Consider the following 63,794-nt stretch of genomic DNA (forward strand, 5'->3'; position numbering starts at 1 on the left):
CATGCTGCATTTTTAGCAAAGAAGAAATCAACGAGTTGGTTTGTGAAAACTGCAATCTGTATTTCCTTTTGTTCTGTGGCACAAAACATTTTTAAAAAAAACAGAATTGTTAAACAAAGTTATTTTAACCTACAACCGGGCGCGCGTCTTCTCCTGACACTCCGATATAGCCTTACGGAGGGACTGTTCGTCAGCTGAATGAAAAAAAAATGATCGTTCAATTTAATGATTAATAAGAATAAACTGACATAATTTGGATTCGCAGAAAAATTAAGAGATGAGCAACGTATCCAACGTCCTCGTCAAATATAATTCCTCTGGATCAAGAAGATAATTTTTATTTTTTTCTTCACTAAAAGCAGGATTGGTTCAAACTAAACACAAGAAGACTCGATCTTACCTAGAAAAAGTGTTTATTTATAGATATGAAATAGTCTTCGTCTACCAAGGTATGTGTATGTTCTCTACTGGTCCTGGCTACTATAATGTGTCAAATTATCAAAATCCTTTACAGAGTGTTGGGGCCTCCGTGGCTCAGTCAGTTAGCGCGCTAGGGCAGCGTAATAACCCAGGAGTCTCTCACCAATGCGGTCGCTGTGAGTTCAAGTCCAGCTCATGCTAGCTTCCACTCCGGCCGTACGTGGGAATGTCTTCCAGCAACCTGGGGTTTCCCCACGGGTTCTGCCAGGTTTGCTCCCACCGTAATGCTGGCCGCCGTCGTATAAGTGAAATATGCTTGAGCACGGCGTAAAACACCAATCAAATAAATAAATAAAGCTCTTGTCAGTTTTTCATGTTGACTAAGGAAGATTGCCGAGCATACAATAATCACTGTCACTCCTGAAGTCCGCTTCAGGAGCGGTAGTTCAAAGGTCAGTCCTGGGTCGGATCACGCCAAAGACCTTAAAAGAGGAAGTTATAACGTCTTCGCTTGGCGTTCAGCATAAAAGAGGCAGCACGGCTGGTTGATCCTCATCAATATAATGACTCGGGTGGGGCAGCTTACTTGTCTTCGGTAAGTCGCCTCAGCAAAGCAGCACTAGAGAAAAAGCGGTGAAAATCCGTCCAGCAACAAGGGGCAACATTACATGCACTCTGAGGACTCCATCGTCATATGACTGAATAATCGTTAAATACGACGCTAAACCCCCATCACTCGGTCACTCGCACATTGTCCTGGTTTTACATTAAGAGTTCTTGTCAGCTTTCCATCTTGGCTATGTAAGATTGCTGAACATACAAAAATAAGCCTCTTAGCGTCTTTCAATCTCCCAGTCCTGAACAGTGCTTCAACTGTCATTTTGCACGTATGCTAGGCCTGTCTCAGCATACGTTTCGGCTTTAATTTCCATTCCAAAATGATATTTTTTAATGAATGGATGTTTAAGCCGTTATACTTATTCATTTATGTATTTGACTGGTGTTTTACGCCGTACTCAAGAATATTTCACTTATACGACGGCGGCCAGCATTACGGTGGGTGGGTGGAAACCGGGCAGAGCCCTTGGGAAACCCACGACTATTCGCAGTTTGTTGGCAGACCTTCCCACGAACGGCTGGAGAGTGAGCCAGCATGAGCTGGACTTGAACTCACAGCGACCACATTGGTGAGAGACTCGTGGGTCATTACGCGTGGGTCATACCTGTAACAAATACTGTCCGGTGAAATTTCGTTATTGAATCCATAACTTGTATTGAATTAAAAATACTTGAATACATATTTCTTGCCACAACGTTGTAAAAATAATTACAAACTTGTTCAGTGTATTTTTTTCGACCCTTTAGTGTTCGCTATCTTTCATACAAAATGTTTTCTCTCTTTAATTACGGTAATAATAACTTACTTAGCCCTTAGCATGAGCTGGACTTGAACTCACAGCGACCGCATTGCTGGTGTCTTTGGCATGATACTTCGGTGGCGGCAGCACTTTAGCCAGGACACAGTGTACATGCACGTATACTCACCTTATGACTCCTCGTCGTATAAATATGACTACAAAAATTGTCAAGAACGACGTAAATCCCAAAGTATATAACACATAAACTAGCATGGGGCACAGTTTGAATACTCAATCAGTTTGTTCACCTAGAACGTCTATTATTTTTGAAAGCACGTTGTAGTAAGTGTGGTAATAAGAAGAGGAATGCGTTCTATTTAAGCAAACATTTATAAAAATGTAACGTGTGTAATTATATTTTCGCAAATGTTCATAGTTGCATTTCATTTATAAAATAAACCCATTGCTCGTATAAATATTCCTATTCAACATACACATTTTTCAGTCATATACAACAATTTTTCAGTCATATGACGACGAAGGAATCCTTAGGATGTATGTAATGTACCTACTCGTTGCAGGACGGATTTCCACCGTTCTTTTATCTAGTGCTGCTTCACTGAGACAACTTACCGAAGTCAAGTTAGCCGCCCCGCCCAAGCCATTATTCTGATACGGGTCAAACAGTCGTTGCACTATACCCTTCATGCTGAACGCCAAGCAAGGAAGTTATAACTTCCTCTTTTAAAGTCTTAGGTATGACTCGACCGAGGATTGATCCCCGATCTACTGCTCCCGAAGCGAACGCTCTACCAATTGTTCCATCCGGGCCGATTTAAATAGAGTATTCAATGATTTTAGATGCCAGTCTTTGCTGCATCTCCACTGTTACATAAACAATAACCGTGCTGTCATTAGCATAAGAAAATACATACAGAGTTATCTAAGTGAACTAAAAGAAAGGAAGCCAGTGAAAGTTTTTGCCTCCCAAATCAGATACCAGCAAAACCAATGATCACGTGACCAATTAGAAGCGCGTGGGAAAGGTGTTAACAACCTGTTTGCCCGCGGGTAGCTATTAGAACGCTCACTTCTCTGTCCCAGTGTGAGAATGTATTGTGTTATTTATTTAACAGCCATTAACCTTAGCCATATGCTTCAAAGGTATTTCCTCAACACAATAACCCGTATTCATATCTATATCAACGAGAAGGCCTGAACATCACAGATTGTTTCAAAATAGGTCCTTGACAATGATACCCTCGGCAATTTTGATAACATCACATTATATATATATATATATATATATATATATATATATATATATATATATATATATATATATATATATATATATATATATCATAGAAAAATTCTTAGTTTAAATCGGTAAGGACAGTTACATGATAATGTACCAAACCTGATATGCACCGATATAGAAAAGGCGCACAAAATTAAAAGCCCACGTTCACGAGGCAGTATAGTGAAAGATACAATGGCAATTGTCAACGCTACTGCAGTTATCTCCCCTAGCCTGCTCTCAACCATCTGATGGTTTGTAACGTGAGCTTTCAGACGGTAGCATGTTCATCTAGGGACATGTCTAGGTGCAATGTTGATGAAATCTGTAAAACGCACAACTTCTATTGAGGGGTAGTGAGTGTGTGGTGGGGGGGAGGAGTGGACGTAGGCCATGGATATTTTAAAAAATTCTCGTGCTTGTGTAGTCATGCATTGTCAAACTAGTCATGCATTTGTAATCACGTGACCAATAATATGACTTTAGTGAAGTAATAACAATATCTTCGCCCTGTGTGGTAGTTACCAGCAGAAAGTGCACTTCCCTGACCCTCGGGTGTGTGGGTATCATGAGTTACGTACATAACGACGGTCAATTTTCACCATAGGTGACAACCGTATTTCCTCATACGATGGGGTGCGCTCATCACAGACTATTTTAACATGGCACAACTTTTTTAGGAAGGGGTTGGGATGGTGGGCCATAGTCTTGTGAGTAAAGGGGCCTGCTGAAGGGGTGCTGGTATAAACCTGTCCGTACACAGGGAATTTGTAAAATTTCCGAGCTTGCGCAGTCTACTATTTGTTAGACATAACAAGCTCTTGTGCATATATGATCATTAACTTTCCAAAGCTCGATACTTACACTGGGTACTCATGCACTTGACAGCTGTCGCATACATTTAAGCCCGCTGAGGCAAAATTTCTTTTGCGTTAAGCAACGATCAATCTATCTTTTTCCGTTTTTGATTTTGGGAAAAGATATCAGGAACTGTTAGCGTTCGACAAGTGCTGCGCTCTAGTTGCAGACTATTTCGTTCGAGCTGGATATCCCATCCACTACCATGCGCTATCTATATAATGTAATGTTCCCGTCTGTAATACATGCCATTTAAGTTGGTCAAATCGGTTTCATATATGTTTTTTTCATTATTGAACGTTAGGTAACCGGAAACCATTGCGTATGTGAAGCTGAATATTGGTGACTTTGAAGAGCTATATGAGATAACCGTTAAACGTAAAATAGTAGTTCTATTAATGACAGGATTAGAGTAAAATGTGGTCGGAATTCCGCAAAATGGCCGTTTCCGCATACACTAGCTATATATATATATATATATATATATATATATATATATATATATATATATATATATATATATATATATAGTGCTGAAGCAAATTGTAATTGTCTCCAGAGACAAAAGTCATGGCCTAGTTTCAAATTAGCTTTGCAAGATGCAGTATTTGACTGTTAGATTCAAACCTAAGTATGTTACTTCGACAAACGTTGATACACTTCGCCTTTACTTCCAATGAGGATTTTAACGTTAGAAAATATATCAAGATAAATATTTTATGAATTTCGTGGAATGTGAGTAAATGAAATTTCCTGGGTAGCTTTGATTCAAAGGCTTTAGAACAGTCTCCATTTGACCTTTTTTCGTAGAAAAGCTCAAGTTCTGTGATCTGCAACCCCCCATTCCCCCTCCCCAACCAATAACTACATGTTACAGGCTGGGGTTTCCGATTTGTGTAGTGTTTGACACACTGAGGAAATCGCACAAAGGCGAACATTCAGTTCACACCTCTAAACGCTGGATTCACTACTAAACCCACAATGAGCAAGACGCTAAAATATATGTTTCGTTTTACTGAGACCGGCCCGGATAGCACAGTTGGTAGAGCGTCCGCTTCGGGACCGGTAGATCCAGGATCAATCCTTGGTCGAGTCACACCTAAGACTTTAAAAGAGGAAGTTGTAACTTCCTCGCTTGGCGTTCAGCATGAAGGGGATAGTGCAACGACTGGTTGACCCGTATCAGTATAATGGCTCGGGCGGGGCGGCTTACTTGCCTTCGGTAAGTCGTCTCAGTGAAACAGCACTAAATAAAAGAGCGGTGGAAATCCGTCCTGCAACAAGGAGGCACATTACACGTGCATGCACCCTAATGATTCCTTCGTCGTCATATGACTGAAAAATTGTTGAGTACGACGTTAAACCCCAAGCACTCACTCACTCACTCACTCGTTTTACTGAGAATTATCTACGTAGGATCCTCAAATTTTAGACGCCGCCAGTGTGCCCAGATTTGTTCATCAGTTGACCATTGTTGATGAGAAAAATCTGAAAACTTGAAAAACCTTATTACCTTGGCAAATCATTCTACGGAATGGTGTCGCTATCCAAACATACTTACCCATGTATGTAACAGAAGGCAAACGATGCCATACGGAAGAATTTTTCATTTCACGGTTGCGGTAACTTTTATGGTAGGAGAAACCCGGAATGCTGGGGGTAAACCACCAATCTCTAGCAAGATACTGGCGAACTTTCCCATAGAAAACAAACTAAACCACAGATCTGGGGACCATCTGTCAAATCCAATGAGACATTCACATCTTGAATGAACTATCAATAAACTGGATAAGAACACTCATATATTAGCTGATAAATCATCAAGAACAATAGATCCTATTATTCGATAAATTTGTTTTATTCTTCTTTAGCTATAATTGCATTTTTGACGGTCGTTTGTTTTATTTGTACGTATATAACTTTGATATATGACTTGCAGCAAAACTAAAAAACTATGGTCTTTAACTTTAACGGCACAAACTTAATCAATAATAATTTGTACACAAACTGAAAACTTACAGAAAACGGTGTCCAGAAATACTGCACATAGTTTGGTTACATTTTCTTCTCACCAAGAAATTCCACAAAACCAGTTATTTTCCAAGATGAATTTATCAGACCTTACAGTATTTCTCAAAGGTTTTTTTACATAACTTTCAGTGTCATCGCAGCTTACTGGAATGAGCTTAAGGGAGCACTAGAGGAATATTTTTCACAGAAAATTTTCAGAATTTGCCATAGACAAAGAAAGGAAAGTTATGTAACGTAAAGCTGTATATAACGTATCCAAAGTTCAGAAAAAAATAAATGAAAATGGTTTAGGGTATTTTTTTCACCGCCCTCTGAATGACAATGATTTTGTCATATGGTATATGTTCACCATAAGAACAGGAAAACAAGCACTATACTGTCTGACATTTATTCTCTAACTTAAAACAATAAAATCTTCATCCACAACTCAAAAAAAAAGAACACGTGAAGATTAATTCAAGTGTATCTAAATAATAACCATACCGTTTTAAAAGTAGCCAGCTTTTTTCCACCTCAAACTGTTTCAAACTTTTGCTGCATATTCTGGAAGACTGTCCTTCAAAATTCAGCCCAAGAAGCAATTCGTACATGTAGCCATCTATCGATATAAAAGGAATCGAAACAAAAACACAAAGAGTTTGTGCTTGGAAATCATATAATATGATTTGAAATTACACTTCAATAAACAGCGTTCTGTATGTCTACGTTCTTCCGCACAGATTTGATAAAAAATATAAAGTTTAAAAAAGTGTTAGTCTTTGCCTCAGAAATATTGCTTTCATGTACCATTGCCCTTTCGTAAAAACACACAGCATGGAGGCTTTCGAATGGTTAATTTTTGTCGTGACAACGCCTTTCCTGCTGATCTGCGAAAGGCTCAGCCAATCATCGGTAGCCAGTATGAAGCCGTGGAGTTAGGTCTATTGCTTATGATCCACGTTATCTACTCTTGGCACATATTCGTATTCACAGCGAGAAGCAAGGCGTGCGTGGTGCTTTTCTGTGTTTCTGAGTACAGGTGCACTCCGGTTGTCATTTTCACATGCATCAAGGCATCGCGCATCGCCAACATACAATCGCCTTAATTTATCTGTCAGGACGAGATGTCTTAGGGCAGGGAGTAGTCGTTGCCAATGATTACATACACTGGGTAACGGATCACAGCTAGAACACACTGATAGTTTTCGTTTCATAGCTGTGGCAGTGTCGCTCTGGTCGTCTGCAAGCTAGATTTAGCGCAAGCATACGTAAAACCAACAATACACTTCGTTTAAGGCCTCATCCCTGTCTCTGTTCATAGTTACCACCTCTTACGTCCTCCATCATGATTGCTTCCCCTACTTCAGGGGGCGCTGGTGGAGGAGGAGGAGGGGCTGTGGCTTGTATCAAGCTCAGCGATCGTCTGTGGTGGCTTTCTGAAGAGTAGGCCTGGTTTTCTAAGCCGGAATGATTAGTAGGTGTTATGATATGGGCAGGAGAATACATTGTTTTTGCGTAACGTCGCTGTGGAGTATTTGGTACACCGTTGTAGATATCAACAGGCACGCCATTGGACGATATGTAACTGTCTCGAACGCAGCGATTGGTGTGGACGTTCGTCTGATATGTCAACGAGAGCATCTCAGGATCTGAAAATAGTCCAAATGTATAATATATTTTTATATTATCAATATTATAATATACCGTACCGTACAGACATATTTCTGTACGGTACAGAGTTTAAAATAGTTCTTTTTCTTGTTGGAAAATAAGGTCATAACGTGACAAATACAGCTGGCTAGCGCAGCGTAATGACTGAGGAACCAATGCGGTAGCATTCAAGTATTGCTGGCTTCCTTTCCGGCCGTATGTTAAAAGGCCTTATAGCAACCTGCGGATGGCCGTGGGTTTCTCCCACCAAAATGCTGGCCGCCGTCATATAAGTAACATATTTTTGAGTACGGCGTAAAACAGCAGCCAAATAAATAAATAAATCACACCCAGGGTTTTCCTTGAATGAACCGACGTAAATAACATTAGAGGTGATCATGGGTTAGGGCTATTGCACAGAATAATTGAGGTAGTTTTGGGTATTATAGTGATATCGTGACATTATAATAAATAAATCATTTAACAAAAACAATAGTTGCCTCATAAAGAAACTCGCTTTATGGACACACTGATGAACAGTTACTTTGGCATTGTTCGTTAAACCCAGTTGTTCATGCTCAAGATTAAACCAGGTTGTGGCCATAAGTGTAGGCACGAGGGCTCCATGCATTTATTATGGAGTAAGAAAAGATCCAAAACTTTTACGCATGAATCCCGTCCTCTGCCCATCTGTTCTGTGTTAAAAATTTTGATATCCTTTACTACACTCTAAAAACTGATCATTTAAAGTAAGTATTACTATTTGTGAGTAATATTATATGTTATGGTGGATGGTACGGTTATATAATGTTAGTTTTATTTATTTAATTGATTGGTGTTTTGCGCGTACTCGAGAATATTTCACTTATACGACGGCGAACAGCATTATGGTGGGTGAAAACCGGGCAGAACCCTGGCGAACCCACGACCATCTGCAGGTTGTTGCCACACCTTCCCACGTACGGCCAGAGAGAAAGCCAGCATGAGCTGGACTTTAACTCACAGCGACCGCATTGGTGACAGACTCGTGGGTCATTACTCTGCGCTAGCCACAGAGGCCCCCATAATGTAATGTTATGGAGGTAACTAATGTTACGGAGGTAATTACGGTTACATAATGTAATGTTATGAAGGTAAAGATCCGACATGTTCACTTGAAAACAATATTAGACGTTGTCACGGTATAAATTGTAAATCCAGAAAAGACAGGAGTCACTTACCTTCGACCGCGCTGGCTCGTTTAGAAGGCGTTGCAGGGGGTCTCTTTTTCCCTCGAGAAGGATCAAATATATACTCGTATAAAACTCCCGCTAAAAGACCTCCAACCAACGGTCCAGCCCAGTAAACCTGTAGAGATAGACAACAAATACATAAACACAACTTAAGAAATATTGTATCATACACAGAAATAAGGGAAAGTGAAGAGATAAGCTAAAAGGACAACTGCATGGTATTCTGTTTGCGCCATGACAGCATCATCGACAGACCAAATCAGCGACTTCATAATTGCCAATGTATTGTGGATCTTTTGCGCTGGGATGTTTCAAGGGTTTCTATAAAACTCGACGCACAGTAGGAAAACCGCATTTCAGGTGTTCCAAATCTTGAAAGGATTGGTTGTACATTGTACAAAGAGAACAGTATGGTATTACAGCACAAAAATCCGATTTTATTTACTTAGTTCAGCTCAAAATCAAATTGAAAATTCAAGAGTGATATTGTTCAAATCTTTTCTTTCTATACTTGGACGATTTTCAGTTTACTTTTCGCGAAAAGTACGGTCAGTATTGTAATAGACCCACAAACGAATTACATGCAAAATAAGCAAATCATTGAATATTTATTTATAACTCATTAAGTGAACGTAATTACCCAATGGTCTTTCCAATAATTGGTGACGAAAGCAGGACCAAGAGCTCGAGCGGGATTCATGGCGCTTCTTGTAAAATCGTACTGAAAAACGAAGAGATTTCCCGCAATGCATAAGTTCTAGAAGTGTGCAACGCAAAATTGTTTTCCATTTGATTAAAAACTAGGTACGGTATAGTGTAGTTCTTGTAGGAATTAACCAAGATTCACTTTTTTTTCTCCAACGCCTTACTACCATCGCGTATAAGTAAAATAATTCTGTTCCATTGTATGATACGTTATGCAATGGTAAGCAGAGGATTCAAACGTTACACCAATCTTCAAATTTTTTTTTGATAGTCAACCTGACGCCATTCATGGATGCCAGGCGAATATGTGCATCCAAAATACAACAACTTTGACAGACTGATTGATATCTTAATCAAGAGCATTTCACAAAGAGATTCCAGCACGTAACTTTACTGACCTTCGGTTTTAGACATTAACACAGCACTCTGGTGTGAACAGTTGCTACGTATGTCCTACACTATGCAGTAGATCCTGAATCAGTGGAGAAGGTTGTATCGGATGCCGTGTATTTTGACATGCTAAAGAAGCACACACGCTATATAGCAATGCTTACGCCTTCATAGGCAAAGAAAACTGTTACGTGAAGTACATGTCGAGATGTAAGAGCATTAACCACTGTTCCGAAGAGAAGCTCAGTTAAGTTTGTTTTAAAACTTGTTTCCACCTAGTAAAACGCATTTCAAACTGAACTCTACGGTGCCCTTTAATGGCCATATTGGGACCAGCGACGTCGGGATATCAGGATTTTTTTTAATTAACACACACAGACTTTCAGATTTCATCTTTCAAAGTGCATATATATATTTACCACTGAAAACATCTGCCGAATGGACTTTGAAGCGAACTATTTCAAACAAAAAATATGGATGTGACGTCATTGATAAAATCTGGGCCACTACAAACTGTAGAAAGTGAGGTTTTACAACCATTTTACTCGGCTGGAGAAATTCTAAAAGAATACATCGAACAATGTTATAGGACATTGTTTAATGATCTTTCATCTGACTTAAACTTCATTTTTTCATTTTTCTTGGCTTTAAATGACAAGCTAGGATGAAAAACGTAATAGAAATGTTATTATGAAAACTCACGGCCGCTAGATGGCAGGCTGTGATGGTTAGACCAATGGCCATGGCCTTTGAGGATGACTCCTTCCGGTTGGGATCAGCTGTGGCAAATATGACGAAGACTAGGAGAAATGTGATGAGGAATTCCAAGCCGAAGCCCTGCGCGACTGACATCCCCGGATGTAGCCTGGCCACGCCCAGGTTGGGTTGACAGGAGCTTGGCGCCAGCCTAAAGAAATCAGAATGACACATGTTTAGATACATACAGATACCCTGTAACAGACTGGCGAACTACAGTACTGTAAATACACTACTGAATACAAGCGTCATTTCCGAAAACAGATACACGGAAACACGGAGTCGGGCCAATAATACACATATGAAATGTGACCCTCCCTAGCTCAGATGTTTAAATCCTAGTTCACGGTGAGAATCAGACCCTTGGCGAATGAGGTCGTGAGTTCGATCCCAGCTCTCGCAGATTCCGTTGCGCTTAGAGTAGAGGATGCTTTTTTTAAAACTAAATGAGCAAAGGCAGTGGCTTACTTCACGCGCTCCTGTTCGGCCCATCACACACCTGACCACTATCGTATACACATGTTCAATATGTAATGCGTTTTACATTTAGGGATATGCATGCAAATTAAACATACAGCCTGCATGTTTCTCCGGCAAAAACACATTCTAATATAGTTCCACACTTGAAACATAACCAGACTTAGCACTAAACAAAATTCCTCCGCCTTGTGGGATCATCATTGAAAGGCTTGTCTATATACACCTTACATTACCCATAAGCTTGTTTCACATCATGTCTACAACAGTTAACCACCCAGTTAGGAATTTTGACATCTGAGAGGTAGGAGACATCCAGCAGTGAATCTATTTATGCACCGTAATTCTGGAGATAACAGCGAAAATTTGTGGTGTATTCAAATAAAGGGGCATAACTCGGTAAACATTGTCCGAGAACAGTTTTCCGATAGGCTTACGCTATACCAATATAAAACCACCTTGAATATGCTTTCCAGGTTTTCAGCTAACGGACAGTCACAAAGGAAGGGAATGACGTGACAACGACAACTCACTTGAAAAAATTACAAGTTTCATTTCGCGTGAACATAAATTAGAATCTCAACTACAGACGAACACAGACAAACTCTTTGCGGCACACCTCTGCCGCGTACAGCACAGTTTCCCTTGACTCGTTGAACAACTCCAGAGATTCAAGCCGCTACATTTGCAAACTCTGGATTGTTTCTGAGTGTATACTTAACTTCTGCTACAAAACCTCCGAGTGGCACTTGGGAGACGAATTCACGCACGATAAAACAATGACCGGAAGTACTTCACAATGTTATGAGAAATGTTAACGAAAAACAACTGCCCCAGAATCTTTTAGAAGTAACACCCCGGCCTATTTACACTGATATCGACCGTCTTTTGACTACCAGGCCTCTGTGTAACATCTCAAAGCGTATAATCAAAAATAAGCCAAAAAAAGGCATACGATCGTTTTACAAACTCATACCAGTCTCAACCCTACTACGTGCCGGCTAGTCAAACTTACGACTCTCTTGCGACTTAATATTTACTACATAAAACTTCTTAGTGAGATGATGTTTATACCTGCCTCTACCTCTGTCTTTGTGAAATGGCGAGGTACAGCATGACAACACACAGGAACATACAATCCTGTACTATGTAGGTATATCTCGATTTGTTCAAAGGTTTAAAAGCAAGATGAATGGCTAATAAATGCTTTTGTTCAGTTAGAGAGAATAACAATTAGGGAACTTTTATACTCCAGTCAGTTTTAATATACGATATTGTAATGAAAAAAAAACTCAGTTTTTGTATTTTTCAACTTGATGGATATGGTATCATTTTACCATAATGCGTACTGTTACACATTAACTTTGAATGCAAATTAACTTTTTAAGCTGAAATACAGAGTAACAACCCACTTTAGCAAGAATGATAGACTGAATATTGAATTCCATTAGGTAGCTCTTAAACGGTTCTCTTCACGTGCCTGAATTCCCAGATTGCCTCTCAATACTTTACGTCACCATTAGAGCAATACATATTTGACCGTTATGGTTACGTCTTCAGATACTACCCGCTTAAGTTACAACCATTTATGCATTTAAATGAACAGCTATGGAATAAGGCCCTAAAGAGGTAAATTGGCAAGAGGTCGTATTTCCATAGTTACGTGTGAACAATTACCACATTGTCCTGTTGCTAACGCTGCACGCTGATTTTTTTTTCTAACATTTTACACGGATATAGTGGGAAAAACACATGCCCCTGAAAAACCCACTGAAAACCATTTGCCTGCAAGAGTTGTCTTTAAGGCTAAGTATCGTATGTTTCAGATTTGTCAGACTGGGAGGGGATAATTGTGCCGCGAGCTTAGGTGGTGGGGGCGTATTGTTACAAGGCCTGACCCCACAGATGTTGGTAGACCTGAGGGACAGCCCTAATAAAAGTTCCACAACCACGCTGCCTTCTTCAACCCCTCCATAATATAAACATAGGCTCTATTACAGCCTGCCACTTGATACATCTGGAAAAAATACCGAGGTTGACCGCCAAACAATGCACAGAGCAGACATACTTACAGCAGGTCCACTTTGTGCTTATACCACTTCAATATCAAATTCCTACTCGCGCCCAAAAAAATTCCTTTCACGGTTTCTCTGCAGAGACAAAACAAACTTGCTGTTGTGCGCAAATCCATGACCTTTGACGTTATCAGCGAGAAAAATATTCCTCATGTATTTATATACACGCATGTATGCGTTTAGACTGTCATATGCCGTAAATGTAGTAGAGTATAATGGTGAAGGCACTGGCCCGGTGCTGTTGTCTAGAGTTGGTCCATGCTCTCGCTGTTTCGACTGCGGCTTTAAGTGAAAATTAAAACTCGGTGGGGGGGGGGGGGGGGGGGGGGGGGGATGCGGGGTATATGTATAACCATGGCCTAACGATCTATCTCCACTCTCCAAACAACTGACATGCGCGTGAGCGTGAGCGAGACACAAGGATTAAATCTTAGGTTTGATCATATCTAAGACACCTTGGAATATTAGCAGTGGTCAGGTTGAAATCAAGGCACTGAGATGCTGTTTAAATCTGATGTCTTCGGCATAACGTTTCAGTGAGACGGCACTATAAATATGAGCTTTCGTGATAAAGCCGAAATATACCGTTAAAACGAAACCAACGACTGTGCAAATAAATAGCCATAACTCAAGGACAACGCAAAGGTCGAGAGTAACGATACAAAAAGATATCGTGTCTACCAATTTGGCGACATAAAATAAATCTAATTTGTCCTGATTATTTGAATTAGACGTGTGCAGGTATATGTTTTCCAATAATAGTTTTATCTGTATTTCTTTCAGGACTTTAAATGATACACAAGTAGGCCTAAAGACATTGTTTCTAAATTGCTTGATCGTCGTCTAGCATCTAGTGAATACTATACACGGACATCGTGCTTTGGTCAAAAGTTTACCAAGTAAAAGTGAAATAGATCACTAATGAATACTTTTGCTCAGTGGGAATAACTATTAGGCCTTTACGTTAATGCTCGTAAAGTTTGGAGATGACTTACAAGTCTCCCCCCCCCCCCCCCCCCACTCTCCCAACTCTCAACATTTGAGCTCATCGCCCTACAATGTATGACAATGCCTGATCGTTGTGTAATGTTTACTGAATACATAATATATAAGTGTAGGAAACATTTTCAACTGACTAGATACAGGAAACTGGCTCAAGGCAATATTAATGATAACAGCATCTGGTTTATTTAATACCTGCCGTTTGTTATTTGTGTAAAATAATAAACAAGATGTTATCAAAAACAAATACAGTTCCAGTTGTCTCCTATCAACGTCTAAAAGGCACCTAAAGAAATGACTTATTACACGTATATAAAAATGTGACGGGTTTTATTCGTATGCTAAATGTCGAAGTTCAGCACATAACTAATCAGAATGTCTCTAAAGCTGCAAACTAAACGGTTTTAAATATCTTCTTTTCATTAACTTTTCCTGGCAGCTGTCAAAGAGATACTCATTTGGTGATTTTTGTTTAGCACAAGGGATTTCACAGGGAAAAACCTAACAGAGAGTTTGACACTCTCCACACATGTGGCTTACAAAGGCTGTAATAACAAACGGGAGACTCTGACAGGAGCGCGTCCCATTGCAGGCAGATTGTTTGTTTTCACCAACACTATAGGTATAGTTAGTAGGAAACAAAGGTAAAGGATGTTTAATTTAACAAGGGATAAAAATTCAACTGTTGTTCCAAATGTCACATATTCACATTTACACAAAGGAATCACTTTGACGAGTGTATGAATAAATATTACGGAGTGATAGGACATTCACAGACAAAATGCTTTTGTGACTGGTCCTGTTTAGAGGTCCATTTGTAGTACGCAGTTTTAACTCATGGCCTGGACAGATGATATGCATGTATTCATTGTGTATACACAGACACATATCCGTATGATCAATGTTGACTTTGGCATAATGTTATAAATATTGTCTTGATACATGTAAACCACGTGACTTCAATCGATACGAGATCTACACGTTTTGCCAAACAGTGAAAATATTACGATTTCTTTATTTTAGTAAGGTAGCAATCTTTCGACTCTTTGCCGATCTTTTTTTCTCACCTAAAACTGACATAATTCCCTCTAAACGACGTATTTAGCATATGCGAGATAGTGTTGTACCGCACGATACAAAACAGTGGTGAAGCGTTGTGACGTCATGTTGATTAGATTTAATGCAAAAGGGCGAAACCAAACGAAAATGAATAAGGTACATTCACTATAATTCATTCATAATTCACAGATGTTGTAGAATTGCGAAAATAATTTTAGAGACAGGGTGTAAATTATAAGCAGAATGCATGCTCACTTTAATGCCCACATCTAATTACAGAATGATATGGCCCTTCTTTTCAAGTCTACAGCCTTGCATTTCAACAATATTTCTTCCAGTCTCATTTTATGACTGTCAAACACTTCAAAGTCCGCCTCCGTTTCCTAGACACAGTCATCAATTTGTATACCTCCTTGAGGGACGGCATTTCTGCCTTCCGGAATTTACATCGGCCAGTTGCTATGGGTCACTGATAGGTCATGAATACCTCGAGCCGAAGGGAATTTCTTTGAACCAGGCTTTGGGCGCTTTGTACGTTTATTGAGGGCGATGTTGGTAATAACCTTAGAGATAGTTTTGTTCCAAAACCAGGACATCGCTTGTTATCATTTCAACACCCAATGGCGATGTGAAACGGGCTATTATTTTCACACAAATATCTTATACACCGCCATTTGTATAAGTGACCTCAATTAAGCCATGCTAAGGATTCTGCCAGGCCATGTTTTCTACAAATTTTTACAAATTACAGTATTGCCGTTTGCAAAGAACTGACGATTTTCGTATAACTCATTTTAATAAGGTGCCATTTAAAATATACGTACATTTTTCAGTTAGCTGGTGAATAACTTTTCGATGAAGTTTAAATGAAAATGAAAATAGTCATGCCGCACAATAAACAAGGGGCCCACAAACTGGGGCGTTTGTCGTACTAGTCCTTAAAACACAAGGGCAGCCTGCTTTAACCAAAACGATGACTTCACGTGCACTTAATTACCATTTTCTGTTGTAGTGAATAGAGATCTCATTGACTGGTATAAAAGATATCGAAGATGCTGGTGTGGCCCTTGGGCAAAGCAAATTTTTATTGTTGCTTTTTTTTTCTTTTTGGTTTTTTTTTAAAGAACATTTGCCTTCCATCTATATGTTACGTGTGTCACACGTAGGAAGTTTTGTAAGTACATGTATTTTGCGGTGGTTTACCAGGGATATAGATATATATATATACTAATTGACTACACCCATAAAAATGACTGCCTTCGTATATGTGAAAATTAGAGAGCAGGTATTCAAAGAACGATCTCATTGAAAAATGAATTAATTAAGCTTTTCTAATTTATCTAGTTAACTAGTCATCGTGGTGCTGTCTCTGTGTGCTTGACCACCGCCACCCCACCCTTTGGCTCACACACACGTCTCAAAATGGTTGCTCAGACTTATCAGAGATGACCGGAGATAAGCAAGCAAGAGGTTAATTACATCTCATAACTAGACAAAGAACCAAGGAGCAATTAGCCTTGTGTTGACGTCACTTGTCTACCCCAATTGTAGCCTGAGGGCTTCCAGATCATACAGTTTTCCCCCAGGGTCTGTCAACAACATCATTCCCCCACGGCTATTTACAATGCATTGAAGACAAGGAGAGAATGAGGAGTTGAGGGATTAGTTAAAGTGGCCCTGGCCTCAAGGTCATTGCAATCTCGCGAGAGCGTCTCGTGAACTTCATGACCTGGCCTTAAGGTCATTGCAATCTCACGAGAGCGTCTCGTGAACTACATGACCTGGCCTCATGACATATGTGAGTTGTGATACCCATTGTTTATCGTGCGCTTGCGCAAAAAAATGTCTCCTGCAACTGGATAACTGTTGATGGAAAAAAGTATTATGTATACTATATACATGTACATTGGAAATCGGGAAGAATTTGAAACTACATGCGGAGTTAAAAGTGTTTAAAAACACATATTCTCACCCCTCAGGCTTTTGTAACTATAACACACCCATGCGCCCATTATGCTGTGTAGTTAAGACTTTGGGCTTCTTACACTAAGAGATCGCAGGCTAAGTTGACTGCAAGTACCAAAGCATGTTTTTTAAACATGTGTCGCCATGGAATTACTACAATCAGGTTAGCCGACGATCACTTAGAGCAAGAGGAACTGATCACAGTAAAACACTCCTACCTAAGGAAAATTGACAAAGCCCACAATCAGGAAACTGTGAGGAAAATGGAGACTTCCAAACTATGTTCATGAAGGCCCTTATCAGGTTAGCAACATCTTGTTACCAATGTGTGGTCAAAAATCCACGGCTTTGAGTTTTCTGTCTTGAGGGGACCATCCGTGGCTTAGTTGGTTAGCGCGCTAGCGCAGCGTAATAACCCAGGAGCCTCTCACCAATGCGGTCGCCGTGAGTTCAAGTCCAGTTCATGCTGGCTTCCCCTCCAGCCGTATGTGGGAAGGTCTAGCAGCAACCTGCAGATGGTCATTTGTTCCCCCTCGGGGCTCTGCCTGGTTTCCTCTCACCATAATGCTGGCCGTCGTCGTATAAGTGAAATATTATTGAGTCCTGCGTAAAACACCACTCAAATAAATAAATAAAGCATTCTTGAGGAATCGTGCTCACAACATTGCACTCAACCCGATAAGAAGCAAGTTAAATATGTGTAAAATATAAAAACGGAAAACAAGAAAGCGACGTTCTTAAAAAATTAATCAAATCATCATTATTGTGCAAAACTTTTTTTTTAGATATCTCTCTCTCAAGATTTCGCCAAACTTCCACACCCGCGTACAGGTGAAAATCAAAATGCCCACGGTTACATTCACGAAGTGTTGGACCAATAACAGCTGAGTTCGCCCACAGGATCAATGTCTTTGCGACCAAGGCTTGATCCGCTGGTAAAATTAAAAATACACATCACGAAAGATTCGAACTGTGGTGTTCCAGACAACAACGGCTTCCCTAAATATATGTTTCATTACTGAATATAGAGTAAAACATTTTCTCGGTCAAGCAATATGTGGGCACACAGAGGTAGAAGAGGTTTTATAAAGTTTGCATTTAATCATGACGAACGATTTTAAGAATTACGATAAAAGATATATATATATATATATATATATATATATATATATATATATATATATATATATATATATATATATATATATATATATGTGGACCAAAACGCGTGATGGAAGCCAAGTGTATGTATACATTCAAGGCAGAACTACTTTTTACCGCGCTATAGACATTTTTCGAATGACGCTATCTCCAGTTGATGCAGATCTAGAAATGTTTCTTCAGTTAGAGTGACAACAACATAGTTATCCTCGTATAAATCAACCCAGGCTTCCCCAGGAAATATGTTTATTCATTCTCACATGTCTATCTCGTGAGGCCTGTATTTGCTAGCTTTTCTATTTTGCTTACTTTTTTTGTTTCCTACAAGACGGGTGTATCTCCAGTTATCCTGATGGCATAGGGAAAATTCTAGTTGTGTGAGCCACTGGCGAAATGAAGCGGTTCTCAGACTTTGTACTTTGTTCCTCCCTCTTGACTCGCGGTATAATGCATCTTTCATCCCACAGGGACTATCCATCACTGTTTACATCAAGTGGACTACTTTTTTCTGCTTTGGGGCTCAAAAAATACGAATGAGCGGCGGAACATATGGCGCGTGCGGATGTAAGAAGCTTTGACGTTTTGCCGACAGGTGGCTATTAGACGAGCCAATCAGAATGCGTGTTTTACAAATGCCGATCGTTTACATCCTGGTGAGCAGATGAGTTTCCCACATGGACAGAACACATAGGAACGTGTTCAACGTCAAAACAATTACAACCTGCCTCTGGTATTCAGTTTAGCTTGCCTGCCTATGACAAATGCACACAGATTGGTATGCTTCAGGTGTTGAAACCTTGCAATACCATGGACGGAAACATTCATGTACCCCAAAGGTGCTGATTTATGCAGCACTGCAAAAACATACATTCATTGTGAAGAAAAATGTTTCATTATTTCAGTCAGGAAATAATGTTCACAAATTTGCAAATAGCACCTTTCATTATGTTGGATATAAAAGTTCTAAGGGAAAGTACAATCCAGAGTGTTCAGTGAAAACAACATAATCGTTCGACTTTGACAAAAATAAAATAGAATTTTTCATAGCCTCGTCAATTTCTCTCTTCATCTACTCTTTTCTTTGTTTACTGTAGCATGCATCAGTTTGACCTTTAGTTTGTTAAGTCACAACAAATTAAATTAAGCGGACTGAGGGCTTCAATGTTTCCCGCTGTGGCATTTGCAAACGAAGCCATTTAAACTTTACAGTGTGCTAGTTTGTACTACAGTTCAGCAAAATGAAATTAACCTCCTACAAGAGCACAGTTTCAAGATGTCTTAAAAGTTTTCTTGATACGTTGCTCTGCCAAGAAACCGTCACAGGTAATCCATTTGCCGTTTGCAAGTTCCAGTACTTCAGAAAATTCGCACAAATTCTTAGATATAGAAACTCTTGGAAATCACCCCCATTGGGAACCACTGAGTGATGTTCCATGGCGACTTTCCAGTCTGGAAGCATACACCAAGAGGGCTCCTCCGACAGAGAATCCATGGTTTAAGTACCGACCAACCCTCAACTGAAATCATTAATTACGTTTATTAGCTCTTACCAAAGGGAATTAACCCTTGTTGGTTTGTTGACCTTCCCCCGTTAATTCCTCACGATCCCTATAGAGCGAATCAATGAGCTGCCCACACTTGGGCAATCCCCTTAAACAGCGCAGCATTCCGCCTTCGTGCAACCTGATTATAGTGTCGACCAACAATCGGCCTAATCAGACACCAAACCTTCCGCAGACCAATTTAGATCCGGAGATAAGTCGATATGGGAACCAAGTTTAGACCAGTTGAAAACAGATGGTGCTGTTTGTAAACTGCTCAATATCTGCAGCTTAATGCTTTCAAAAATTGTAACAGGACTTTATGTATCCAGACAACTTTCTGTATAATTTAATATTTGGCACTGTATGTTTTAAATGTGCGCATTTCACACAAACTTTAAACGTACTCATAACACACGGCGTGCTCGTGTTAAAACTCTCTATCACTTGTACACGGAAGATGACATAGGCATAAATACCAGAGGCCACAATTCCGTCTGAACGTATCAAGCTAACAGATCTCTGTATCAAACCTCAAAGTACTGGACTTGCAAACAGCAAACTATATGGTCGCGTTACTTTTTGACGTTTGTTGAGCACTAACCAAACGCGATAAAAGTAACAATGGACAACAAACGCCAAAGAGAAAGGAAGAAGTACACAAACTGGACCGGTACTCAGTGTTACTGATAAACTATTTATCCAGTTAAACATACTGAATATTAATAGCTGTGCATTGTCCTTTTATTACTGTGATATGGATTATAGTCTGCTTCTCTTAGCCAGTCGCCTATATTCAGTTTTCAGTCATACTCGCTACGAAAATTGCCTTTAGTCTGTGACACGTAACAACATAAACTCTGGACATGGATGGTTCTTTTGCCCACAAGTTAACATGACTGATAAAGTGTGTAATTGAAACAATTTTCCTGGAAGCGACAAAGAAATGAAACAAAACGTTTAAATTCAAAGGGGTAACATTTTTTCATCATAAAAGTGTACATTCTTCATCAAACCAGTCGTCAAAATGCTGCGCATCCAGCGTTAGTTTATGTGAATCTCGTTCGTTTGTCTGCCAATAAATGTGCATTTAAAAGATTGCCACAACGAAGCGCAATCACAGACAAAAACTTGCTTCCACCTCTTCCTTGTGTAACGGTTTCTTTATTGACAACCGCTACATGTTACATTACAAGCATTCGCTTGTGGTATTCCATAAATTCTAGCTGACAGTTTAAGTCCAAATTCCTGCTATACAGTTTCACGTTTGTGAGCCAGAGAATATCACTCTTCATCCGTCGACCACGTAACAGAATGGGACAAATCTTGGGATATGACGAAAGGGGTCGGTGAGGGGTTACGGACCGTACACAAATCATCATGGCAATTGACAAGCCACTTTGGCTAGTAACAACAGTGGATGAATCAATTGTGGCTTAGGCACTCCATGTCTAAACGCCAGAGATATTCCCCAATAGTCAGCCATTTAACCTAATATCCTCCGGATTGATGCATTCCGACAGACGAGTGTTTGCATTGCGAGCTAATACAACTATTTATCGACCCTGTTTTTGCCAGATAGAATGTTATTGTGATATGACTTCGTTTTACGCGTATTTGTGAAGAGACAAGCTACATGTATATCACTGGTCTTGTTAGAAGAGCATGCCGGGAAGTCTAATACTAAGCTGGGTGATTCTTATAATGGCCCACATGTTAACTCGAGCTCTTATAACAGATGCAATAGAAGCCCAATAATTTGACGTGAGGGTAAAAACATAAAACATAATATAAATATTTAATTATTAAAAAATAGTTTGCATTTCTGAAAATCTGGAAAAAAAAACTGAGACAATTTAAGAATGTTAAAATAACAATAAATAAAGAAATATATTCATTTGCGCCATCCAAATTATTAATTATCTCATTTACATAGTGATAAATAGGGACGTTCCGACATATATGTAATTTATAAACAGGTGCTAAATAATTGTGCACAATTTATGCTTTGAGCGAAATTGTGCACCTGGAAATGCAGAAATTTCATAATTTTTTAGTAATAAAGGCATCCGCAACATCTTGTTTATGTTTATATGGCACACTATTTACGTTTGTACTTCACGATGACGTTCCCTGTGATCCAAATGGTCACACTATACTTACAACGGATTTACCAATTCTTGGCTTGTGCTTAGCACCAAATGAGGAATTACCTACTTAAAAGCCTATAAACACAAACTTCCCTGGACTTAAACCCCAATCTAACATAAACTGCTGCAGATTTGGTATCAATTAAAATTCATATACCTAAAAATTGCATAAATATTGTATTTATTTATTTATTTATTGATATAATTGGTGTTTAACGACGTAGTCAACATTTTCTTTTCATTAATGCGCGACAGAGGTGTATGGAGCAACTGGAGTTAACCAGATGTATCCTTTTCCTGTATTGATGTTTGACAAATCTCACGAAAAGAAGGGCAGTTTTAGTAAACCAGATGTACCCTTTTCCTGTATTGATGTTTGACAAATCTCATGACAAGAAAGGCAATTTTAGTTAAAGCATATTGATACATCGCAATGTACGAGCTTGGTTAAAGTATGTATGTATGTATGTCGTCGTTGGTTTTACGTCGTACATGTAAATCATATGATGACGAAGGGTCATTAGGTGTGTGTACATATAGTTTGTCTTCGTGTGGCAGGGTGAGCACATGCTGTCAAAGTGGTGCCGCCCCTAAATTATCATGCCGTAGACACCACACATGACACATGACACCCAGTCACATTATACTAACACCGGGCTAACCAATCCTGTTTCCTTACTATTACGTCCTAGTGCTGAGAGCCAAGCAAGGCAGCAACAAATATCATTTTTTGTGACTAATCCCGGGCTTGACCAAAAACGCTCTTACCATTAGGACGCGGTCCGTTATTTATTCATTTATTTGATTAGTGTTTTACGCCGTGCTCAAGAATCTTTCACGTATACGACGGCAGCCAGCATTATGGTTGGAGGAAACCGGGCTCTATCGGGCAGAGCCCGGTTGAAACCCACGACCATCAACGACCTTCTCACTTACGGCCGGAGAGAAAGCCAGCATGAGCTGGACTTGAACTCACAGCCGCCTTATTGCGCTAACCAACTGAGCCACGGAAGCCTCTCCGTTAAGTAAAAGTGGCATATCACTGTACAGTGTTATGATTTGCTTTATATGTAAACCATTTAACATTTAAGTATAGGGTATTTGTCTGGCGCCACTATGGCACTACAATCGATAAAATTATCAAGCTCTGTTTGACTACACAACACAGATAATGTCGAACATAACATGGGCTCCAAAAAGTCTGGTGACTCCGCAGTCAACTAGGTACAAATACTAATTAATCAATGACTCGGTCATTCAAGCGAGGACATTGCATAATAGAAAAATGTCATGAACTGACGAAAGTACACCGTATATGCTTTATATGGTTATGAAGCTTTCTGTCATATGACGTCTGCGCTAGTTCAACTCGATACAGTTCCGGACATTTTTATGAGGCTATTTTGCTTCAGCATGAGACAGGTCGCCGTGACACTGGCACCGATAATCAATCAAGATATTGGATGGGACCAGTCATGTCAGAAACTGATATGTCCGTCAAAACATTTCACTTTTTCAAATCGTACTCTTGCATGCGGCTGTTATTAATGTCCGGGATTTCTATCCAGTATGGGACCTGTTTGCGATCGCATGGGCAAGATTTTTCCCTGAAACATTTATTTATTTATCTCATTGGTGTTTTGCGTCGTACTCAAGAATATTTCACTCATACGGCAGTGGCCAGCATTATGGTGGGAGGAAACCGGGCAGAACCCGGGGGAAACCCACGACCATCTGTAGGTTGCTGGAAGACATTCCAACAACCATTTGATTGTTGATTTGATCTGATTACTAAGATATTGAAGAAGCTTTCTCTTATGATGACTGATGGCTGATGGCTGAGGCAGAAAACCGGAGTGCCCGGGCAAAACCATTGACCAAATGAGAAGTTACAAACTAACCGTCTTACGTGTGAATTACACGCCATGCATATTGGGAAAAGATAAATGTCTTCAACGATGTTTGACTGCACAAACGGTCATGTAGCCTTTCTTCGACCGTCCATTGTCCCCTCACATGTATAGTGAGAGCGGTGGAATATGAAATTCCCTGAGCAAGGCTGTAAAAGAACGCAAATGTGTAAAACACATTGTCACTACGTATACTAACAACACGGCACCCAGTTCTGGACGTCCGATAGCATGGAGAATACTATGGGAAATTTTCCAAATGAGAATCAGAAAAAATCGACAAACGATTAATTCCAACTCTTGTTCATCCCAGAATGACATTTTAGAATCACTAAAAAGGCTAAAAGCCTTTTACACAGTAAACCCCAATATCAAGACACAGGAACGGGTATATATGCAAAGACTGTGGATCACTGAAGGAATGCTATAGCATTATGGTCAGTATTTCCAGAAACCCTGTATACGATGATAGCAAGTGAAAATGCTAAAAACATGTTAAAGTGCTCTTGTAGCGAGCTAGAGGTGAGCTAGTTATGAGCTAGGGGCGAGCTAGTATTGAGCTAGTGGTGAGGTAGTGGGGCTAGTGTCGAGCTAGTCTTGAGATAGAGGCGAGCTAATGGGGAGCTAGTGGTGAGGTAAAAATGAGCTATTGGCGAGCTACAGGTGCGCTAGTGGTAAGATAGAGGTGAGTTAGTGGCGAGCAACAGGTGAGGTAGTGATGAGAAAGAGGTGAGCTAGTGGCGAGCTAGTGGTGAGTTAAAGGTGAGCTAGTGGCGAGGTGGTTGTGAGCTAGAAGTGAGCCGGTGCTGAGCTAGAGTTGAGCTAAAGGCGAGCTAGAGGTGAGCTAATCGTGCGCCACTGACATACACGTACTCATTAATCATTATGTTGAAGCTCTCCAAAACTGACGTGCTGTTAAGTATTGGCTGCCGACAATCCAAGATGTTTGCTTAGCCGCGCACCAGCTCTTGTTTTTATGGAATGATTTTCCAAGCAAGCGTGAATGCGGGGAACCAAACTGTCCACCCAACATAGACAGTATTCTAGCCAGGGGAAAAATGTTACCTCAACCATTGTCTAATTGAATCTCTCCGTGAGTTGCGCAAAGGAAATCTAAATGCTTCATGGTCGAGAGGTTAATACGTTATGTCTATCAAACCCTGAGGCCAGTACCACATTGTTTTGTGCAATAAAACAGGTTCTATATCGCGGCTGGTTCATTTAATCGTTGTCCATCAAGATAACGGCTGGCAGTATCAAATTGCTCCCTGCCTAAAACGCAGACTGCGGTCTCAGAGATAAGAGCGATGCTTGGCCCGGTGATATTCGCTTCCGACACATAACCTTTACCGGGCCTGAGTCATTGTGATAGATTCGCATCCGACCTAGACCACCGTGGAATGCGGGGAACTGATGAGAAAGATTCTTCTGCAGTCATTGTCCGCTGTCATTGATTTCGCTGCATGGTGTATGTTAAGGACTTCCCAAGCCAGGGCACTGATCCATGAGGCCTTCAAGAAAACACAGGGAACATAGACCTATATTTATACAGACACACCCCCAGAACCTCGCCGGCTCAGTTTCATAACAAAAGTGTTGCTTTAGCTTCAGTCATTTGGTTGACAATGAGGTTGTGGGTTCGAGCACAGGTCTCGCTGGTTTGTTCAGCTGTGGCTTAGAATCAAGAACTTTGTCAGATGCTTTGCGAAGGGTGGTGGTTAATTTCGGCAACTCCCTCAATGCACCCTTAACCCTGACAACTGTCGTACAAATGAAATATTCTAGAGCATGGAGTTAAACATCAATCAAATGAAATAAATAGAATATATGTCCCACAGTGACTCCCATCTACACAACGGTGATTCATTTCTCTGCCATTTCCTACGCCTTTATATTACAGACTCATTTCAAAGAACTGAACAAATATGGTCTGGATTCAAGAACTGCTAAATATGTGCGACCAAATATCGGCACATGAGAAAGCAGAAGTGGATATCATATCCTTCTTTGGTGAAGGTAAAAATGAATAATTATGGCTTGAGGCCTGTAGTTAGTTTTAGCCATATCGTGGCGAACGGAGGTTGGACATTACAGTAAAAACAATCGTGACCAGTTTCAAAAAAGTTTAGCCAGTCCTGTTGTATATATTGTTAGACAACTGTTAGAGGCCTTACATTAAAGAAGTCACTGTCGGGGTTTCTAGGTTCCAGTTTCCAGTTTCCAGTTTCTACCACAGCAAAGCGAAAGACGCATGCTGATTGGCTTAAATTCCATTAGTTAAGGTGTTTGTCATCGTGTTTTACATGACCCAGAGCTTGTTATCACTCAACAAACTATGATAACATGACCGAATAGAGCCAATCGTGGGACAAAATGTACCGAAAAGATAGGGGGTCATGTAAAGATATACTTTACACATGTTTGAAAAGAAGTCAGCGCAGGTTTTCTGATTTAAGTTCCCATTTTATGGATTCTCCTTCACTACGCATGCGCAAATTACTTCTAGGCTACTTTTCAAGGGATTAAAGCACACTTCTTTAATCTACCTCCTAAACTTCTTTAACGACCAAGAGAGGTGATGTGACCGCCATCTTTAAAACAATTGAAAGCGATTCCTTTGATAGCTGGACCAATCAAACAGCATGATCAGATTAAGCTATCGGCAGAGAGGGGATAGCGAAAGGTTCGTGAGGCAGAAATGTAATTCGGCAATTCAATTTCAGGTTGACTCCAGTTCCGATTGTTGCAGATGTTAGTCTATGGAAATCAGTTTCCATTCGTTCCATCTTATTGCCGGTGCTAAATCGGCAGGCTTGATGTATAGCGTATCCCTTCAGACTTTGGCCATTAAGTGTGTTCTACAGATACGACAGGCTTTAAGTCCCCTTCACACTGGGAAGGTAGTGATATGCTTGTATCCCATGAACTATATATATATATATATATATATATATATATATATATATATATATATATATATATATATAATAATAATAATAATAACCGCAAAGTGGTGGGTTCACCGGTTACCTGTTACCATTTGTTAACTAAGGTCTCTGCACTCCTTTTACCCTCTATCCTGTAGCCTTTAATATTAGACGATAAACTTAAAAAATGCCTTGACAGCAATTTATTTATTTTTTTTTTTTCGTTGTCCAACGCCATATTCTAGAATGTCCCACCCATACGAGGATGGAACCAGTGCGCGGAGTAAACCATCGCCCTTTGGCAAGTGCGGAGTAAACCATAGATCTTTTGCAATTTACTGACTAACTTTCCAGCGTGGGACGTACAGATCAGCACCCCATAGTGGTGGTACACAAGTAATCTTTAACAAATGTAAGGCTTATTTTGTTAGGCAAAACTAGCAACGCACATATCAGCCAACAAACTAGAGAGTCAATGAAATTCTTCATGATCAAATATTGTTTGAAATTCTCAACTACAATGACGCCACCGTGGTACTGAATCAGGTGACAAGCTTGTTCTTTCAGTCAAAATGCCTTGGGACGCAGACAGGTTTTATTTTCCCATCGTTTTACGTAAAAACAATAAACAAAAACGGCAATCTAAATGTCATAAGGGAAAGCTTTTCCGGCTTGATCTTTGTTCATTGTTAGAGATGGCCGCAGGCTATAGTAGCATAGAGGATAGTAGCATCCAAAACCAACATCACAATAAATACGACCTTAAATCAGAACACGTGTAATATTAATTGTAGCTAAATCTTCGCCAGCTGTAAAACATTTTTGTATATACATTGATATACATCATGCTGTTTTCCACCGCGATATTTCTACCGAAGAGCACATGCCTGAGTGACATACCATTCTATTATGGAATATAAGAAATATTCAATTGTCAAAGATATGTTGTGTTGTTGTTGTTTTCTTCTTCTTTTTTTCTTTGGTGGGGCGGGGTGTTGGGGGGGGGGGGGTCGTTTCTCGGTATTTTTTTCGGATTGTTTCAGCAAACTCCAGAATTTTCACTTATACGATGACGGCCAATATGCAATAAGGATGGAGGAAACCGGAGTGCCTGGAGTAAAACCACTGACATGTGGTAAGCTACACAAATGAACATATCCACGTGTGACGTCATATTGGTCGAAGGCATACACGTGGTCTCCAGCGATGATTTCAAATGAGAGCATCCTCCAGTAGGATTAATGAGAAAAATAAGGGCAGACTGAAACTCTTAAGATTTCCCTCTCTGTGAATAAGAGCTGTGTTCGTCAACAAACTTTGGCAATGTGAAAATTTATAAACAATAGCAAACTGTATTACTATATATGGATGTGTTGAGAGTTGTGTACAAAATGGAACAAGAAAAGATAAGGTAAGACCGCCTAGCTTGGTTTTATGGTTTGAATACATCACTTTATAGTACAAAGATGTCAGAGAATGGTTTAGCTTCGACACTTTCTCCCCCTTCAACTTCCCCCATCTCCCCTCCTCACATATAACCCACCGACAGAGTTCCTCGTTACCGGGTATTCAATGACATCCACCGAGATTGACTCACAAATTGGTCCGCCATTTTAACTTTACGAGATGTCTTGTGCTCGGTTCAATTTACTACTTTAATCTAATTTAACCTTGTTCCTAACACTGTTCCCTCTAAAGATTCCCTGGATAGCGTCAGGACCAGTCGCGTGACTGCATGCTCACACGACATTCTTGAAATCACCAGAGACGAGAGTGCCTAGAACGTCCATGGAAATCAGACCAAAGGAACATTATATATTCCTTTCGAAGAAATGCCAAAAAAAAAAATCCGCAATGTACAACAAATGACGGCTGGTGACAATCGCGAAGACGACTGGTAGTGTGTTGGATCGATGTAACATCGGGAGAATTCTTCTGTCTAGGAAACACGAATAAACAAAGCCAAACAGAAGTCGGCCTAGCTTCCGGTCTGACCCCATCCTTTGCCGCGCCCAATTAGCAAGACGATTTACAGACCGCCTGCTTCTCTTGATTAAGCTTGGAACCATCTCCAGCTGTCGGAATCGTACCCACAGAGTGTGGCACATCAGGTTCCTGGCGAAAACAGACACAGACACACACACACACACACACACACACACACATTGTCCAATCTAAGTTATAGGAGCACATTGACCGCGATCTTGTACCATACTGAACACGAGTCTCTGTAAATTTTTTACAAGCGGGATGTTCACCTTGCCATTAATGCAATGAATCTATTGCCTTCAGGTCCAAAAATATACGTATTATCAAACATTACCTCGATATATTATGTGGAATTTTGCATATTTTCTTTTTCACATATCAAAAAGTCAGCGCAGCAAGTCCACTATATATTTCTTTAACTGTTGCTTTTAAGGAAAAGGGGTTTTCCGTTCTTTTTTTTTTTCTTCTTCTTCTTCTTCTTCTTCTTCTTTCAAAATCTTAAATCTAACCGGGCACAAATATAGCAAATTACAGAAAAAAAGCATGGAATTATTACCTAACCAGTGTTCCACCAACCAACGAATCCGTAATAAACCCTTATGAACTGCGCAATTTCAGTCCTTTGGAAACCTTTGGTCGCGAATTGTTCGTTGTTATATGGAAACTGATAGAGGTCATTCATAAAGGACTGCGAGGTAGCGAGATATTCTTTATCCGCTTCCATACTGTTTGGTGTCCGTAAAGTTTAAATTCAAGTGGCCCATATAGGGTTTTGAATTCCAAATATTAAACAAAATATAATAGGCTAGATATTCTATCTCCACGATGCCTTAGTCTGATTCGCTAATTCACGTATGCTATAGCCAGTAAACTATGGTGTTAATATGAAAACATGATAATTGTCATATTTTTTTAAATATTGTACAGGCTTCATAAAACAGAACTTAAATGTATTAAAATGTGTAAATCCTAATTCAGTTTGCACTCTGGACCATAATACAGTTAGCAACGACCAAACAAGCAAATGTGCCTTGTCCCGATGAAATCAAATCTATTTCTGTCGCAATTTAGTTTAACTCAGATATGCCAAAAACGGCTGAATATTCCACGACACAACCTTGTTCCCATGTGACCATCGGATCCTTTTGCTGTCGGACTGTACCTATTGTCAGCCAAGGACAGCAAATAACATTCAATCGTCTTGAGTAGATCATTACCGAACGTGAAAACATTCTCCTCTTCGAATGCTCTGCTTTTGAGGTATAGCTTTGGACATTCACGCATCAAAGGAACGAATTTCTGAGCTGATTATCGATGTCGAGCACGGCCCTTCGACGACGGGATTTTATCCGTGGCGGCTATGCTGACACGATGTTCTCTTCAGTCAACGTCCCATGGGCATGAGGTTTCGCTTCAGACAGGAGCTTATCCCACAAGTAGTAAAACGCTAGACGCTATTAAAGCTAAGTCTGGCGAACAATGGCCAGGTGATGGAGTGATCGTGATAAACAGGGGTGGACAGGGCGATTAACCTGTGTCTTGGTTGAGGATGAGGGTTTACAGAGCTATCGATAAGAGTGGAATATACATGAAGCGTGCTAAACCGGCAAACAGATCGCGATGAACGGGTGGATGGATTATTGCATGCCTAGATTGTATGATGGATATATGGACAAACAGATGTAAGGATTTCCAGACACCCTGACTATAGCTGATCCACTGACAAAATGAATGATTGGTTGACTGTTTAACTGATTGCTTTCATAACTGATTAACCATGTTGGCTGTCTGTGTGACTGAATCACTGACCAGATTGTCTGCCCGCTTTATTGTCCTTTTGACTGATTGAAATGCACACTAAACCATTGTTAGTTTGATCCACAGACTCACTGAATGCTAGACTGACTATTAGACTGACTAGTAACTTGACTGATTGACTGATTGATATCAACTCTAACAATTATAGCAATATAAGCGTCAAGTCCGACATTCATATACCATTTGTAGTCCGTAAAGGGCGTTTTAAGTCGATAATCGCAAGATCCATTCCCAAAACAACGTTTAACACTAACTCCCAAAGACAAAGGTATGTAAGAAATTATACAAATAAGAAATAAAGCCGGTAACACACAAGAAAGAAGCGGTCATCAGTTTTCAATGATTCATTCACCAACTGCAGATTTACCTGCTGGTTCAAATAATATTCGCGGTATGGTTTCCCATTCTGGCTTTGTTGCTTTGAAGTGAAGATTAGCCTAGGACTACCAAACACGGATTCAATTACTTCATTGCAAACAAGGCAGCAGCGTGGCTTTCCAGAACTACTTTATTAGCAGGAATTTCCATAAAAATGTCTTAATGGAGTCAAGCTTGTTATGGCTGATAGCTGTGTTGCCAGTTTGTTAAGATGCATCCGTGGAAGTCGGCCACACAGATTGGTAGGATTATATCACTCCAGTGTTGCGTGACTGGAATTATACCGGTTTGAGACACCGTTATAAATGCAGGAGCTCCTGGATGAAAAACAATTTAACAGTTTCCATTTCAATTTGCTTGTAATCGACAAGCGAATCGGCTCCCCAGCGCTAACAATGGGAATATCCTTTCCTGGACGTCACGCGCGTTTCCCATAGCCGACACTTGGGACCTGTGTTTTGATCACCTTCATTTTGATGTTCGATCGAATCCAGCTCCCGCTGACTGGACTGCAATTTTAGCTCAAGAGGCTTCTACAGATATATATGTGGCGGAGAACACCGATTCCGTGCCCAACTTCACCCCTCACCCCACCTCTCTCTCCAAATAAACCTTTATGCCATCATACATTTATATATTTATTGGGATAGTTATTTTAACGTCATAAACAAGAATTTTTCATTTTTATGGGTAGAAGAAACATAGTACCCTGTGAAAGCCGGGATCTTTGATCAAATTACTGAGGAGTATTTCCACATCTGACCGATACAGATACCATAATAGTGAAAGTGTTGACCCCAATCTGCTCACTAGTCCTTGAATAAGTGAAATATTTTTAATTATGGTATTAAAACCCAGACCAAGAAATAAGCAATATATTTGATTTAGTTTATAAATAGTACTCACATAACTGACATTTTCCTTTATCCCATTGACAGATTGCACAACTGATGAGTGTTATACAAATTGACAGCTGTCTACACACTGCGCATGTTTATGTTTACAATTCCTCTGAATGCACTTCGCAAACTGTTACCGTATTCCGATATCTATCTTCCGTGAGTTTATTTGTACGGTTCAGATCTGTGCTTCGATAGCTCAAAATGAGGAAAGCATGGAGATAATGGATGACACAGTACGGAAACTTAACATGTATGAGGAGCATATATATATATATATATATATATATATATATATATATATATATATATATATATATATATATATATATATATATATCGCTGTTTCTTCACGATGTGCTAGTGCTGGGCCAGCTTCAGATGTGAAAAACGTCCTTGAAACGAGTACTTTCTCCAAGGAATACATTACTGGTGAACACAACACAGTAAATTAGTCGCGTCCATTATTTTGATATTTCGGCAAAGTTGCGATATATTTAGCGCAATCTTACTGCAAATTAACCTTTTCCCCACTCAGTTCGAATGCAGTCTCATTTATGAAATATTCTTGAGCACAAATAAATAAATCCAATTAACATTGATTTTACCTGCATGATTATTTACACATATCAACACTATGTAAACGTTACTGTATTAAAAACTTTTTTTTGTATGTTTTATATGAAACTTTTACTGTTATACCAGTTTTTCTCAACGGGGTCTTTTCAGATCAATACCATGACTCCGTGAAAATCTCGAATTCGACTCAGGAACCCTTATTGGCCTTATTAAACCAAAACCGTATTAAATCGACGTAAAACCAATGGGGCGTGTGATATGAATGTTCTGTTTTTTGCGAGCCGGGAAAGCCTACAAGATTGATTAAATGAGATACATTTATTTCTAACGGAACGGCTGGAATATTCCGGCATATCCAGCGGAACGCTCCCAGATTGACGGCTCTATGGCTGCAGCACTTGGACAATTTTTCAAAATTTGACTTCAGCACCTCGTTAGCCACGTCTGCTGTAAGTTTCATCCTGCACACGCTGGAATTCTAAATCCTGGTAATGGGCCATTACGGCATAATGGTAATTACACGCCTCATTGGCTTTCACTCGGGTCCGCGTCTCGGCCTTATCGTTTGAAAACCCCGTAACATAATCCATTACGGCATAGCTTTACGTCCATCGGTTGAATTGGCGCAAGGATGTAGGCCTATCTGTGTCCATTTCCTCTTGGAACAGCCGTTATGGACCGTCAGACAAAGATTATTATTAATGAAAAACGCGTCTACAGGTAAATATATTTGAGTCATCTTATGCAATCATTTCAAACGGAAACCATCATATTTCATGTAGACAAGCTAGGCAGCAATGCAGTGAAGGATTTACAGTGATGACGGTTTAGATAATGTCCCTCCAGTGAGGCTCGCGTAACCCGCCATGACTGGATCATCCAGGTGTCCATTAGGTTCTCAGCAAATGGACGTGCTATTTCAAGATGATTTCTTTCTAGTATGCATTCCAAACAAAAACACGGCTTAAAATTCAAAACAAATACCGATCAAATACCAATCAATCGCGAGCTGAATTCGAAGACACCCAAATTGATTGTAAATCATGAATGCAACGTTTATGTCCTTTGATTCAGATCTGAAGGGTTGGGTTGTTAATGCCATAAAAACAGGAAACATTCGACTTAAGTATATCTGTCGGAAGGTTCAAATTTTTCCCAATATATGGCCGGTGTATACTGAAATTGATAACTGTCTGTATTCATCGTGAGCGATAACGATTACAAGAAGAGAATGTTTTACTTTTTTCTTTTCTTTCCTGTTTTGGGAGACAGCTGCCTGGGTGCAGCCATGGTAGTGTTAGTAAATTACTATGTTATGAACAACAAAAAATAAAATGTCCAGTTTTTTGTGAGTAAAATTAAACAACATACAGCTATTCATTGAGAGGGTAGCTTGCAATGGCAGTAATATCATTCATACCAGTAGGGATTATAACGCTCTATTTAGACGTCATGAGAACTCGCTCAGAATTTTTGTTTGTTTTTGTTTTTCGCTGTTAATTATGGAATGCATTCCCAAGGCGCCTGTTAATCACGCATGTCAATTACTGAAATTCAACATCTGGGAACACGGTATTTCCTCATCTTCCGATGAGAAGCCAGTCGCGCGAAAAGAATTATACAAACAACATGCGCGCGCATTACAAGAATTTGCTAGCGCAGTGTGATTGGTAATTCCGGGTGATGACACCCATCAATCATTTACTCGCCCAACGGAAATATACCCTTCAGCCACGTGACATATTCACGTAATTAGTATTATCGTGTAATAAGCTCAGATCAATTAACAACACACATGGCTAGCGCCTTAAACCGTATTCAGCAGCCTTATAACGGTCTAAACAAGTATAATCACGGAATGGGCATTACGGCTGTCCGGTCCAGGTCACTGGCACGCCATATGTCTTCATGTTATCACCGTTCCAAAGGCTTCTCTCACTTATCTCTGGCTTAACACATGTACGATTCATTACACGTTAGCGATCCGCGTGCCTAACTTACATCGTTTGTATGGGATAATGTAAAGGGATTACGGGAAAGCGACTTTTCGAGACACTCTCCTGCATTTGCTTGCGTGCGTGCAGCGATTGTCAGATTATATGCAGATTAGGTTTGATTTCTTGTATGCGAAATTTTGTAGAATGCGTTTTTATGTTAAGGAGTTAGACTCCAGTGGACGTATTTGTACATGTTGTACATCTTACACTGCACGAAATCAGCTTTTTTTTATTCTCTCGTTTGCTGTCTTTTTTGTGCCCATACATGCAACAATTTCCACGTCTTCATAGGACTGAAAAATTGTTAAGTACGACGTTCAAACCTAAGCACTCACTCACACAAGTGTCAAAAAGCAGACCATAATGAATTGCTTATAATACACACAATTGAAGAGATATTAGAGATACTTGTGTGTTCAAAATGCATTCTTATACGAATAATAATTCACAAATAACGACGTCGGAAGTTGCTTCTACATTTAGCCTAAAAGAAGCAGAATGATATAACATATGTTTTAGTATTAAAAAATAAATATAGTGTACAAAAGGAAAAGTATACAAACGTTGCATACCAGATTTCATATGGAGGCCAAATGATCAGCCCGGCTTATCACACGGACACGATTTTATTATATGTTTTGTTATAAATCACATAAATCATAATAAGATACAGGTTCTCTCTATGCAGACAAAAGTCAGACATGAAATTTAAAATTATTGATTAATTTTGTTTGTCTGAAAATAAATGTTACAGAGAGGTCTGTAAATCAGGTTTTTCTCCTTTGTTAAAATGGCGCCTAAACACTAACGTCTATGTAAAGCCTTGTTCTTTTGATCCTACACCCTGTTAATAATGAAAGGCGGCGCTGATTAACTTGAGTCTGGCAAATACACGCTGTACGTGTGCCGGTGCTACATGGTGTTGATTTGAAGCATCATTGATGCACAGATATAGACATACACGTACATGTGGAGGTACACTACTCATAACATATGTACCTTCAACTGGAGGTATAGTTCCCGTCACATTACCATACATACAAGACAGTGACATTAGACGCTTCTAAGCAAGAATAATGTTTCTAGATTCGGTGTACATGCGCATACAATCAGGAGAAAGGCGAAAAGGCTTGATACAGTATCGTAAAGATGTCTTCAACATTTTGTAGTTTTAGATGAAATTTTGTATGAATGCTAGCTCCGCCGGATGGGACTTAAGCTTAATATAGCGTATTTGTAAATGGAGTGCAAGACTTCACATCCCATATCCTTGATTTTCACTCTTGTATGCATGTATATAGCAATATCACATGATTAAAACAATGGATCGATTTCACAGTCAGGCTATAGATTTATAAGGCCTATACAGGAAATTTTCAGGTATACTGGCGAAGTGCGGTGTTTTTCCTTCATCCATTAACATTACCCCGCGTATTACTAAAGAATTCTTTTGGACGGCGTTCAAAAACCAATGAAATAAAAAAAATCGAATAAATAATAATGCTCTACATGTGTTACATTAAATATCACACAATCCACTTACCCATATAATACAGCTGCCCCCGCAATTCCTCCAGACGAGTTGTGCCACAATGTACAGAATAGCCCGTAACGGTGTAATTTTACAGGTGACAGCCATTGTCAGAGACACAACTGGATTAAGATGCGCCTCAGATATGTGAGAAAAACACTGCGTTAACGCCATGGCGTTCAGGCCAAAGCACAACGCGACCACAACGTAACGGGCGTCATTCCTGTAGTCGTCACCGACTCCGTGGCGTACCACGTACTGAACGTCACACGTCATTGTAGAGCTGCAACCCAGCAAAACGTAAAGCAGCATCCCTAAACACTCGCTAATCACAGCTCGCCAGAAGTCTATTCTCCGTATTTCCACCTTCATCGCGGCTACTGTCACTTCGCACAACCTCAGCTTTCGACAAACTCTCTTCGGCAGAGGCACATTGGACGCCGACCTCACGTGCGTGTATGACGCCATGATTAAGCCGCCTCTTCTTCAAGCAGACGCTCCAGCCGTGTATGAATATTTATGAGGCTCAAATCCACTAACTGTATAATCAATAGTCGCTCGACAGCCGAGCGATGACCCCTGACCCCGCCACAAATCTACCTTTTAATCAGGAGAGTGTCATCAGGGATTACGTATGCTCCGCGGAACAGCCATATATCTTCCATTGCCTTTTTGCATTTTCGACAGTTATTCATTTAACAGGCGCCGTGGAAATCAATAGGGGTAGTATTCCGGTTTTACATCCAGTTTCCACGTTTGTAGAATGACGGTTGCATCACGGATGGACCAGACCCACAACACACACGGTCCTGCCCGACCAGCCCAAGCCCGTCGTCTGTCAGTCACGGAGACAACCCGGGTAATCTGAAACGAATAGAGCAGGCAGAGATTTGACAGGGGCAATAAGATGAGGCCGAAGATAAGCCTATAGCTCTTTTCCACTTATAGCTGGAAATGGGATAGATGCGAACTGAATCCAGGGTACATTGTGTTCCTTAAGTGCCCGGACGAAAAGCCGATCCACTCAACAAGTTTAGACAGTCATTACTACAGCCTAATGAATTAGGCCGTGCATAATGTTGTCTCTTTAATATACAGCACCTAATGCATCAGGCTAAGATTATTATAAATTTTGGATGAAATTTATGCTTCGCGTTGAAAAAAACTTTCCTTCTCAAAAATTGTATCAGTTAAATTGTTGACATCACTCGTAAAAATGTCACGAGAGATCCATTAATTACGTCCATTAAAGACGATACAATTTCATTAGGCTTACTTTTAGAACGGTTTATATGTCTCCTATTTTTTAAATGCTAAGTCTTTGAAACAACATAAATGCATATGCTACAAATGTCTCTGGAAATGAATCCTTAAAAGTGTTGTACAGGAGAGCCAATGTCTACTTCAAGACAATGGACACGTTTACGCTTTTCTTATGAGCATAAACACACTCATTTAACGCAGACTGGTGTGTATATAAACTTCCATCCGTTAGCTGACCCCCCCCCCCCCTCCTCTCCCCCCCCCAAACACAATTCATTGTCCACTGCAATATTTGACGAGTCTGCGACACGCCATCATTTACTGTCAACATGTATGGACATATGTTCTACAACAGAGCTTCCGTACAAGCCGCGCCATCTAATTGATACTCTGACAAACTTAAACTGTTTAGACCAACAACCCCTTAAATCGCTAAATGAATTATCCTACCGCGGAGTTCGGGGTTTGCTGGCGGTCTCGTGCCAACACTGGTCTCGCAATCCCTATCTATAGATTACATCGTCCGCGTTAGCCCTGGTTGTTGGTGTACACGCTAGCTCGCCACTACCAGGCCGTCCAGGATGGCTAATTGACCATAGACACGGCCTGGTTACGACCAGGCGATTTTGACAGCCTTTAACAAATTGTACAACTGTACGGCCCCAGTTGTTTAGTCATTCGTCGACTTGGTTGCTACTAATAAACCAAAGGATGTTTCATTATGGGCGAAACATCAAGCGTGGAACGCGGAGCACTCGTGTATGGCTCGTAAAGCATGCCTCAAACCTAAACACGCTGTCAACGCGGACCGTACCGAAAGACCCTAACATCTCTGACCAGACCAGGCTGGTAATATATCTCAGCAACAACCCGAGTCAATTTGGCCACCGCTGTTAAAAACGCGTTAACTGCGCTGGGCATTTCCTATGAATGAGGCCTTTCTTGTCAGCTCCGAACCGTTACATCGCAATCTGTAATAACAAACGCTGTTCACAATTTGCTGCTACCAGACAGGTAATTTGTAATAATGGGTATCTATTGCTCCTCTTGTGACATGTTTTTGTGACAATCGTTATAATTCCTTCCACAAAGCTCATGACGGAATTAGCTAAAACTTAAATTACAGAATGATTTTTGAAATGTTGTTCCTGATTGCTGCTGTCTACATTAATGAGTCTGTTTTGCGATTTAGAGTAACTCCTTTGTGTTAAGAACAATAATTTCCTTCCACTACGGTCAACGGCTGAAATAACTGGAAATTCCTTATTTTACGAATATATGCTATTTGTTCTCATTTATCCAAATTTGCTATTCTGTTTCTCGCCATTTTTACAATTACAGTCAGTAATTAATGAAAACATATCTGCTATTTAGCGTTGTATTCGACATCATACGCTCTAGCAGACAGTACTCCACAACATAACACCAGCTACATATTGCGAGTAAACATAATAACAAAGCAAAATTTGCTGGCAGATTGGAATACAGAGTACTTTCCTTGTAAATCAGCATTCTGATTATGAATGTACGCAACTCGATGTAATTCAACACAGCAGGTGTTTATATTTTGACTTGTAAGTTATTTCTTTTGTAGATTATTTGGTTTATGTTTATAAAGTATTGATCATACTTCAGTCTCTGTCGTAAAACACAGTAAAGTATTGATCATACTTTAGTCTCTGTCGTAAAACACAGTAAAGTATTGATCATACTTCAGTCTCTGTCGTAAAACACAGTAAGGTATAAAGTATATAAACAGAGAGATTCCATAGGGCATTTTCCGCTAAGAACAAGTGAAATAGTATGAGGTTGTGTGTTGGCTGTATGGAGGAACTTTAAGCCAGATTTAAACATACACATGCTTGGTAGTGCATTTGGGCGTATAAATCTGCCAAATAGGTCATTTTTATCCATGGCTTGCATGGCCATGACTGACATTATATAGTTCGCATCTACCAAAGTTGATAACGTCAATGATTCATAGATAATCAATTAGTACGATGGCGCGATGGAAAATATAAGACGATATCAATCAGAATACCTAATTAATGTGCACACGGATGGCTGATAAGGTCAATCTGGTTAACACCCATATCTGCACAAAAGGGTACATAGCAAAATCAGCCTGAAAACAGAAAGGGTGAATAGCAAAACCAAATGCAGAAAAGGTGTGTACATATCAAAATCAGCATGCATGCAGAAAGAGCGTGCGTGTATAACAAAATCAGCTTGCATGCAGAAAGGGTGTGTAACAAAACCAGCTTGGATGGCGAAAAGGCCAACCCAGATTGAATACAAAAAAGGTTGTATAGCAAAACCAACTTGAATGTAGAAAAGGCTGTATAGCAAAACCAGATTGAATACAAAAAAGGTTGTATAGCAAAACCAACTTGAATGTAGAAAAGGCTGTATAGCAAAACCAGATTGAATACAAAAAAGGTTGTATAGCAAAACCAACTTGAATGTAGAAAAGGCTGTATAGCAAAACCAGATTGAATACAAAAAAGGTTGTATAGCAAAACCAACTTGAATGCAGAAAGGGTGTATAGCAAAACCAGATTAAATACAAAAAAGGTTGTATAGCAAAACCAACTTGAATGTAGAAAAGGCTGTATAGCAAAACCAGATTGAATACAAAACAGGTTGTATAGCCAAACCAACTTGAATGCAGAAAAGGCTGTATAGCAAAACCAGATTGAATACAAAAAAGGTTGTATAGCAAAACCAACTTGAATGTAGAAAAGGGTGTATAGCAAAACCAGATTGAATACAAAAAAGGTTGTATAGCCAAACCAACTTGAATGCAGAAAAGGGTGTATAGCAAAACCAGATTGAATACAAAAAAGGTTGTATAGCAAAACCAACTTGAATGCAGAAAAGGGTGTATAGCAAAACCAGATTGAATACAAAAAAGGTTGTATAACAAAACCAACTTGAATGTAGAAAAGGCTGTATAGCAAAACCAGATTGAATACAAAAAAGTTTGTATAGCCAAACCAACTTGAATGTAGAAAAGGCTGTATAGCAAAAAGGGGTTGAGTGCATAGAAGGGTGTATATGAAAACCAGCTCGAATGCAGAAAATGGTGCATACTTAAACTAGCCTCAATGCAAAAATTAACAAACCAGAAAACACCAAAACACTTAATATGAAGGACAACAAATTAAATATTTTCGGAAATGCGCAATACCAGTATATATAGGTACGTATAGGCTTCATTCGTAAGGGCGGTCTGTATGTAGATAACAGACAGCGATGCATCAATGCTTCCATGCATGTATAGTATTAGACAAAATGGTTATCTTGTCAGTCAAGCACAAGCCGCTGTATACAACCATCCGTGATATTTTATATACGAGAGGCTGTGCTGCATGCGCCAATTTTTTGCAACCATTTGGTGATGGAAACGACTGCTTTCAGCTTGGAGTTTATTAATTATTTTGAGTGTAGGGTTTTTCTTTTTTGTCTTTTTTCCGTTATTCATCAACCGTTTTTTTTCCTTGACTCCTGGAAGTAGCTACTTACCCTGATGAGCCAGGCAGTTGTCGGCTATATAATTATACCGGAATATTCCTACAGAGTCACTTTCTTAAGTAGCCGTTGCTTGTCGGGGCGAAACATGGGGCTTTTTTGTCAAAGTACATCGCCGTATCTAGACAACGCAGTAAAACAGATCCGTTCTGCAGAGACTGATGGTATACATGTGTGTCAGGTTTTTTGTAAAAAGTAAGGAGCTCAGAGACAAGGGGAAACTGAGACTGCTATGCGCTTGTTGCTAAGATGCAGACCGGATGTGTCATCGCCGTGTGTGGTGCCGTTACCATGTAGTATATATTTTCTCTCGAGACGCCTACATTTATGTAAGTGTCAACATGTATTTCGTCAAAGTCGTTTTTCCTACCTACTCTCGTTCATTTCATGATTGCAGGCTTGCAACGGGAAAAGTCACAACCTATACAAGATCACGTTTTGCTTCTTCATTATTAAAGAGAGATGAGAACTGAGGATCAGTGATTACCAGACACATACCTGACTGGTTGATTGATTGAATGACTCATTTGATGATTAGTTGATTGATTGCCTGAATTTTTTGTGGATTGATAAATGTGCAGTTTCTATGGCAATAAAAGTCAACATGTCTTGATTTTTTAATTACGGGGCATAGTGGTTATAGCGTGCTAACAATACACCATGACACAGGTGCCTCCCATCAATGCCGTGGTTGTAAGTTCAGGTCCATTTCATGCTGGCTTCTTCTCCGGTCGTATATAACCACTTTCTTCCCACCATAATGCTGGCCGCAGTCGTACGACATAAATTATCAATCAAATAAATATATAAACAAATAAGTAAATAATTAGTTCCATTGGAGTGAGGCGATGTAACGAACACTATTACAACTAGGCTTACTATAAAGCCCTTCACTGTCCCTGGGTCTGTCTACCCAACCTCCACCTTGTTCAAATCTTAATAAATACTGGCATTTATCAGCATCAACACTGACTTTGACCTCCGTGGGAGAACGCTTTAACGCGCAAGCCAAGGACGTGCAGTCTGTCACGGATGAAGCGGATTGGCAATGGTAAATCGGGGAGAGTGACGCAGCCGAGCCAACCCATTCACTAATGTGTTCATCTCTTTGTATATGACAAAATTCTACCGCAACACTACCCACTTAAAACCGTTATGTTGGAGTTACAGCATCAGTCTGACAGGTTAGATAAAACACACCCTGTCCCATTATCGGAATATATCATCTGTTATGTATTCAAAAAACATCGCCTTGCAAAGCAGCGGTATGTAAACATACCGGTTTGAGTCATAAGAACAACAGCTAAATATCAAACAAGTTCAGAAAAGGAAAAGAACAGCCATAATTTTGTCAAAATTGGACTTAACCGACCACAACTGAAACATGACCTGTAACTGCCTGGTGAAGCCGTATAAAAGGTTTTAAATCAGATTGACAAACTGTTTGCTGAGTTCATTAAGGAAAACTACTAAGGCCCCAAGCAAGACAGAATGGGTCATGGATTTGTCGAAATGACAGTAACCTCTGTAGACAGTAGGATGGACAGACGAGGGGTATGAGCCTACAAAATCCATTCTCAGTACCGATGTAATTATTCATTTATCTGATTGGTGTTTTACGCCATACTCAAGAATATTTCACTTATACGACCTGCATTGTGATGCGAGGAAACCCACGACCATCTGCAAGTTGGTGGCAGAGCTTCACACGTATGACCGGGTACACTTATAAAACAATTTACTAACATAACTCTCCTTTGAGTACTATAAAAGCCGACATTGCTTCATTTAAGAGTGCCTGAACACTTTTTCAACACAACTTTCCACTTAACCGTGGTATAGAGGCAAACAATAACGGATTCTTCCACAACCAGAATTTATTTATTTATTTTATTAGTGTTTTAAGCCGCACTCAAAAATATTTCACTTGTACGACGGCGGCCTGCATGTGGGGCGAGAAAACCGGGGAGAGCCCAGGGGAAAGTCCCCGCCATCCGCAGACTGCTGAGACTCGTACTGATACAGAAGACTACAAAACGACCTGCGAAGAAAACACAAACCAACATAGTTTCTGAAATAGGCTTAAACTTTGTATTTGTTCAAGGTGTCTCCTTCGTTCACAGAGACACCATACAAAAAGGTGATGCTATATACAACATGCTCCTGTGAGGCGAAAACACAAGCTCTTTAGTCTTCTGTTCACAAGTGGCCTGCTCATACATGTAGACGATAAAAGTTCCGAAACGGTATTGCATGTTTTTCCACGGCTCGGTAAAAATAACTCACTGGATATATTGTAACACAGGATGAAAGAGAGCCTTTGGAATTCCAATCCGTGCGAAAACATCAACAGTGTGGAAGTAACAGTCTGCATAGCCCGAGGTGCTGCTTTTGATGTGCCGAGCTAGTTACCGTCGATCGAGAGAATATAGCTTCAACAATTGAAACGCTGTTGGCATCGTTTGATCGGAGTACGTACGCGTCTGGTTCCTGCGCATCGCTGCCTATATAACCGACATGTAAAAATACCAAAATCCATGCAGGCTCTTCATACTCGGATAAATTGATTCCGCTCATGTAATCTTACAGGAAGGATTTTATTTCTGTATTTCTGCGTGTATACGTACATGTATATATATATATATATATATATATATATATATATATATATATATATATATATATATATATATTTATTTTGACAAATACAGGCGCGAGTTCGAAACCAAGTATAGACTGTTGAGTTTACAACTCCTTGTTATAAAAACGAACAGGAACAGTGCTTAACTCTACGTTCTATACATGTCTTTAAATTTGCAAACAAATGGCATAGTAACCATGAATCGAAATTTTCTTATATGGACCTGAACACGAATCAAATAAAAATCAAAATACTTTCCATATTAAATACTGACTGTAAATCATTTCATTTATATATGGCCTTTTCAACATATTAAATAAAATATATCCAAAATAGCATATGACATACATATGTTATACGTATGTATGGCTTAAATGATCGTCACCTTGCGTTATATACATCTGACACACACACACACACACACACACACACATCATATATTGGCATCATATATTCAAAGGATCAAATATCTTATTTATTTACTTATTTGATTGGAGTTTTACGTCGTTCTCAAGAATATTTCACTTATACGACGGTGGCCAGCATCATGGTGGGAGGAAACCGGGCACAGCCCGGGGGAAACCCACGACCATCCGCAGGTTGCTGGAGGCCTTCCCACTTACGGCCGTAAAGGAAGCCAACATGAGCTGGACTTGAACTCACAGCGACAGCATTGGTGAGACGCTCCTGGGTCATCACGCTTCGTTAGCGCGAAAACCAACTGAGCCACAGAGGCCCCCAAGGATCAAATAAATTCCCACTCTAATAATCATATGACCGGTACGTGCATTTTATATTTCTCGGGGTCACATAAAAACCCATCACTAAATCCAATTGATGTAAATATATATCAAGCCCACATAAAAGTTCAAACGACGCCCCTCTCCAAGTGCTGACAACTTACGTCAAGACCAATAAATCCTGTGCGCAGGAATCTCATAAGAAATAGTTCGAGGGAACGGAATAAGTTATTTTACATACACATTTACTAGCTAGTGACGGACTCCTGTGGCATCTCAACAACGAAGTCTGACTGACAGTAACAAACATGTAATCATTGTATGGAATTCTCCAGCTGTCAGAAACAAAAGAAATTCCCAAATAACGTTCTGTTTTAGGGGAGAATTCTTGTGCCATCCTGTGTTAAAAGTAAACATTTCATCCATTCGGGATAATGAGTCCGCGGTGAAAAGTAATTTAAGGATCTTTAAGTAAATAGTTCGGCTATTTCTAACACATGCACCTGCTGGTCTTACATATCTAGTCAAACATTCTTTTTTTTTTCAAAAGAAACACGCAGATTTATTTATTTAATTGATTTGTGTTTTACACATTAAAGCCGAAGGAAACCGGACATATCCCGGAGGAAACCTACGACCATCCGCAGGCTGACTATATACTCGACAGATCTCATGCCTCGTTTCTAATTATATTTTAACAAACTTCAAGAACATTGTAATGTTGTGTATGTATTTAAACAGTTTTGAGGGGTAGAATTCCCCCTATTTCAAACAAAAATTGTCTCCACAACAATAATGCGTCAAATTTTCTACTTCCTTTGCGTTGTTTTCATATAATTGTTTAAAGAAATTAACGAGAACATAGCATTTGGAGTGAATCAAGAGCATCGACGTCAAATAAATTCTGATTTTGTTCACTGTGTTGTATAGTTTTTCATTCAAAATATATGTATACACTTTCGAATTACACTCTAGTTCATGATACTTTTATTACTGCGAAATGTGGAGCTCAAACCAATGTTTAAATTCATGGTATAAGCATAGTGATGAGATGAGAAGATATTCTTTCGAAACGTTTTATTCATCTACAATATCCTATCTTATAGCTGTTATCTCATACTGCATTTACCTCTTTCAAATCGAAGAGGAAGTTTTCCAAGCAAAAAAGAAAAGGAAACGCATACGATTCTGTTAAGACATCAAATCCTCTAGCTCCTCTAGAGTTAATAGATAGGCTTTTGCAATGGAAAATATTATTGGCATTTTTCACTAAGTATCAATTCTGTACCAATTTTCGTTGTGCAACGTTTTAGGCGAAATTGTGTAAATGATAGACGAGTTACAAGTCAGCGGCTTTGATGAATACAGGCAACAAGTTTGCTGCAGGGAATAGTCGAAGGGCAAACTTCCCACTTGTTTGGAGTTGGTGTCAAATGGCCATATATCCTTCATCGCTATTACAAACTATGAATAGCCCGAAAGATCGGACAGATAAGCACGGTGATATTGTGAAGAAGCTGTTGAGATTTTTTCTGCTATGAGAGTTCTTTTAACATACATGCCCGTTGCATTACCAATCACCATGACAACGTATAAAATCACTTTACCAAAGAAAAGCAAAAGATGAGAAAACTTACCCATGTCTTCTTCCCGTCACTGTAAAAGTTAGTATAAGCATGATAGTATACTCATGGTGGTCTCGGCAAATCCCGTTGATACAGTAGACACCGATCTAGCTCAGTCGAGAGCTACAGGAGTCCTGACAGATCAACCCGGCCGGTAGTAGTAAACTCTGAGGCGGTCGTAAAAGAGAAAGTCAGTCCCAACTACCGTCAGAACGGGGGCCTTCCGCAGGAGGCAGGCCTATGAGTCTTGGTGTTAAAGCTGTACCCGTGCCTTAAAACGCTTCCACCATCTGCCCGCCACATTAGTCGTACACCGTGGATCTGCTAGTGTACATTTTGGAGAGAAAATAACCAGTCCCTTGTGAGAGACTAAACAGAGGGGGCGAAAGAGGGCGGTTGGGAGATTGAGGGGTCGGGCCATGGAGTGGGGTGAGGGGTGAGGTGGAGGAGGAGGGGAGAGAAGTCTAAGGGGGATCCGATTCCGTCTTCACTTAATCGCCTCTTGCCCTTTCTGCCGCATGCTTGAAAGTCCAGTGGTTAATACAGTACAGGAATCACTCCATCCGATAGTTTGTACACGTGGAATTACTTCAGCCTGAATACGAAAATCACCCTCCTTCCCCGGAATGGTTAAACAGAGGGTTCAGTCATTCAGTTGACCGTCACGTGTGGCTTTTGTTTTCATTGACACCCATGACCACCAAACCTGAGTTCACTTGCAAGGACAGAGGGCAACACGAGAGCACAGGAAATAGCACACGCATGCAAAAAAAAAAAAAAAAGAAAAACGTTTAACAACGTTGTTGCAGTTAACGAGTGTGTTGCACTAATTTATGTTTTGTGTTGATGTCAAAATATTTGTGTTACTATTGATTTGTTTAGCATTCTCGGCAACAGATGCTTGGGCGTAAGACTCCAAGCACAGGATCAAAAGCTAGCGCAGTCATCCCAGCGGTTAATTAATGCCCCAGGCGATCAGACGCAAACTGTCAATTAATCAAACAATGCATTCTCCATTCCAGTTCAATAATTTTTTTATTCGTTATATTAATGGGATTGTTGTCGTATTAAATAGCATTTTGTTGTTTCGCCACATTACCTCGTACCCAAGAGTAATTCACTGACACAAGACTGTTCCGTGTCTGGATGAGCAAAGGAAAACCAGAGTGAAATAACAGTTAAGTAATACCCAACAACATAGGCAGTGGAATCAGCGAGAGTTGGATTCGAAAATGCGACTTTGTTTGCATGGGCGATGGAGATCAAGTTAATAATCATATACGACATATTCTTCTGATTTTGGAATTCTCTTTGTGAGCCATACAGATCTTCAATTAGTTCGAGCAATTTTAAATAAAAAGCTTAAAGTAATTCCGTCAAAAGTCACTGTGTTCGAACACATATGCATATATCTCTACGGATTCATTTTTACGGCCAAGCGTGTAAATAAACACAAATAACTCAGTGAATTATATAGTATTTACTTATTGATTGATTTATTGACTTATCGATTTATTTATTTGATTGGTCAGTGCCGTACTGAACAACTTTTCACTTACTTGACGGCATTCACAGGTTTATTGGTATAAGAAACTGGAATAACCCACCGCCCATTGCCAGTTACCTGACAAACTTCCTGACTTAAAGCTGTACCCGAACCAGAGGGTGTTAAATTTGGGCCTGCGCTATTATACCGATTATTGTCTCACTGGCTACATTCTATGTCAGCCCTATGAACATTTCAACGTTCAGATATGTTGTTAGCGTAAAGTTTCAAACAAAAATACACTTATGATTAACTATGAAAGACATGGCTTGTTGCTTGGTGAGCTGCGTGTTGGATGGTGACTGCCGCTAAGTTACACGAGACCGTCACCATGGTGTCACGAGATGGCGCTTAGTGAATGAGATAAATCCATATCTATTTCCTTTTATAATGACTCTTTCAACCCGGATTGATAAAATGCATTTATTTGCGGGGCGATGCCTACTTAGAAACAATTAATTCCTTTCGACAATATGGCTGAACTATTACCAGTGTTGCGTAACACTTCATTATTTGATTCGAAAACATTTTTTCAGTGCACGTCGTCAACATACATCTGATCGGTCTCATGGACTTAAGCCTTTGTCTATGCAGAAAAAAAACGTGAAACACACCAGAGCAGCGAAGGCAGAGTAATGCATTAGGTTGGTACGTATACGGCTGCCTGGCACTTTTATCGCAGATGCAGATTATTGTAACTATTTATTGTAAATCTTGTAAAGTCTGGCAACAACCTGCGGATGGTCATCAGTTTCCCCCGGGTCTGTCCGGTGTCCTCCCACAATAATACTGGCTGCCGCCGTAGAAAGTGAAATATTCCTGATTACGGCATAAAACACCAATCAAGCATATAAGTAAATAAATTGTAACTACCGACTTGAATTCAAAGTCAAATACCAAATTTTCTCGTTTACTTTAATTGACCTTCCCATGTATACGGCAGGCGAGGAAGCCAGCATGAACTGGACTTGAACTCACATTGACCGCATTGATGGGGGCTCCTGGGTCATTGCGCAACGCTGGCGTGCTAATCTTCTCGGCCACGAAGGAAACGACTGATTACCGAGCACACAGGACAAATACAAGTTAAGACGCACAGATATGATATGCGCTTGAGTGACCCTATGTCAATACTCCAAATATATATATATATAAACAACACAACAATTAATGTTTCCAGGTTCAATAAAAATATCCATTGTATCCTAACTAAAAACAAACAGGCCATTGTCATCCAAAACATAATGGCGGTCAAAGCATATCGCAGTTTGGATGTTGATATAAAATGTACGAGTTGACGAGTTCGTTGTTTCACCTTTGTCTGTTCTGTATTGTGTAGTGAGTGAGACGAGGCATTGATATGACAGGAGTGTTGTAAAAACAAAAGAAAAAATGATTGATTTTTATTTGTTTCTTTTACACACCATAATGGAAAAAGCACGAAGAGTTTTGTTTAAATAAACAAACAGATTCCAGAACAACACACAATTCAAATATAAACTCATCGCACGTTGAGCCGTGTATAACATACATATGACTGCATTGGTATATCGGTCACACCGACATTTGGAACTAAGGCCACACACACGGAGACATATTTTCTTTATATATTTATTTGAATCTCATTTAACGGCTAAAATTTTTCTCTTATACTATGGCGACCAGTTTCATGGGAGGAGGAAATCGTAACGCCCAGACAAAACCACTGACCTTTGGCAAGTTACTGACGAACGCCCCGCATGTCGTACAGATGTACAAACAATATTCGTTCTTTTCATTTGTTTTATTTATTTTATGGTCGCTCAAGAAATTTTCACTTATGATGGAGTTCAGGTTAATGGGTGGAGAAAACTTGACAAAACCTGGAGGAAACCACCGACCAATGCAAGATACTAGGCAATCCTCATCAGGTAATGGGTAGAGGCAACTTGACAGGGCCTGGGGGAAACCACCAACCATAGCAAGGTACAAGGCAACTCTCACCAGGTAATGGGTGGAGGAAACTTGACAAAGCCTGGAGAAAACCACCAACCATTGCAAGGTATCTGGCAATCCTGATCATGTAATGGGTAGAGGAAACTGAACAGGGCCTGGAGAAAACCACGATCAGTGCAAGGTGCCAGGCAGTCCTCATTATCTAATGGGCAAAGGAAACTTAACAGGGCCTGGAGGAAACCATTAACCAGTACAAAATATCTGGCAATCCTCATCAGGTAATAGTTAGAGAAAACATGACATGACCTTAAGGAAACCACCAACCAATGCAAGGTACCTGGCAATCTTCATCAGTGGAGGAAACTTGACAGGGCCTGAAGAAAACCACCAACCAGTGCAAGGTACCAGGCAATCCTCATCAGGTAATGGGTAGAAGAAACATGATAGGGTCTGCAAAAAGCACCAACAAGTGCATGATACCTTTCAATCTTTATCAGGTAATGAGTGGAGGAAACCGGGTTAAGGGCGGAGGAAACCGCCAATTAGTGCAAGGTACTAGGCAATCCTCATCAGGTAATGAGTGGAGGAAACCGGGTTAAGGGCGGAGGAAACCGCCAATTAGTGCAAGGTACTAGGCAATCCTCATCAGGTAATGGGTGGAGGAAACTTGACAGGGCCTTTAGGAAACTACCAACCAGTGCGGGATACCAGGCAATCTTCATCAGGCAATGGATGGAGGAAACTCGACAGGGCCTGAAGAAAACCACCAGCCATTGCAATATACCTAGCAATCCTCATTAGATAATGAGTGGAGGAAACCAGGGCAAGGCCGGAGGAGACCATCAACAAGTGCAGGGTATCTGGCAATCCTCATCAGGTAATGGATGGAGGAAACTTGACAGGGCCTGATGAAAACCACCAGCCTTTGCAAGATACCTGGCAATCCTCATCAGTTATTGGGATAGAATTTAAGCCGTACAGCAGACAGAGTTAAACCGGAGCAGCGACATCGCCAGGATATAGCTGGAATGTTGCCGCTGGAGCGTTAAGTCATAATCATTTATCAAGAGCAGCGACGACGGCGTGATAGCTGGCAAATGGTCACACTTAACCGGTGAAATACCGCCTCTTGTCATTTTACCTCAGTTAAATTTTTATTCTAACTGTTCAAGTAAATGCTTCAGGAGTAGTTATTTACACGCTCCCTAGCACCATGGCTTAAATAGAATTACGTTCACAAAATGCAGTGATGTTGATGGCAATTTATGGAACGTTACTGGTGTACAGTTACTCAGAATTCTGTGTTGTAATCACATTTAACATACAATAACATTAAAACAATGCAAAGGAGCCAAGAGTCGCAACTGAAATGGAGAGAGATGAATTCGAACTCTTGACCCTTAGGTTAGGGTGTAGTGACTATATGTCAGAAGTCGTTTGTCCTGCTCTCAGACTATAAACTGTGTGATTCGACTGATATTCTGGTGGTTTCCTCTATCTGGTGGTAGGAAACAAAACCTCAAATATTTTCGGAATTTTGTATCTGTCTCTTTGCGTCATAAAGCGTAATATACACTAGCCTCGGTGTAACACACGTCGTGCACAAAATTATTCAATCATCAAGGGAGATAATCATAACTAGATTTAACTGAATGTTTAACCTGTGTAGTTATTCCTCTTTAATATCATTAGGTCACAATATTACAGAAATGCCTTCGCTGACAGGCACAAATACAGGCATATGGAAGGTGAGGTAGCAATAAAAGCTTACAACTACATATATGCATGTATTCTATATGAATGGTAGCAATAAAGAGTTTTGATTTACTTTGCAAAACTTCGCTTCTACCACCCAAATATCTATATCTCACGCAGCAGTAACAAACTTAACCAAATGCAATAAATAAACTTCAGATGAAGAGGAGAGCTAAAATATAGCATTCAAGTGTGACATATATATATATATAGATATAAATATATAGAACGGTAGCAGTGTAGGTACAATTTTGAGCGGTAGTATTATAGTCACATTTTACTTAGCAGCAGTAAAGGCTACATTTTGCCAACATAAACATATCACTGGTAGCAGTAAAGGCAAGATATTATAAACACACATATCACTGAGAGCAGTAAAGACAAGAGTTTATCCAACATACATATCACTTGTAGCAGTAAAGGAAATATTTCATCCAACATATATATCACTGGTAGCAGTAAAGGACAGATTTTATCCAACACATATATCACTGCTAGCAATAAAGGCAACATTTTATCCAGCAATATATGGCTGGTAGAAGCAAAGGCAAGATTTCATCCAGCAATATATGGCTGGTAGCAATATAGGCAAAGTTTCATCCATCTTATATATGTTTGCACTGTTTGCAATAAAGGCAAAACTTTATAAAATTACTTATATTTAATATATACGTAATTGGGTCGTTCAACACAATATTTTTAATTTTAATCATACTTAATACCCCTTAACTATTTGTCTGCTAATAATAACTGTTTCCTCATTACGTAATGACGTAACTACAGTACTGCAATATGGAATACCATATTTGGTTTACCACCGATACGTTATGCACATCTGAACACATGTGAGAGAGTGAATGTGTGAGAGAGTGCTTGGGGTTTAACGTCGTACTTAACAATTTTTTAGTCGTATGGCGACGAAGGAATCCTTAGAGTGCATGCAATGTACCTCCTTGTTGCAGAACGGATTTTCACCGCTCTTTTATCTAGTGCTACTTCAATGAGACGACTTACCGAAGGCAAGTATGCCGTCCCGCACGAGCCATTATACTGATACGGGTCAACCAGTTGTTGCACTATCCCCTTCATGCTGAACCCCAAGCGAGGAAGTTACAACTGCCTCTTTTAAAGTCTTAGGTGTGCGAGAGAAAGTTGCCAGTTATTTGCCAAAGGTCCAATTTCCCCAGCCATAAAAATCTAGCTGTTATCAGATTAGTTAAAAATTCATGAGTATGGCCGGCATTAAAATCAAATTACTCAAACCCACATTCAGGCCACACTGGGACATGAATTAGATAAGCTGAGGTCAGAGTAACATTTAACACATGTATATGTAGCACTCATCAAGATTAGCCCATTTACAGATTGATGGCATTGCAATCTTAACCGAAATATTCAGAAAATGATAGCATTTGACTGGTGTTTGACCAGCATTATTTTAGTCCTATGGCATTTGCCATTATTGTGGGAGGACAAAGGCAAAGCACAGCTGTTGAGCGAGTGTAGCATTCCTCAGAGGTGCACCTTGTTACTGGAGTGATAACAATTTCTTGTGACCTGCATTTACTAAAAGGAAGGTTAAAAAATTAATCTGTTTTAGAATGGTTTTTTTACGGCATATCAAGAACATCACATTCATATCACTAGTATATTATGATAAAAGCAAATTCAGCAATGACTTACTGACAGGCTTTCTCACTTAAAGCCGGTAATGAATCGTGCCCATGATCATGATGGAGAAAGGCTAGTGTTCTTCAGTTAAGCATCTTTAATAGACCACGACCAAAAATGGGCACCACTGAAGAAGTAACTGAAAGCTGTATCTAATGGATATCTCGTTTATTTTCAGCAAACATCTCAAATGAATCAACACCACAATTTCATCCAACAAAGGAATCTTATTTGGTATAATCAACTAGGTGTACTCGAAAGTTCACGGAAGACCCAGAAAATTACACAGGGTTGGCAGATATTGCAAAACAAAACAATCACGCAGACTTCATTCAGCTTACCGGATACTGAATATAAAATGTTGAAGTACTTCTCAGAGGAAGGTCTTGGATATATTGTACCATCATAGTTACGCATATGTAATGGTGGCCAGTGACCCAGCCAATGGGATGCTGACATAATTAATGATTTTATTGTGATATTATTTAATAAGTTTTCACAACGCAAAACTTAAGAACAATAATCAACATTCACAATAAACAGAAACTGTCAAGACTTTTAACGGCCTTGAAATTTACACATTTCACTTTACATGGACGTTTCAGATCTCTAAAGACAGCCCATGTTGATGACCTTTTGGCAATAAATTATGACTTTTAACATAGAACCCTGGTTACATGTGTATATCTGTCATGAAACATTTATGAATAGGTCACGCGAACTTCAAAAGAAATACTGTCTACCTTAAACTCTCACAGGTGAATGCTGGTCATTAGTCAGCCATAACGGCTACAATCCAGCAAGTTGTCATGTTACTTCATATACGAACACTTATCTTACCATAATCTTAATTTCAGGATGCACGAATGTGCTTGTTTGTGAAAACCCCACATTGTTATTGCACTAGCTAATCCTGATACCAAAATATCACCTGTAGTTTTAACGCCATCACAAGACAGGTTGTTAACAGGTTACTTCCTGCCATATCAAAATCTTGAGGTATATTAATTAGTAATTATTGGCAACAACCTCAGAATTGAACTGGATAAGGATTAGTAATATCTAAGTCTTGTTATCACTACACTGGCAATGATCTCACAACTTAACTATATATATTACCACCTCACAAGTAAATACTAATAATATCCAAATTATGAGAAATGCCAACACTATAATGATCTCTCAACACTGATAAGAATAAAATCTTGAAGCGTGCCAACATTATATTTGTCATGATGTCACAAGTTAGCTATATACAGTACATTGCCACATCACAAGTAAGCAGTACATATTACAACTCAAACACTGATGAGATGATAACCTTGATGCATATCATCCCTATATTGGCTATGGCCTCACAAGTAAGCTACCGTAGAGACATTACCACCTTACACGTAAACACTTTTGAGATCAAAATCTGGATGCATGTCATCACCAAATGGGCTACGGCCTAACAAGTAAGCTACTGTATATAGATTACAACCTAACACGTAAACACTTGTGAGGTCAAAATCTTGAAACATCTTATCGCTAACATCTCATCTCACAAGTATGGTGTATACATTACCGCGTCAAACGTAAACATCGGTGAGATCAAAATATTGAAACATGTAATAATTACACTGGCAGTGACCTTACAAGTCAGCTGAATATGCTACCACCTCACAACACTGGTGAGATCAAACTCTCGAAACACGTCAATGCTACATTGATCTGAAATATTAGCAATATATACTGCCACATCACGTAAAAATCTTTCAGATTAAGCAATTAAAAATATACACATACATTAAAATTTCCAAGACGTATGTTCATCCTTACTTACAGCAGAACAACTTGAATCCTGGTCACAATACTGAATCATTAGTTATATAATACTATTTTTACTTTAAATTGGAACCAGACTTTAAAGATTGATAAGTAAAAGGTTTATGAAACATGTATATGCAAAACTCTAAGTTTTCAACAGTGAGGCACACGTCTTTGGAATCAGTGGTGAATGGTTATCTACACCAAATCACTATGGATTAAGCTAATCATGATATGTATGATTGATCTATTAAAGGCTGTAGACAATACTGAGAAATTTTCATGTTTGCAAGATACAGGTTTGAATCATAGAGTTTCTGCCTGGAATATACTTCTACAGGTGTACAATTACAACCAGTCTACAACTGATGCTATGTTTTAGCTACAGCCAAGGTAAGTGAATATATTATTGTTCTGGTTAAATTGCTATAATGGCCTTTCTCTCATCCCTAAAAGTACTATAGTTTGAATGTACACAAAGAATAATAAATATTACTGGCCTAGATTTGTCATGTACTAGTGTACAAGTTATTCAGCTGTGTACAAGTTATTCAGCTGTGTACAAGTTATTCAGCTGTATACAAGTTATTCACCTGTATACAAGTTATTCAGCTGTGTACAAGTTATTCAGCTGTATACAAGTTATTCAGTTGTATACAAGTTACTCAGTTGTCATTATTAGAATGGCATCACAAGAGGTTGGTGGAAGTGAACAGAAGCAGTTCAGTACCGGACGTAATTCACACCTAAAGTCACAAGTACAACTATAGTTGATTGACCAATTCCTGTTTCCCATTCAGTATCTCTCACCAAGAGTGTCACAATTAAGAAGACCTATAGCAGAAGATGTGACTGATATCAACAGGGGAGATTTGAATGAATGAATGATTATGGCTTCACTCCACATCGGCAATTTTTCAGCTATATGGAGGCGAGGACAGATTCGAGTTGAAACTGTTGTTGCTAAAGGAAAGCAAACACCTACTTTCACATATCAGTGGTCAAAAATTGTAACCAACTGTTGCTGACATTAGTTAATACCGTTCCCCTTTCTCACCATGCACAAATACAGCACTTACCAACAGGAATTTCACCCCTTTTTTTTCCCTTGATCGTCGACTCCCTATATATTTAAATTTTTTTCAGCTGCAAATGTCATGTGATCAAAAGTAAAGTAAATATAATCCAAAATAGTTGGCTCACACTTATAAGAGGTGATACCCTACATTATGACCCAGAACTGAATACTCAGATATTAAATTGTTAAAGAAAGACATGGTATTATTATGGTGGAAAACAGAATTTCGTGTATGAAATTGCCTATCATCATAATTGAGAACATTTTTATCTTTCACAACAAAGCTAGTCAAAAATATTATCAGTGATTCATGTCTTGAATTGTAAAGAGAAATCACATCATCACTGTACTCTCTGCCATGACAAGTTTACTAGCTGACATATACAACAATACTATAGTACATGTCATTCCAATTCACCATTACATACTCCATTATCTAAGGTAAGAGGATTTGCTACAATTGCCAACCATGGTCTAACCATTAATAACCGAAGACACCATTTACGATATCTGAACTACGTCAATCCACTATAGTTGTACATGTGGCACTTTATCGTGATGTGAATTACTTCCAATACTGCACTGCTTCAGTTCACTTTCACAAGGCCAGTCTGATGTCATTTTAACAAAATAAATGGTAAGTTCCAATCCATAAACTCACTGCACACTGTACCTTCTAATAGTGACGGGTGAATAACTCGTACCTTATTAATGTACTTATAGCATGAAGAAAAAACCAGGTCAGATTTGAGTAAGATTTCAATCTAAATGAGCTTCTTCGTGATGTTCACATTACTTTCAGGTACGACAGAAAGGACAAGGTATAGTATAATCTCCACAATTACAAATGCATCTAACTTGACTGACCCATAGTAACTGCACACCTGAATAAGTATATCCCAAGCTGAAACTATCAGATTCGGGCCCAATACTTTCAATCATCAAAATTTCTGAGTATTGTCTACAGCCCATCAGAGATCAACCATAATTATAATAAATACATTAGTTGTTTCCTATTGGAACCAGGTTCATGGACAGAGATTCAACATAGATAACCATTTACCATTCATTCCCAAGACATATGTGATTCACTATTCAAAACTGAAAGTTATCCATGTAACTTTTTACCTATTAATCTATTGAGATATGGTAGGTAAAGAAACGTGGTGATCAGTCCATCATTCTTGTGTTTTATCTGTCAGAATAAAACGAAAACTTTGAGTACATGGCTAGAACACATGAGGAAATCACACCTCTAATATTTAACATTGTAATTTTGCATTCCTGGATAGCCAATTTTCTCACCCAAATAATTCGTCTATAAATGGTAATCATTTTTATTTGTGATAACCCAGTAAAAGAACCAACGGAATTGTTGAAAACGAAGGCAATAGTGTAATGTTTCTCCTTTGTGGACTTCTACGCCTCGCTCCCAAAATTTTAAACTGATTGAAATGCTAGGTTCAGCACACTATAGACTGATGAGCATGTCCAAGATATGACTTATTTTCTATAGTTACCAAACAGTACCCATGAAAAATTTCAAATTTGTACATACAAGCACAAATGTATCTGGGATAATGCCCCCTGAAGCTGGAGAGTTTTTTTCAGAGGCCATATTTCGAAATTTTGCATGTGCTCATCAGACACATGTTCATACCTGTCGTCAAATCAGAGATGGTAACTCGAGAAACTCTGGGTGATTTCCCATGGAATGCTCCAGAAGCAATGAGTTACAAAAGCCTAAAGCTGCATGTCAAATTAAAATGCATGTACGTAGATGATGTATTACTCAACTCAGTGAAGACATTTTAAATTTTTTCTACCAGTTGCTACCCACCTCTTCGAACTTTCATTGGGCACCTTAGCTTTCACAATGTCACATGCTTGATCAAGCTGAAAGCCTTCCATTATATTACTCCATCGAAGAAAATCTTTAATTGCCTTTTTCCCTGTAACAAGTTTCCACAGATAAAAGGATGTTTACTTGAAAGATTTGCTTTTATAATTTATTTACAAAAGTGTTACTTCACACATTAGATATTACTTTTGTCATAGCCCTTTCCAAACTGTCAATCAAGAACACGTATTTTGCCGATCTTAATCAATATTGCTACAAGTAGGTCAACAAGATGTCCCACAAAATGGTTAAAAATGTTCAATGTTTCTGTGACGTCATGACGTCACAAATGCTTTCACCAAGACTTGAATGAAAAGTAACATTGTCATAAGAAGGGGTGGTAAGACATTGTATGTGGTGAATCTGCCCATTACATTTTAATATTTCACAACTGGATGCCATGACGTCTAAAAAATAAAGAAATAAAATGACGTTCAGATCTGAGCTCAACAGAATGGTGTCAGTACACATGTTTAGTTATTGCTACATTCCTTCCTCACGCAAGACACAAGGTTAAACCAAATATGTGTGTAGGACATAACCCCTAATACATGTCTTTGAAGGCCTACAGCTGAAAACATCGCTTAAAACTTCTTTAACCACAAAAAAATGATGATATTCTTAGATTATAAATAACTGACGGCTTATTTTCACAAAGACCCTCACCAAAAGGGAGAGAAGGTTACATCCACGTCTGGGAATGCACCCACACTTTGTAGTAAGGATTAACTAGTTAACAGACCAGACCAGAGTGAGGCAAGTTTCCAGCCCCAATTTTTTTACAAAGTGTAAAGAGAGCCTTCTATTCCTTCCTGTTCTGAGTTTATGATGTAAGCCTGAAAATGGTCAGTCACAATCTGTGTATCATCTTCTTTCCATATGAAATAGCGCCTTCCTAAAGAACTAAACAGGAAGAAAACACCCAAAAAGTTGTGAAATTTCAGAGTTAACAACTGCTTCATCTCATGTATTCATTTAATTGATTGTTGTTTTCACGACATAATCAAGTATATTTCACTTATACAAGACAGCGACAAGTATTGTGGCAAAAGGAAACCGGGCATAGCCTGGGTGAAACCCACGAGCATCTGCAGGTTTCTCAGGAAAACAGAGGAAAAGCTGGACGGGAACTCAAAGCAACCTCATTGGTAAGACGATTCTGGCTCATTGTACTGTGTAAGCACGTCAACAAATGGACCACAGAAGCCCAACAACTTGTAGAATGTAGACTACTTTGTAGATAAAAATACTTAACACAACTTTTTACCTATACCTCTTTCTGAAGTTCGATATTTTGATTTCTTATTCAGGACAATCACATGAAGGAAAGCCTCCAGCAGGATCGGTTTGAGTGTACGAAGTTTAGAAACAAAGTTTTTAAATACAGAAAAACAGTCATACAGATTTCTCATTTTGATCTCATTTTATAATGACTGGTAACAGTTTGGGTAGTTCAGTGGATCGGAAGAATTTTTTCATGCCATCCTTAAACCTATAGTTTTGTTTGTACTGCACAAGGTATCTCTGAAGGTCGTTTTTATCAGTTTATCAACAAGAATAGGAATTTGACAACAAGTATCCCTTTACCTGCAGTGCCCCGTTACACAAAAGAAAGAAAGCAAGAGATTCTGATCAAATTAAATGTATATAGCACTGTTTCTGTTTAATATAAAACATTTCTAAGATTTTAAGTGGAATGCTAGCAAGTTGGAAAATCACAAATTTTAGGTCACATGACCAAAATGCAACTCAGATATCTTTGAGACAGAAACCAGAGTCATTCAAAATTTAAAGGTCTACATGTTATCTGTCTCTATGACGAATTTCATTTTATTTGGTAAGCATTTTTGAAGTAAAAATTGTCAGAAAAGAAAGTCAGCAAAAAATTTTGATGATTACAGTTTCTGTGATATATTACAATGCACTGGAATTCTGAAACATTCATCTGTCTTTTAATGGAGCTTATGTTTCAGTGGAATGCAGCACTCCAACACAGAATGTCAATTTTTCAACATTGCGGTATCAAAGTTATTACAAAAACCGTGGCGCAAAAATTCAGGCTAAGGAATAATAATAATAATAATAATAGCAATAACAATAAGAATAATCCGGACGTTAACAATAGGTTTCGGCTTACTCTGGTAGCTCAGTAATCCCTTTCCCACACCAGTCATCTGGTGAGAAAATGTTCCTTTCTTTGAAAATATTAAGACAAATTATTCGCATTTTTTTCCGTTTTCTTTTCCCATTTAGTTGAGCTCGCTCTGTCCCAGCTTCATCTGCCGTCTCTGCAAATTGTAGCAAAAAAGTGAAACTGCAAGTAGGACTGCAAGGCATTTACACAACTTTTAGAATTTGACAATGCAGTAGACATGGTAGAGGCTCGATAATAAACTCCACGGTCACACTTTAACAGTTTGCTCACCGTACAGACTCTGCAAAGCTACACATGTGGTATTAGGTTTTGTAGGGATTTTGTAACTATGCTAATACATTTATGTAAGTATACTATCACATACAGGTAACTGTACTAACAGGTGCAGGTAACTATGCTAAAAATACAGGTAGCTATACTAGGACATACAGGTTTCTGTAACAAGACATACAGGTAACTGTACTGGCATATGAAAGTTACTATGCTACCGCATACAGGTAACTATACCAACAAACAAAACTAACTATATTAACACAAAGAGGTAACTGTACTAACACAAACAGTTAAGTATACTAACACATAGAAGTAACCATAATAACATAAACAGGAAACTACACTTGCTCATGGAGGTAACTTTACTAACACATACAGGTAACTATGCTACCACATACAGTTTACTGTGCTATGGCATACGGGTAACACATAATAAATACATATTAATAATAACACATAAAAATAATTATACCAACACAGTTAACTATATTCAACATTCAAGTAGCTACACCAACACAGACAGGTAACTATACTAAGACATGCAGGTAACTATAATAACACATATCTGTAACTTTACCCACACATACAGACAACTATAAGAAAACAAACAGGAAATGTTACTAACACACACAGGTAACTGTATTGACACATACAGGTAAAGATACTAACATACACAAGTAACTATCACATACAGGTAACTATACTAACACACACAGGTAACTATACTATCACATGCTGGTAAAAATACTAACACACACAGGTAACTATACCAACACACACAGGTAACTATACCAAAACATTAAGGTAACTATACGAACATATACAGGTAACATTAATGGCACAAACAGGTAACTATGCTAACACATATGGGTAACTACACTAACACATACGGGTGGGTATGTTAGTGCATGCAGGTAAATACACCAAAAAACTCAATAAAATATGTTAACACAAAGAGATAACCACTAAGACATACGGTCAACTGAACTGACACATGTGAGTAACTATACTAAAACATGCACGAACTATAATAGCAAACACAAGTTACTGTGTTAAAACAAAGAGGTAACTACTAAGCCATACCGTCAATTGCACTAACACATACGAGTAACTATACTAAAACATACAATAATAGCAAACACAAGTTACTGTTAAAACAGAGGTAACACATTACTATGTAAACATTTCACGTTTGTACTAAACGTTTGAACGAAATACTTATTTGTAGTGTGTGGTTATTTACTGGAGAATAATTTACCCACCGTGATTTCAGTTCATCGCCGTACTTTGTTTATCCTTTAAACCACTTGCAATTTCTTTCTTTACTCTGAACTTAGCTTCTAAACTTTTTACTGTCCTAAAATATTGACATACCTTACAAATCTATACACTTAACGAGATATCTTGACATTCGCACGTTAGTATAGTTACCTGTAAGTGTTAGTATAGATCCCTGTATACGATAGCACTGTTAAGTCTACGAGAGTTTCGTCAACCTGCGGCCATAAGCATAGCTGTGTATAAAACGTACATTGTCTATATGTGTACATAAATGAAGAAACCGACAGTGGAGTTAATATATAGGCGTAATAATTAATTACAGGGTTGTAAAGGATATAGAGTGTCAGACATCAGCGGTGCGTGAAAGGAATTTATGCCCTGCCTAATGGCTCATTGAGGAGTGATGACTACCTCGTTTCGAAAAATGTGGGTCTACAATGAAGTTCACGTTCAAGTCTAGTGATATCTATGCTCCGAGGAATGCGTTTTAACCGCGTTTTCAATAGTTTCGTCAAATTACGACGATCTCTCCAAATTGCGCTAGCTCGCAAATTGTAACTTACATACCGGTGCAGGTTTTGATGAACGAAAACAACAACCAACATGTCACACGATTTGAATACTGATTTGACTCATTCGTCTAGAACATTCCGCACGCTTTCCCGATACTCATTAAAGACACTTGACTGCCTCCCTTTGGGTTCATCCGGCCTCACTGCCTTTTCATACAATCTACTTTCTTGGGTTCTAGGTGATTTGTGTTCAGCGTTGTTTTGAAATTGGTCTTGCGATTATTGACCGAGGGGCGTTCATTTTGAATGACAGCTGGTAGACCTACGACTATTTCGACCCTTGTGTGTGTAGCAAAGTAACAAAGTTACATGTTTTAAACTCGCAGATATGGCTCGACCGGAGATCGAACTCCGATCCTACTGATTATAAACAGAACACCTTCGTCAACCGACTGGCTATAATATGCTAAATAGATTATACAATGTACTGCTGATAAGATGTTTTTAAATCAATAGTATATTGTAAAACATTTTAACGTAAATATACAAAATATCTGATTGCATTTTACAACCGAGAGAAGTATTGCAGATGCAAATATTTTACAGAGACAAATAGAGTAGGTTTGCGAATATGCAAATTCAAGTATGCAAATTCAATATGCAAATTCAAGTACCTGTTGTAGGTTTGCAGCTCATGTCATTATGTTCCTGAATATTTGATTGTTCTTTGTACCTTTAAACCACAAAAAGTGTAAGATGATGCTTACAATTGATTGGAGAGTTTAGTCAGAGTTATGGGAGCAGTATACCTGCAGGAAATGCGCTGTAGACTTACGCACAGAAAATTTTATTGCATGAAAAAAGTGAAACGCCTGACGAATTTCTGTGATGCTTTATATTAAAAATAAAAACGCACTGTATTGCCATATTTTCTTTTAAAATTATTGATTGTTATATAATTAAGTGATCTAGTCATTATTTATTTATTTATTTATTTATTTGTTTGTTTATTTATTTATTTACCGGGCTGAGCGTGGTGGAATCGGAAACCGCACTTACCCAGAATAAATGCCACATTACACATTTCGCAGAATTAGATTTACCTTCAGGACCTGTGTGCACAAAGACTCAGCAACTAACAACAACAAAATGTCAAAAAACTTCTGCAACATCTTTTTAAGACAATTAAATAACACATTCTTGCAAATCGATTCAAAAATTACTAACTAGCAGTATACCTAAGGCTGGCCAAAGCAAGTATATGTACTTAACATCAGTTATGAGGCGGTTGTGAATACTTACAACAATGTCGACCAGACTGTAAATCCCAATCCTTGTTTGATGTTTATTCAACTTAAACTGTTATTTTTTTTCACAATGTTCAGTCCGTTCACTCATGTTTCCTCTCCGCAAACGCTATTGTCTGACTGCCGCCAATATACTTCCGTTGATCCAGATCTTCAAATTTGGTACATCATGTGACCTTTATGCATGAGTGTGACGTGTATATTTTACGTAACTGGTACGGTGCACTGAGTGAAACATGTGCACAGGGCTGGTTTAATGTCATTTAGACACTCCCACTCTTCTAGGCAATGAATAAGATTACGATGTCTAGGCAATGTACACATATTGACTTATCTACTCTTCTGCCCCACTCTCCTTCCCATGCCATCTGGACAGGAAAGCATTTGAATGTCGCTACAAATTTTGGAGATATGACCAAAACAATGTCGAATCTGAAGAAGAATACTGCTGTCTCAATAGAATATCGTACCATGGAAGCAGAGACACCAGACATGACATCAGGCATACCACAAGACACCACACCACAAACACACAATTAATATACCTGCAATGACCCGTCCCTGTAAATCGAAACCGTTCGCAGAATGGAAGATGTGACGGGGACACAAAGAGGTGCAAACTGCAGTAAAACCAC

The 63,794-nt window shown here is 39.2% G+C and overlaps 1 protein-coding gene across 1 annotated transcript; it reads right to left on the reverse strand.

Annotated features, from left to right (window-relative positions):
* Positions 1 to 5,833: 5,833 nt before the first annotated feature.
* On the reverse strand, positions 5,834 to 46,417 carry LOC135463804 (aquaporin AQPAe.a-like). The gene is given in 7 exon segments (XM_064741245.1): positions 5,834 to 7,595; positions 8,817 to 8,943; positions 9,469 to 9,549; positions 10,626 to 10,830; positions 36,150 to 36,187; positions 36,189 to 37,001; positions 45,950 to 46,417. Coding segments are annotated over 6 exon segments (1,218 nt in total). The 5' UTR covers positions 36,606 to 37,001; positions 45,950 to 46,417; the 3' UTR covers positions 5,834 to 7,245.
* Between the last annotated feature and the right edge of the window lie 17,377 nt (positions 46,418 to 63,794).

The sequence above is a fragment of the Liolophura sinensis genome, chromosome 3 (assembly GCF_032854445.1).
Source record: "Liolophura sinensis isolate JHLJ2023 chromosome 3, CUHK_Ljap_v2, whole genome shotgun sequence".
NCBI classification, from domain to species: domain Eukaryota; kingdom Metazoa; phylum Mollusca; class Polyplacophora; order Chitonida; family Chitonidae; genus Liolophura; species Liolophura sinensis.